General features: G+C 43.3%; 1 protein-coding gene across 1 annotated transcript; it reads right to left on the bottom strand.

The window, feature by feature from the left end:
* Nucleotides 1-37,687: 37,687 nt before the first annotated feature.
* FHDC1 (FH2 domain containing 1) lies at nt 37,688-68,290 on the bottom strand. Its single transcript, XM_041480049.1, has 11 exons — nt 67,744-68,290; nt 60,841-60,902; nt 60,217-60,319; nt 51,947-52,032; nt 51,765-51,865; nt 48,911-48,981; nt 48,686-48,793; nt 47,727-47,797; nt 45,287-45,404; nt 42,879-43,043; nt 37,688-39,736 (listed from the first exon to the last, which is right to left on the bottom strand). Exons 1-11 carry the CDS (start codon nt 68,224-68,226, stop codon nt 37,688-37,690), a joined length of 3,417 nt encoding a protein of 1,138 aa, XP_041335983.1. The 5' UTR covers nt 68,227-68,290.
* Between the last annotated feature and the right edge of the window lie 3,799 nt (nt 68,291-72,089).

Genomic DNA, 72,089 nt, shown 5'->3' with positions numbered 1-72,089 from the left:
ACAGGAAACAGCTGCAGTTCTACAGATCAGAAGCAGCTACAGATTTAGCCAGGAGCTTCACTTAATAGCTCATATTGCATTTCAGAGCTCTGACGCACATGCAATTGACTGACGTCACAACACAGCCCTGCATCCAACGTGCTGCTGAGTCTGTGCTTCAGGGAAGGACTTAAAGCTAGGACCGGAATAACAGGAAAATCAGGGGAGGATGCAGAATAAGCTTATTCTTTTAAGTTCACAAAGCACCTGTCATACAAAACACTTTTCTTTTTCATGAGCACAAAAGTCACACATTGTATCACGGAATTACATGAAAAAGCCAAAATTTACCAATATGACTGAAGGCACACCCCCCTCCTCTTGTTCAGCAACCACATTATGAAGACCAATGGCTAAGTGACTTCCAATTTCAATCAATAATGAAATTGCTGTCTATAGTCAGTAAGGTTTTGGCTCCTGTTCCAAACTTCTAGGTATACCCACAAGTACAGTCACTACTGCAAATCACCCTGGTGCACACCTCAGGAGACTAAAGCACAGATGTAATCTAAGTTTAGCAATATAATTCCAAAATTTAAAGAATAAAATTTTAAGAAAGGATTTTTGATAATATAGATCTAAAAAAAATCCTAATTAGAAAAACAAACAACCCAAAAACCCCCTCTCTAATTAACTCTCTATTTTGCATGTGTGAATCTTTGACTTCCAAAACTCACAAATTATTTCAATAGATATTAATGGATAGGGCTAAGCCATACTGTGAAATCTAAGATGGCTACCTGCACCTATCTGTAGGGTTTGGTAATGGCAAACAGTGCTCACCACTGAAACAGAAGTTTCCCAGTCAGCAAAAGGTACAGCTCCAATTGCAGAAAACCAGGCAAAGCAGAAGGAAATTAATTATGAAACTCCTCTTCACAAACGCGATTTGAGGATTCAATTCATATCCCTTTCTCCTGGAAAGAAAGATAAGATTCTTTGGAGGATCATTCTGGAGACCAGTTTATCTGCCCATTCTCCTTCCTGCCCTACATCTTTCAGACTACTTTGTGCAGTGGCTAAAAGGGATGATATGAACAGATGGCTGTTTGCTCTGATAACTGTGTCTGTTCCTAGTCAGATTAATTGGTTACAACCCAGTTAAAGATTAGAGTCTGGTAAAATGATACAGACAGTCCCTCAGTTACTCTTTACTGTCCATATGAAGAAAATAAAATACACTGTTAAGAATGAAAATACGGATTTTCAATACCTGCTAGGGATTATGCAAAACACATTGCCATAGAAAAAGTACAGTATTTACCCTTCCAGACTACGGTTTTAAAGAGTACAAAATTTACAGGAACATGAAGGTCAAATAGAGGTTTAAAGACACAAGATGTTCTTGTGGATCAACAAATCAGAACAGTATCAGTGTCGTGATTACTTTTCATTTATCCAGGCCTTTGGCATCAAGCTGCTCATGAGACTTAGGGGCTGCAGCAGTATCTAATTTCATACCTCTTCTGATTACATTGAGAAGAGATTCCCCTTCAAACAACTGGGAACATGCCAGGAGACTGAAGCATTGTACTGATACTCACTGAAGAGGAGATTGGGTTGACATCAGTAATTATAACCCTCAGTGCATGGCAAGATAATGGCAAAACCCGTGCAATGCAATCAATAAAGAATGAAAGGATGAGAACATAAGTAGGGCTGGCCTGTCTGATTATATGGGAAATAGACACTGGCTCACAAACCTGATTGCACACTCTGAGACTGCAGGATTGATTACCAATGGTTATCATGGAAGTGCAACAGCTTCCGTAGAGCGCTTGACACAGAGCTGCAGGGCACTGCACTTTAAAAAGCAGCACTTACCCTGCAACAATGAAAGCACAGCACATGCACTCAAAAATGGCTAACTTGGCAGACTCACAAAGATGCTGGGGAAACATTATCAGCTGAGCCAGTTTCCAGTGGAGTTCTGCAGGGTTTCATCCTGGGTACACAGCCCATAGAAAGAAGTCTTTTCCTCCCTCTTCTATGAAATAAAACTATACCTAGCATACACGTCTGTACATCTGATGCACACACATGTATGGTTAACATCCTGAAACTGACAAAGAGTAAAATAACTTGATAATAAGTAAGCTCAGTTCAGTAATACATAGCAGTCAAGAAAATGCAATACGATAAATGTCAGAATAGCAAGCATAAGCCTTGCAGGACAGCAGTATATTCTAGAAAGCAGAAAACTTGAGAAGAATTTTTAAGACAAAATTAAGACACTACAGACACAGCCGCAGAAGAAAAATGAGTGTGCAGCACAGCCTCCCTTTTTGCACTGTGCTGCAGGGGAAGACAGCAGGGGAAGAAGAGCTTGTTTCTCAGATCTTTGATTAAGAACTTGGGAGGAGGTATAAAGCACCACAAAGAAAAGGGGAGAGCTCAAGAAAATGCTTTGCAGGAGAAGCCTATGGAGCTCCAGCTCTTTGGGCTATCAAAAGGAAGACTAAAGAGATTAATCAGTTACAGTATATAAAACCTTCAAAAGGAGAAAATTAAATTACAGAGATCCTTAACACAGTAAAGAAAGACACACACATGAGAAAAACTCTGTAGTTCAAGCCAAGAAAACTAATTTGTGAAATCAGACAAAGGTGCAATCTACAAGGTGATTAACCAAAGAAGCAAGGTACCCAGAGAAAGTTTTTTCATCTTTGCTTGGTGTTTCCAAATCAAGACTGGATCTCTTCACGGAGAACAGAAGCTTGAGTCTGACTCTTCAGACCAAGGGGGGAAAAAACCTGAAATTCTGCCAAAAGCACCAGGTCTCAGCCTGTGGTGCTCACCTGTAGCTTACTTCAGAAGTTGCATGGTCTCGGTCTCGCTCACAGTGCTGAGGTCCAGCTCTCGTATCAGCCACCGAGAGGCCGCTAAGATTCATCCTCTCCCACCAGCAAGTCTCTGTTTCTTTACTTTCCTTACTCCACGTACCTGGTGAGCAGGCATAACCACGTTTTAATGCATGTCACAAAGGATATTTTGTTTCCAAGCAGATACCTAAACCGGGAGTGAAATGCACATCACCCACGCGATTAATAGCCTTAACAGAGACTTTAAACGGCTCTCAACCCCAGCCTCATCTCTTACTCTCCTACACTGCCTGTGCCATGCCCTACGTGTGCCTCGCACTCCCTTGCTCCCACATAAAACTCGGGAATTTGCGGGAATTCTCACGGCACGGCCGCCGGCCAGGAGGGAACAGCCCTCAGCCGCGCGCCCGCCGCGAGGCCTCTGGCGCCACCCAGCGGCGGCCTGGGCCGGCCCGGCTGTGAGGGGCGGGCTGCTGGCCTCCAGCCTGGTGCCCCCATAAAACAACATTTTCCTAGCAGCGCCTCCCCAAAGATCCGGCAACATCCCTTTGGGCGCATTTATGCCTCAGGAGCAAAGCCCCAGAGCCGCCCAGGGCCAGCTGGACTGGAGCTCGGCTGCAGCACACTGCCACACCCCCTTCGCTAATTAACTCTTGGCCAGGCTCTCCTCTCCCACTAACGAGCAGGAGGGGAAAAAACTCCCAAGTGTTCTCTAAAGAGCTCCGTCAGTGCCATCTGCTAGCGGGAGGCGATGCGGGGTGGCCGCCTCTGCTGGCTTTGCGTGACCTGTGTCGTGGCCGAGGCTGCAGCCGCCCATCAGCTGTGCCAGGTGCAAGCTGCAGGGTTTACATGTTGCTAAGCATAAAGCAGCCAAAACGAGTTTTCTCAGCTTTCCCCTCTGTCAGAAATTCATTTGGGGAAATTTCATTTGCTCATTCTGAGAAAAAATTCATTGGGGAAAAATGTTTTTCTTTTAGTCAACCCAAATCTGACAAAAAAGCCTAAGGCAGCCCCTCCTCTGCCCCCAGCTGTGAGAGCTAGGCCTGCAAATTTGATATATAATTTTTAAAAATGCGATTTTTTTTTTCCTAAGAATGGCTGCCAAAGCTTAGTGGTAGGACCACACTGAAGAGAGTGCAACAAAAAGATGCAGTAATATCTTCAGATGTCCTTGGATGCATTGCCTCTTTCAACCACTTAAGTGATATAATGAGTTAAATGAAAGCGTGTGTGGGGTTTTTTGTATTACAGAGCTGCTGCTTACAGTAGGTGAACTACCTCAGTGCTTAATGTAATGTGTCAGCCTCTTGACTCTCAACATCTCAAAGAACTAAGCTATAAATCTAATAATGACTAACCTGAAGACATCAAACTTGGTCTGAATTGGCTCCTCTTCTCTGTCTTTTCTACCCAAAACATATAGACCTTGCTCAGTCTCTTCCTGGAGTATCCCAAGTCCCCCCTGCTGCTTCCCCACCTGCAGCACCTACAAGCCAAACCTTTCCTTCCTCCCCTTATCTCTCCCTACCTCTATATACTTCCATCATCTCATGCTACAATATCACTTTGGCATCGTTTTGTTTATGTCTTGTTTTGATAGCAACGAACTGATCATTATTCTCAGGAAAGACAATATCTCAGTATTTCACAGTTGCTTCGTTTTGTACATCCTGTAATTTTTATTACAGGGATTTTTTGATTACTTGCAAAATGATCTGATAATCTAATTGCATCGTTTTCCTCAGGCCTTTGCAAAGTCTTTGGCTGTTTAGAATCCTCTCTCTAAATCCTGAAAATATAATTTTTTCTTAGCATTTCTGTTTAATACTTGCCTTTTGAACTCTACAAGCATGTTCCTTCTGAAGAGGGAAGGCAATTACATGCTCCGGAGCAGCCTGCCCTCATCCCTCATCTGAAGGGAAAATGCCTGCTGTGGTATCTCAGGAGCATTTTTTGAAAAGCTATTTTTCTATTGGCTTGTGGTGTCAGTGACCCAACAACAACTGGCAAAGGAGCTGTTTATCAGGTCTCTCCCTTGCAAATTGCTGTTAATGGGCACACATACCTTGTACCCACATGAAACCTTGCTTGGTGGGCTGTGTGGGTGGACCTGAGCCTGCATTCCTTCAAATACTTGAGGGCACAACCTAGTCACATCCTTACAGTTAAATGTTGTCTTGACATACGTTTGAGAAAAGTGTACATTCAGCTAATTTTTTGTCTCCCCTTAAAAAGTATTGCCCACCTTGTCATCTCTTGTTTATTCGGTTGCCACATCAATGTTGCAGTCTGATGGAAGATCTGCTGGATACTCTCTCAATACACATTAGGCAAGAACAAGTCATAAACTGAGTCATGGAAACCTCTTTGGCAGGATGTCTCTGGAGGTAGGACAAAATATCCTGAGTCCTACATCCATAAGAGGAGGGCTCAAAAAGGTGGTTTTTAATTATGATTACTTTAGGGAAAACAAAGATGGGTTTGGGTTTGATACATGTGTGACTCTCAGAGTTGCTAAGCGTGTAATAATACCCTCACTATGCAGAGGAAGCTGAGAATCCTGCATATCTGTAAGCCCATGTGCAAGAGTAGTAGCACTGCATTCCAGCACTGAACTTGTTATTCCTAGCGCTGATTTAGAGATGGAGATTGGGACCTTGATTTCACTTAATACATGACTGACAGTGCCATTCTAACATCAAAATCCTCCATCCGCGTGCTTTTAAGGAATGAGGAGCCAGAGCCTGTCAGGTGGATTAGCCATATGTCAGCTCCCCAGTGCACTACTGCAGAGCCATCGCTGATCTGAAAACTTGTTCTCAAGCCAAAGGGAACAATTATATAACCTAGATATCTGAAAGGCGAATAATACAAAAACAAACAAGAAAGAACAATTATCCTTACTTACACATGTGTACATTTTACTACAACTATTAGGCAATCAAGACTGTCATATAATTGCCTTTTTTTAAATTACAAAAATGATGGAAGGGTTGCAGTAATTAAAAAGTGCAGGCAACATGTTGAAAGGTGATAAATTACATAAAGGCAAAGTGAAGATGAAGCAAAATCTTTACAAGTATTTACTTATTTGCTGCTCCAAAATTTAGATAATTTGTGTACTTGCTGTTTGTCTGTTCCTGACTGCCATTATCAAGTGTGAAATTGGTCAGAGGGTCAGAGAGTTGTCACAAGAGCTTGAGTTACCAGTGTGGAAGATTACTTTAAAAATTGGTGTCAAGTCCCAGAAAAGCTGCAGAAATGAAGCTCTTCACCAAGATAGATTGCATGGGCAAGTTCTATGGTACATGCCTGAATTGTCATGAACATCCAAAGCAAACTTTGGAAAACTGACAACAGAAGATAAAGGTCCACTAGCATTATTCCTCCCACATGGTTAAAGGAGACAAACGTGCAATTAATTCAGCTTATTTATTAGGACAGTGCCTAGGGCCCCTCAAGGTGGGGCCTCATTATGTTAGGCACATAAAAGCAGCACAAGCCTCTGCCCCAGTAAGGCTTATACAAGTATATCTCCTTGTACAAGGCAGGAGAGAGGAGGATGAAATATAAGCTGAATGAAATAGTTGTCAAAGGGATGTTAAGATAATACTCTAAAGCACACTGGAATTATTCTAGGAGGAAGGTGTCTACCTAGGTAGTTTGAAAGGCCAGCCTTTCCATACTGCCCTAGAGCCATCCTCCAGAGATCTGCTACAGAGCTTGTAGACACTGTCAAATCCCACAGGAAGTTCTTCATACTAAAGTCCATAGTAAATTCTTAGGACCCACCTGATCCTCAGGGCTGATTTCCCACAGAATTATTCTTGGGAAGCTAATGGTCCCTGTGTTTCAAGGGTCCTGACATCAAGTCTGCAAACCTGCATGCAGTTAAATACTCGACATCTGGACATACACTCTTGTACCTATTAACTCCTGAGGTATTATTTGCAACATATGGCTTGCAACCAATTTATTTGTATTTGCAGCTTCCTTGGATTTTCTTTTCTTTTTTTTTCTTTCCCCCCAGAGATGCCCCAGGTTGCACAGCCTTCTAGCACTTTATGTGCACGCTTCTGAATTTACTTTGGATTCATGGGACTGCTCCTCACTGGCATGGGCAAATTCTTTATGATAAGTACTGTTAGTAATATTTGCTATTTTTCTGTTCTTTCATAGTTTCAAAGCATTGAACAAATTAACTATCTGAGCTGCTAGAAAAGCTCTTCTAGCAGCATTTCAGATTTCACAAACCTATACATTTTTTCTGTGGCCAAACTGTCAAGACACTGCAGAGCAGGTACAATAGTAACCTCTAGCTGAGAAATGTCAGACTTGACATTTGTCTCCCACTTCATCACGTGTGTCTGCATACACAACCCTGTAAGTTAGATGTGTGAATTATCCAGCTGAGGTCACAAACAGCGGACACTATAACTGGGGAAGGGGGCAGTTATATATGGTATGTAAAGAGTGATTTCAGTAAGAATAAGGCTTGGTTTGGATCAGTAGGGACAAGAAGGAAAGGACCCAAGCAAAAGATTAGCTAGAGGGTGTTATCACAATTTTGACTGTAAAAGCCTGTTCAGATCTGGAGGTAAAATGGCTGTCAGGCCTTCTTGCCAACTTTGGCATTAACAGGAAGCATGGAAGCCAACGGGTTGCATGCTGGCCTCAGACTCATAAAGCCTGTGGCCCATGAGCTGCTGGCTGAGTGGCACGAGGCATACTTCACTTCCCAGGACTTCTCTCTCCTTTCCCATCCATTACTGCTCTTTTAGATCATGAGCTCATACATAGAGAAGCTGTTTTCTTATTCTGTCTATGAACAGCAGAGCCCTGAGCTCAGTTGGGCCTCTAGGCATCAGGTTAATATATATAATAATAGTGTGGTACAAAAAAACAAAGGCATAACAGTTTCATGACGGAACGCATCTCAGATGAGTTAATGTGAACAAAGCACTTTGAAGTTGAAAGGTTCTGCAACACATAAAAGCTGAGCATTGCTTTCATATGGATTTGTTGATCTTGAGGACTCAGGAAGCCACTCCAAATGTGCCTCTACTCAGCAGAGTGTGAATCCCTGCTATTCACTCCAATTTCCAAATGGAGTAGTATGTCCAAGAAATTCCTATTTGAGGATGTCATTAAGAAAACCCATGTCATTATAAGCAAATATCTTAAGTTTTAGCACCTCTCTATATTAAAAATAAGCATCCCTGGGGAAAAATGCAAATAGGCTTTTCACAATCCTGCTGATTTTGGCATTACCCCTTCTCCATTGCTTTGAGTCACTCTCACTTTCTGGTTCTCCTACATTAAACTGCCATGGGAAATACGAAAAGAAAAAGTGTTACAACCTGCCAACAGATTGACATGAATCTTGTTCATTCTGGCTCCTGAAGCTGAATTGACTTTCCAAGCTTCACTGAAGCCTAGCGGATCCCTGGCCAGGACTAAATGGCATTTTGTGACTCCATCCAGGCTTGCTTGGCCAAGCTCTTTCTGGGGCTGAAGCTGAGACCCAGCCCAAACATTTCCCAACAGATTCGAGACCCACACTGCTACTTTGGATCATGCTTGCTGTCATACCTCACCACTCCTTTTAGAATATTATATATTGCATTTCAAGGGAGCGGTTTAGCTCAGGACTGAAGTGACATGCAGGCACACCCAGTGGTGGTCCCAGAGCTCATCTTCTGACTGAGACAGAATGCAGTAACTGAGCAAAACGTCCCCTAAAGAAAGCAGAAGAGTGACAGGAAAACAAGGGACTACACAGAGCAGCTTTGACCCTAATTTTGGTGGTTCTGCATCATTTCAACTCTTCCACCCCTTTGGTGTATACAATAGAGATTCACAGTGATATGCACGCTTATGCATGCATCTACCCGAAGGGAGAAGAGCTCTGATTAAACACACCTGACGGACACCCACCGACCCCACGGCCGTGTCCCCTCCCACGGCCACCGCCGTCCTTCCGAAGCCTGTGCCACTAGATGGAGCTGAGAAACAAAATTCCTCCCAGGCCATGTGCACGGCTGCATTGCCTAAGTCTCAAGTTGCAACTTGTTTCTTGCTTACTGGGCACTAATGTTGTTTCCCTGGACAGTTGATACAGGGACAAGCTGTGGCGAATTGTCATTAAGAGATTGCAAAACCATACTCCCCAACCACGCTGATTCACCCTTAGCTGAGGATGATCTCAGTCTGGGTAGATTTGCCAGCCAAAAATGATTTTGGGAAATTAAAGGAGGGACTTCTGCACGGCCCACAGTCTATGGGGTGGAAAAGCTGTCTCTGTCAAAACTTATTCTGGTTAAGTAGGGAACAGGGAGTTTGGCAGCCTCTGCCCATTTAGTGAAAACTCTTCTGCTCATCAACAGCCTCCTGAGAGCCTGGGAGACTGGAGGAAAGCATCTCTGCTTTCCCTGTTGTTGCCTTTCCAGCCTTTCAGATGATCCGGTGGCAGCAAACAGGACACAAAACTGCCTGTTGTCCTTGGGAAGGGATTCCCTAGGAAAAGCAATTGTAAAATAAAACCCTCTCCTCATGAACTGGATGGAGCAAAAATTTCAGGGTAGCAATCAAAATGCAGGCACACCAGGTAGCAAAGCACCTGTCACACCTATCCTGCATGGGGAGTGGTGCTGAGAGGCTGAAAACTGGCTCAGTGGAAATACGCCGCCCTGGGACAGCCCACTTGAAAGAAGTGACACTGCCAGGTCTTGTTTACACAGGGCATTGGCTGCTGTGCTCTGTTTCCACCTCTTTGGAGGCAGGCAGGCTTAAGTATGCCCTGCTCTCCACAGCGGAAGGGTGATCCCACTGTAAATATGTTAAAACCATCCCGTTTATTTTGTAAACTACTTTACTTATGAACGCTACCATAACTAAACAATTGTGGTGGTGGGAAATCTGCTTTATAATTTTTTAAGACTTTATAAACAGAGGAGAAAAATGAATGTGGAACCAAAAGGAAGGAAAGGTTAAAAAAATGTATATTAGCAAATCATGCAACTGCAACATCTAAAAAATTTTAGGATGCAGATTGCTAGGTTAAATTTTCATTTTATCTGTTGACAAATATAGTGGACTGTAGTGAGCTAGGAGCAGAATGCAAACACAACCACAGCTTGTAATGTTAAACTTTATTTAGGTTATTTGTTAAAATGGGAATAGGGATAAGCTGAATCTGCATTATAGTGGGCCCAATATAAACCAGAGAAACCAATGTGAAAACAGAACCAAATCTTAGAACTTTGAAATACACTTATACAAATTACATAGCCATGTGAGGAAAAAAAAAAAAAAAAAAAAAAGTAAGCCATGGGATGAATCTGCAAATATAGTTTTTCTGTCCAAGTCTAACTGTAGGCAAAATAAGCCTATTTTTGCATTTACCTAATCAAATGCATCTAACTGCAAAGATAGAGTGTATAATCTTTTATTTTCATTATTCCACATGTGTGCCATAACTTCAGTTTAAGATTACTCTAAAATGAATGCTTTCTGCATCCCAGCTCTTTAAGTGGCTGCAGGCAGACACACTGAGATGTTTTAACCATACATTACGCAGAGCAGGTTGTACAGCAGTAGGTTTCTCCAATGGCAGCCAAGCAGCTAAGGGGTTGGAAGACCACATGCTAAGGTGCTTTGCAGTCAAAGTGTGTTAAAACCTGCAGGAAAGGGTGTGGTACACTCACAAAAGTGTGTCCCTGGCCAAGGTGTTCCCAGGAACGTGGGGTGAATCACGAATGTCACATTGCTTAGTTGCCTGTGACAGGTGACATTTGGTAGCTGCATTATTACTAAACAGAAGTATGAGTGAGCCTTGCTACATGCAGGCACTGAAGTGTGATGTGAGCACCTGATGCTTTGCAGAAAACCTCAAAGAGCACACAGGACTAAAGCTGATAGAAAAAATGGGCCCTCTGTGCCTGGTGAGCAGCTGCAAGGAGATGAATAAATTTGAAGAGTCTAGCCATATATTACCCCACTGTAATGAACAGAAATAGCTTTTTAATCATTTCAAAGCTAATTTGATATTTAATTTCAGAAAGCAAAACAGTATCTGCTGTAGTTGAAATTTAATGTTGGGAAGCTATAAAAATAAAACTTTTTTTTCCTGCCTCATTGGGCTTTAGGCAAACTTAGATAGCATCCTTAGACAAGGGTAATTCATCCTTTGACTTCAGCTGTGCTTTGCTGATCGGCAAATGCGAGCTGTGGTGTGTCATTGTCACATTAAAGCCTCCTTGGCTGTACAGAGGTGCTCCATTTCCCAGGTCCCACATTGCACCATTCCCTGTGCCACCAAGGAGGCTTCCCTCCAGACCTGCCAAGGCTCGTCAGCCACCCAGCACGCTCGCACACTGGCCTCCGGTCAGGACTTCCAGTTCTGCTGCGGCACCTTTTGGAGAGGGAAAACTGTGCAAGCCCAGCCCATCACACCTGTGGTGCTGGGGGAGCTGGACAGATGGCCCTGAGCCCCATGCACCCTGGCTGGACAGCCCTGGTGACTCTGCAAGAGCAGGCGGGCCACAGGGCTAAGCATGCCAAAGCCTGCCCCAAGCTCAACCGTGGCCTGAGAGGGTGTGCAAGATTTGCCTCTGCCCCATAAGAAACGCGTGGTCACCTTGCACTTTCAGGGGTCCTCTCTAGCTCCTGAACTCCCCAGTTTTATGGGGCCTTGGAGCAGCTAGCACATGGAACCTCACTGCCAATAAGCCCAGTTCAACTGTGGCTTATGGTGCATATGAAGACACCCCTTCATCCTCACAGGCACAAGGGGATGGTGGCAGCATGGCATTGACCCAGAGGCAGAGCCATGTGAGTGTCCCATCATGGGATCCCCAGCTCCTATCCCCTCAAACCTGATGTTTTTTCCTGTCCATCCAGGCTGCAAAGATGACAATGAGCAATTTCAGCCACTGCTGGCCTGCTTGCTTTCCAGTACCATGGACCCCAAGTTACTGACATAAATCCGAGCTGAATAGAGCCTCAGGCTTCAAGTCACATTAATCCTACTACAAGTTCATACAGTGTGGTGCAGCCAAGGAGCTCCATGCAAGAAATGGAAGAAGGTGGAGAGAGAAATAAAAAGAGAGTGGGGGGGTTGGCACCTGTGCTAGGGACATGGGAGAGACCAGTTGGAGCGTTTCTGACAAAAAGTTTCAGATCACCTTTCATTTCAAAGGCAATCCTCTCCATGAGCTGCAGCACCTTACCCTGAGATGTTGCATTAAAAAAAAATCATTAATTAGTTTTGTTGTTCAGGGATCTTGCATCCCTGATAGAGAATGAAAGACGAGAGCTGGTGAATCACAGCATGCTGTGAGAGGTGCAAGGGAACCTGGTGTGTTCTGTTTCCAGCCAGAGTCCCTCACAGCACAGCACAGCTGAGTACAAGGCTTACTGATAAAGTAAGCTGAATGGAAGGTACTTTCTTCCCTGAAAGGCAGTGGTTTGTGCTGGGAGCAGAAGGGAGAGGGCCTCTTTCCGCTGTGGGAAGACTATTAACACCACCAAATCCCTGTCATATGGCCGTAGTTCACAGCACCTTCCAGTTAGTTATGGAATTGGGCAAATGAACAGCCTGAACTTGCCTACTAGCTGATGTGAGAAGAAAAAAGACTAATAAATCCCTTGTCCTCTGACAGGTTTGCACTGGTCCAAACTGATGCCTGGGCTCAGGTAGCATCTCTTGAGTCCACCCACTGATGGGGATAACTGAGGCACAGTGACATTATAACCACTGCCTATACACAGGCAGCTGGGACAGAGAGATGTAAAAGCAGTCTCTTCCCCATGGTAGTCACTGGTCAAAACTGTGAGCCCAGCCAGGCACAGGGGTAAACTGCGATGCCAGGGCCAGACTGCTGCCATGCCAGTCCTCTTGGATATCAGAGTTCAGGTGGGAAAAGCACTGTTCCTGGCTGGGAGACAGGAAAATTTGGCTTAAAACTGCTGGCACATGAGAAGGCTCAGCAGGATGAAATGGCTAAGCTACAGGTGACACTGAGGAGAGTTGAACAATCTGGAGACAGAATGACTTTTTAGGTCTGTCAGAAACAACAGTTTTTGTCTCAGTTTTTCTCTTTGTCTGCCAAACTCCAAAATCAATTCTTCAGCCATGAAACATCCAGCCAGGAAAGATGTGAGGTGAGATGTCTTTTCTCTGCCTGTATATTACTATTGATACTGTTCACCACAGTTTAGCACTAAACACAATGGCTTTTTTTCATCCCTGCCTCTTCTACTCTGCTTTATAATCCCCACAACCAGTTCCTGCCCTTACCAAGGAGTTGTGTGTCCTCCTAGGACAGACAAGAGATTGGTTTTAACTACAGCATCTGTTAGTTATTGTTTACAGTGAAAGCTTCAGCTTTGACCTCAGACCAATGGCTCTGAGTGTTGGAGAATGATGAATTAACATAAATCTCTCAATCATTTCCTTGTGTTCATCTGCTGTACATGCAGGCTCCAGGCCACAAGCTCCAGTAAAGCCTTCAGAGACAGACAGCAAAGGGAAACATGAATGACACACACATCCAGTTATGCCAAGCTGCTAAAATTAAAGCTGGTAAGAGCAGTGTGAGATGCCCTGCAGGTAGCAGGATGGTGTCTTTTTCCTAGGACCCTTTCGCTGGGTAACAATGAAAGGACAACAACTGTCGGGGAGGCCTCTTGCTGCCCTGCCTTTACATGTGAAAGCCTTACTTGCTTTGCCAAAACAAAGCTGGTGCTTCTCAACAGCAGAAATACTCATGTCTACAAGAGGCCTGCCTGGCCTAGCACAAGGTATCTGTTGTTGTCACATCCAAAGACCCCAAATCAAGATTGGAGTGGGGCTCTGGTATGTGCTGCAAAGCAAAACACTGGTGCAGGAAGTCCCACACCCTGCCACAATTTCCATGTTGGTGTGGAACAGGACAGGGATACCAACAACTGGCTGCAGATATGGTCATAGCTAATGGCAACTCAATTAGCCTGGAAAGCATGTTCTAAGAACAATTTGATTCTTCAAAATCACTTGTAAAGGAAACCAAACAAACCCTTGTACAAATAAAGCCAGTTAGCTTTAAAGCTATCCCAGTCACCTCTTGGTGTCCCTCCTGGGCTCACACAGACTGTCACAGCCTTTGTGGCCCCACTCTGTGTGGTCAGGGTGGCACATTCTGCTCTGGGTAGCCAGGAGGGCTGTGAGAGCAGGGCGGGTGACACTGCTGAGCTGCCCCATCCTCTGCCACAGAGCACGTGCCTGCTGGTACCTCACACAGGGCTCCTCATGCCTTCAGTAACTCTGCCCCCGCCAAAAATCGGGTGGAGGGAGCCTAACCCCACACAGCTGCAAGGCAGTTACAATGGGAACGCAAATTAAAGCCACCCATTTATGTCAACTACCTCAAAGTACTGAATACAAAAGCAGATGCATGGAAACAGAATTGCAATACCAGTTTCAGGCAGGATCCACTGGAGCACAAGATGAATTATATACATATAGGATTTCAAAGGAGAGCATTAGGACAGACTGAGTTCTGCCCACGTCTTAATGACCTGAATAGATTAGCCTCTCCCTCCTCACTACCTTGTGCTATCTGGCTGCGGATTGACACTGCAGAGATTTTCACCTTGGCTTCAGTCCTCAAAGCAGAGCTTCAGCTTTGGGGAGAGGGCAAGGGGCAATGGTGTCTTGCTGCATCCCGAGGAGCTCCCACCACCCTGGTGGGTGTGGCTTGTTTGCAGAGACAAAGCCTGGGGCCAGTATCAAAGTAGGAAACAGGCAAAGTGAAAGGAGAGCCTAGCTGAGTTCACTTGGGGTGGGCAAGCAAGGACAAGGGTGAATAGTGTCTAAAATGAACCTTTCTCTGCTATTTCTCAGGCATCAGTAGAGGAAAGTGAGAGAAAAGAGAATAAACAAAGGAAAGAAACAATGACGGAAGAAGTTCGATGTTAAATGGATGGAGAGTTTAAACCAAAAAAAACCACCAAACCATCCAAGGGATTAATGAAGGGCATAGAAGATGCCTCTGCACCTTGCAGTTCCTTCCTTACAAGCTTCTTCCAGTTCTGTGAAAGAAGTGCCTGTTGTCCGGTGGGGACAAAGGCTGAGCACAGCTCCTCAGAGCCTGCGCAGGGTTTCCCTGCAGGGCACACTGCCCATCCCTGTGCCGAGCAGCTCTGCCCTTCCGGAGAGCAGGTAAATAATCCCACGCGCGCACGCCTTGGGGCGAGTACATTTCTCCTGGGTGAATACAGTTTTTCCAAGTGATTAAGATAGGATAACCAGAAGTAAGAGACCAGATTATACAGCAGAGCTCACAAATTTCCATGGAAGGTCAGGAATGCTGTGCCACAGGTAAGCAATGCTGTCACCTCTGTTGTTTTTCAAGACCAGTTTCCAAAGGTAATTTTTGGTTTGTGATAAACAGCCTTGGAGTCACTCCAGATTTATTATCTGTAGATCACATGCATTGACTGTCCCCTTGTCAGGGTGGTCGGTGTCCTTATGACCCCAAACCTGTAGCCCCTGAGGGAGCCCTCCTGCAGCTACAGCAAACACCCCATCAGTCTCCTATGTCCTGCATGCAGCACAGAGGGTCTGGATGGCTGCATACAAGAGCCCACCCCAAACCTCCTTGCAAAGCAGCAGAGACTTTTGGGTAGGGCAGACCTAGGGCAATGTTAGCATCACTTAACCCAAGTAGGCAGGTTCAGATGAGGCAACCTGACACAATCTGTGTTTTACCTCTCTCTATGCCAAGAAAAAAGTGCAGCTGTTTGGGTTCCCATGGCATTTATTTTATACCTTTCATCCTAAGTGTTCTTTCATGTAATAAACAAATCACAAGTCTTGTTTTACATATCTTCGCACATGAAATCTCTTTCCAGTTCTTCTTATGCTTGTCTGAAAAGTGCCTAGCAACCTGCTGCATTAAACAAAAATTAAGTCAAGGTTGGGGTTCCTGTACCCAGAGAGGTTTTATAGAGCTTTCTTTGCGTAGCTTCTATTTCTGTCTGATTAAGCTATCTAATTCTCAGAGGTTAAGCTATCTAAACTGACTGGGTACTGAAGCATTTAAAATGTAAACGCACTGAGCTTTAATCACAGTCTGCAGACTACACCTCTCTCCATCTGTATATATGTGGGAGCTGTTTCCTTGCAATATCTTGATGTTACACCTGCATCTAGTAGCATCTCACATGCCACAATTAACCAGAGTGTGCTGGAGTGAAGGACAGTGTGTCCAGGTGCACAGAAGTGAAGCTAAACGTGCAGCTACAGCAGCTAAGTTGACCCCGTCTCCTCTCTGTGTCCTGCTGCCCTCACAGCATCTTCTGTGTCGGTACCCACACCACTGGCTTGGTAAGGAAACACTGCTGCCAGTATGAAAGTCAGGGAGGGGGACAAAGGCAAAGGCACAGCTCCCACAGTAATGCATTTCAGACAAGTGAGAGCTGCCAAGCTCTCCTCCCTCCCTCCCAGTACCCCACTGTGATATTCAGAAGTCCTTTGATTTTTACACTTGAGAAAAATCCTTACAGAGGGAGTATTTCCAGTCTGGCATGGTGTGCCCTGGGAAAAGAAGACACACTAGAGCTGTTCTGCAGCTCTGGCCCATAGGGGTTATCGGGGAAGAGTGCAGTGAGCCTGATGCAACCCTCCAAATCCCAGCTCTAGGCAGCCCAGGGACTTCCCAGGCCACAGGCGGCATCTGCAGCAGCAGCTCTAACAGGCCTCCATAGCCTGCTTTCCCATTAATTTGCCTAATTGCTTTTTGAACCAATGTATAGTTTCAGCACCTGAAGCATCCTATGGCAATGAGTTCCATCAATTAATTATGGTTGGGTGAAAAAAAGACTTCCTTCTCCATGCCTTAAAAAAATATCTACCTGATGATTTCATTTAACATCCCTTGGTTCTTGCCTTACAAGCAACTGCAGCCATTCCTCCTGCTGTTCATCACGTTGCAGACCTGTCGCAGCCCTGAGTCCTCCCTTTTCTAGGCTAAATCTGACATTCAGTCTCTTTTCATACAGATAGCATTGTGCATCTCTGATCATTCCTGTCATACATCTCTCTGCCTTTTCCCATTCAAGTACAGCCTGATTTTCAAGGGTGCCACACGCCCACAATCCCGAGGTTGCTCAGTAGGAACCAAAGGCACTGTGCCCTGCATCCTTTAAAAAATCATATTTGGTGCTGTGGGTTGTGCTTCAAACTGACTGCAGTCCTCTCAGCAGATGTCCTGGAGGCATTCATCACTAACCCTGTGGAGGGGTGGTAGCACCATGCCTGGCTCCCAGGGCTTCTGAAGAGATCAGCTCCAAAGTGCCAGCCACGGCCAGCTCTGGCATTTGCTTCTTGGTGCCTCTATCACTAAGCCCACAAAGAAGAGGCGACTGCCACAACATTTGTATTTGAGATCACAGGGACAATAGAGGTAATATGTTCATTGAGCAATTGTGTCACCTCAATGAAACATTTATAGGCGCTTGCAATAGAAATATTGCAGATAGGATGAAGGAATTACCTCAGACAGGATCAAATATGCAAAGCTAACTGTAGCTGTGGACTTCTCCCACAAGATAAACAAGTGGCTAAGGCCTCGAGGGAAACAGCAGGAAGGGGAATCCCAGCAAACTATTCTTGTGCCAGGTATTTTTTTGCAGGGCTTTAGTAGGAACTGTGTCTGGGACTCCCAGCATGGCCTTGTCCCTGCCTGCCTGCAGGAGCCCTCCCTGAGGACAGTGCTGCTGGATCCCCACTTCCCCAGAGCCACTCACCCCAAGCGCTGCACTCCCTGCACACATGGGTGGAGCAGGCTTGCACTTTGTGTCAGCAGTTGTTTGGAAACTGGACAGGACACAAATATAGGCAAAGGTTTTGAAAGGACGGGGGGATGTTTACAAGAGCCCGACACTTAAGATGACTTCCTCTTGCTCCTGAGATGCAGAGGTGATTCCAGTGTTCCATCCCCTCCAAGACAGCCACAAGGAAGAAAGACAAAATGTGGGGCAGAGAAAAAGCTATGGTTCAAAGCGCTATGCACACTTCTTTGCATCTCTTGGGATAACAACCCACCAGCTACTTCTCCAGGCACTACAACTCCCAGGGGGCTGCAGTGGGCCAGCTCAGAGATTCTTTGCCATCTCTTGGCATTTTACTAGCTCAGTGTATAATCCACTTTTCTTTAAGTACTCTGTTTTTCTTAAACAGCGTTGCTATTCCCTTCAAAACATAACTCTGTTTATCCAAAACAAGCAAGGGCTGGTATCACACCCTGCCAAATGGCAACTGTGTTGCTGCTGGGTGGCGCTTGACAGCGCTGAGCTACAGGTGACAACTCCTTTTTCCACTCAGTGAAACAGGTAAGGATATGCCCATCATAAACCACCACTTATCTGTTGAGGCAGAGGTTTTTTTCCTCTGGTTGCCAACATGGATTACAGTCTGAATCTTCCTTTTCTTTATCAAAAAGCATTTACAGACATTTCCACCATTTCTTCTCTGAAGTTATTCTGCAAAAGATGAGCAAAACAATTAAATCGTTGGTTTAACAGGAGTGAGACAGCTCTTCTTTTAAACAGGGGATTTTGATTGCACCCTGTTACTTCATCTCTTTAGAATATTCACTAGACAGAGTAATTTTCCTGTCTCTGAACAGTGCTAAGCTGTCAGACTCCTTTTCTCTGAGCAAAAGGTAGTGCAGCATCTTCTCCCTACATGCTTTTTTTTTGGAAAATAGAAAAGGAGAAAGAAAAACAGCCCCACTTCCCCAGTGGTCACTTTGAGGCAAGAAGGAAACCGTGTCTGATCATGTAAAGCCCCAGCATCCAGGAATCCCTCCTAGCGGATCACCAACCCCACCTGTGAGAATAGTACCAGGAGGCTCATTTAACAGCTAAAATAACCCACCCTGCAAACATTCCTCCATTTAGTTTTAAACAGCAGTGGGGGCTGAAATTCAGCCTCAAACAGGATGGGGGCTTGTAGAGGGTGAGGGATTGGGGCAGGGCAAAAAGAGATTACCCAGAGCCCTCCCTTGCAACCCACACAGACACTGCCCATGTTGTTTGGTTAATTGGGGAAACAATGTCCTCTTTCAGGGGCTGCAGGTGGCTCGGGGCATTGCAGAAAAGGGACATTATAGCTTTCTGTGATAGTGTGGTTGAAAGGTTTGGAGCCTATGTACAAAAAAGCCTTTGCTGAGGGTATTGCTGCTGCATCAAGTATCAATGAAAGCTGCATCTCTGCTGTTATGAATCCAATCACCACAGCAAATGAATGGGAAGCATTACAAGTAGCAAAATAGTATTTCAAGCTGCAATGAACAGCACCCAATTCATCAGTGAATAGCAGGCTTGGGTCAGTGGAAGAATAGCCCTGATTGAAAGAAATATGGAAGAGCCTTGAGCAGTCTGCAGGAGCAGATGTGTGAAAGAAGTAACCAAATCTACAGGCACTTCTGAGGTCTCATGTATAGCCAAACTCTGAGCCAGGCAGTCTGCCTGGGCGTAGGGTCTGCAGCTCCCCACGTGAACCACTTTACAGGGCCTTTAACATCCACCACTCCCTTGTCTTTGGAAATAAGCTTCTCTAGAGAAGAAAAACAACCTGTATGTGCAACAGCATTTTATCTCTGCAATTTACCTCCAAATGTCATGGTCAATCTTTCAGAAGCCAAACTGGCATGAAAAACATGAAGGCATTACCAGCATTTTTACAGTTAGGCAAAGTAAGGGCATGTAGTAAAGCCAGAAGTAGAACTTGGATGTCCCAGTTTCCCATCCCTAATCCTAACCATGCTGCTCCACCAGTCCCTGCTCATTTCTAGGATGCTGCAGTGATGGGGGCTGCAAAACCCAAAAGCCAGCCCTGCTTTTTTCTCAACACTGCAGCAGGACAGCCCAGCTCAGGCTGTTATTGGTGGGTGCCAGGGATCCCTTGTAGGACTGAACACCTGCTTGCCAGCAGCCTCAGCCCAACCTTCCCCCTTGCCAGGGCTCAGCAGGCCCTGTGCAGTCTTTTCCTAGGTGAGTGGGATAAACTTGCTGCTGGTGAGACCCTGCTGATGGCACCCTGCCCACATCTACTGCAAACTAAAGGGAGGCCTGAAAGGCCATGTTCTTGGCGGGGAGTTAATAGGGACTTGGGCTCCTGGCCCAATGGCTGCTAGTTCCTGACCTGCTGGAATGCTGTGGGGCTGAACTAATGCCAGGACATGTCCCTCCAGTTTTGCACTGCTTTGGTGTGCACACTGGACTTTTACCCAGAGATTGCTCTGGCTGACCTCTCTGTGGCAGATGCTGTCTTCAAAGAGCGGAGACACAGTCATAGCAAGACAGCTGATAAGGTTTGATGGCTCTTTATTTAGGGGAAATCCTCCTAATGATTGCCCAGGGCAAATAAGGCTCAGAGGTTTGAATTCCCAGAGGAGGCATTGATGCACCAGATCAAAGCCTGCTTCCCAGCTGTCACCACAGAGGCATCACCTCCAGCTATAACAGGAGGTTATAAAAACAAGGTCTCTCTCTGACATATCCCAGACTGCTCAAAGAAACTGCCTCCAAAGAGAGGAAGGTGAGAGAGACCCGGCTGTAAGTGCTCTGTGGACTTTGGGTGCAAGGGGCAGGCTCCCAAAAATACTGTGATGGGGGTTCCAGCCCCAGGGATACACCAGAGCCGTGCAGGAGCTGGGCAGGGCAGTGTGTGTTGCTGGCCTCTGCCTGTTTCTTGCCTTACCTCCTGTAGGCAGGGATGCATCTGTTTCCTTCATTAGTATACTCTCACATAAGGGAACTTAAATCCAGAGCACTGTGAGAGTTTTTTTGAGTTTTTAGAAGCTCCAAGAGATAGTTTTTAAACCCATGGGGGCATGGATGATTTCTCTCAGGTGGAGGCTTTCCAAAAAGCCCTGTCACTGCTGATACCTCATAAGGAGCCTGACTCCAAGTGGGCACAGGCTACATCAGCCCGCTTGTTGTAACAGACAGGATTGTCTTCCAGGGTACTGTGTGTTCTCACGATGGTGGCTGCCTCTTGGGAATGGGTTGCTGGTGCTGCTGGCACAAATCATGCCAGCCTGGTGTCAGGAACAGCTGGCAGCCCTGTGGAAAACTTGCCTAGTGCAGAAAAGGCCAAAGAGTTGTGTTAGTTGACACTGCTTTAATTTAATTTATATCACATTTTACAGCTGTTGAAGTTACAACTCCTTCAAGGTACTTCAACATGAAAGACAGCAAGGTCCCTGCCTGGGAGACCTTACAGTCTAGTACAGACAGGTAAACATAACAAGTAGAAACATTAAACTTCAGGTAGGGAGTGGGGACAGGTTGAGGGAGTATGTACAGAAATTATCTTTGGCACATCAAAGAGCTGGAAGAAGTCCATCAGAGGAACCTTTAGGCTATTTATGTATTTCAGGTAGCAAGATAAAATCATGAATAATTAGTTCCTGCAACCTCTTTGCAGAACCAGGACTGAAGCAAGGCTTTTAGAGACACTTCCCTGCAAATGTATGGTTTATGGAAGGAGAACACTGAATCCTCCCCAGATTTGTTTTAGGTTGCTCTCTTTTAACCAGTAACAGGCAGCACAAGCACACCAGCATCCTTCCAGGTGTTGGTCTCTGCCTGTGGCTATATGATCACATTGTTTATTAGCCTAGCAACATCCTTACCATCTTTCTTTTTTTCTTGCTTTTCACCACAAACTGCATTTTCTGAACTTCCAAGCTACCTACCTCCCCAAATCACCCTATTTCAAAGCCAAAGCTCCTACTCTTTAACCCTGCCCTCCCTCACCATATACAACCCACGTTGTCTTCACTGAATCATTGCTGAAAGAAGGAAGTTACACATCAAAGAGTGGAACAACCAGACCCAGCTTCAAAAGAGCTCACTGTCACCTCAGATCCTGCAGCCTGACAGTCAACACAGGGGCCACCCCACCAGTGTCCGCCTGCACAGCTTCTCTGGACAGGGACTCAGACCCTTCCCTTATAGGCTTTCAAAATTCAAAAATATTGCAGAAACCAAGCTTTCCTGGCTGGAGCACAAAGGCAGATAAGCCATTTGTGCTGCAATGTCAGGCAGTGGGAGACTCAGACCTCCAAGCACCAGAGACAGCTTGGGCACAAATCAGGAGGTATTTCTAGTTTTATTCTCATTTGTTCGGGCTCCCTTGAGCAGACACAAGACATGAGCTCATTCCATTTCTATGCAAAAATCACCCAAAAACCTATAAACATATGTAGCAGCACTGTAGCTGTTCCACTGCCAAACAGATCCAGGCAAGACATTTGATCAAATCAGAGAGGAAACCGTGGGTCCAGAGCTGGAGATCCATTTCACCAGGCTGATGCAGGTCTGCCAGCCAAAGCCCCATAGCCATGGTGTGGAGTGCAGGAACAGAAAAAAGGCAGCTCCTGCCCACCCTGCAGCTCTGCAGCTCCCAAGTCCTGTGCTGTCTCTCTCCCACTGCTAGCCCCAGCACCACAGCAAAGAGCTGAGGGGAAAAAAGTGTTAACTATTTTTTTTTAGAGGTGTTAAAAAAAAAAAAGTGGTAAAAAAGAAAGTGTTTTTAAAAAGTGTTAACCAACTGAAAAACGACCTGGTGAAAAGCATTGTTTCTCAGACAGAGAAATCCAGCTCATCCCCTAACAGCTCCTGTGAGTGACTTGTTGGTTCCATTCTTAAGCAGCCCCAGGGCAACTAAGTTAAAACTCTTCTACTTAGTGGCAAATAATTGCAAGTGATTTCCACCGTTTGAGTTTCTTTCTCTTCCTGTTGGTTTTCTCTTGCCCAGTTTATTGGTAGCCACCTCAGTTGTGGTTGCCATGAGTCAAGGAGCTTGGTGGCATTATGGTATTTTTGGCTGGAGAAGGCTCTTCCCAGATAACTCTGCTTCCCCACAGCCTGACCTCAGGGCACACAGAGACACGGAGGCAGAGCCATGCAACCCAACAGAATCCAGCCACGACAAGGCTGGGGTGGTGAAGGGGCAGACAGGGCATTTGCCTTTGCATGGCTGGGGGCACACAGGGCTACTGGAAGGTTGCCTCTGCCTTAGCTGCCTGATAAACTCTGAGATAACTGTCAAATTTCTTTTTCCCTCCTTTCTCCACTTGTGCTTCCTTCAGTCAGGACTGCCAGAGACCTGCTCTCCTGGACCAGCTAGATAGGACCTCCCTGTCCTTGCAGCTGTCCTGACAGCTCTCCTCACCATGGTACCACTCACCAGTTACACAAGCCAGGATACCTCTCCCTCATCATTCCTTCCCCTCGCCTACAGCAAACACCCCCCTGTTTCCCTTCTGTTTTGGCGACTTATCGAACTGCTGTGGCAAAGCAGAGGCAGATCTCCAACACCTCCTCCTCAGGCATGTGGATAACAGAGACAGGAGCAGGGATAGGGCACAGCCTCCTCAGCCCCTGCGAGCAGCTGCTGCTGTCTACAGAGGCCATACAGATTACCAGACACAAAGTACTCCACAGTGTATCTCACAAGGAGTTACAAAAGGCTCTTAAGTTACCAAATGTTCTCTTTCCCTCTTATTTGGCAGTGGACACTGTAAATCCATGGTACACTCTAGACTGCAGCTCTCTGAGGTTGGGGTCATCTGCTTGCCCTGCTGGGCATAGAGCCCAGTGCTTTATGCACAGCCATCCTCATCCCTTCCAGGCTCCTCTGATAATTAAAAAAAAAGAATTTAAAAGCACCATAGAAGTGAGAGGAATCACCAGCCTCTTAAAGACAAAGTAAACAATCAGAGAGAAAAAAAAGTGTGTAAGTGGGTTGGCCAAGAGAAAAGGATGTTTGTTGCACAAACAAAGTGAGTAGGAGCAAGACTTTCCAGCTTGACTGGTGAAGAGATCTGTAAATCAAGACTGGAGCTCCTAGCCACGTATATGAATCAATTAAAACACTCAATGAATCATTTATTTTCAACATACGCAATCAGAAACAATGGTTTGATGTTCAATTGATTTCTCATTTGTCTTGCTCCCCTGAGTAATGATGAACAACTCACCACTTACATGGTGCATGCCTCAACCCGACTGCTCCTGGAGCAGCTTCTTCTTCAAGGAATCACACTGGGCACCTGCTGACATTTCACACCTCTTGGTCACTACCTGCTGATGCCTTTGGCTCTGCTTGTCTCACTCATCTCTTCCCACCATGTTCCTCCTTCTTTCTCTCTTAAAAAAAAAATTAAATAGCAAAGCTTTGTTTCCAACATTTGGCAGTAGAGCCAGATTCTTCACTAGGAAGCATCAGAATTCTACTTCTCAAAAGCTCAGAATATCAAAAAACTGCCAGAAAAGCAGCATAGGTCTGTGATGTAAAACAGTCTAAAGAAAGGAGGGAGTCTTGAGTATATTTTCTATTAAATACCATATCCACACGCATTTCCTTCATCCAAAGTGCCTTTTGATTCAGTAGTTTGTGTAGACCTGTGCCTCATATTCTAGATGCCTCATGGTACATTTCACTAGTTAGACACAGGCACATCCCAAAAGGAAGCTCTCGGTTCCCAGGGTGGGCTATACTGTAGTCTCAAGCAATTAAGGCATCATCTGGCAGTGAGTCCTGCAGTCACACAGTTAACTGTAGGGCGTGCCATTCACACAGCCCCAGCTGGCCATCCTGAAACAAGACAGCTTGGCTCTGGCTGCTGACTATTCCTAGCGGATACAAGGTGCCTCGGGGGCTGGGCCAAGAGGAGCACAAGCATAATCCGATTATGACAAATAAACTGATAGAAGACAGGGGAGAAAAGAAATATTTGGGGCACACTGAGCTTTCTCATCCATGAAAACAAGGTTCCTGCATCCAGCTTGCAGAGCTGAGCATGAGCACTGATTTGAGGGCACTGGGAATAAGTTTCCTGGAGGTCCAAGGCCCCCACTGTGCTCACCCATGTGCTCCTCTGTGGGGAGGGTGGACGGCGGAGGTGGGAGCTACACTGCCTCCTACACCTGGCAGGCGTCAGCTTGGTCACTGCTGAATATCAGGGTTATACACAGTGGGCTTCACCTCTGTCTGCCTACACTCACCCTGGAGCATCCCCTAACCCAAGGGATTTGCTCCCTGGCATGAGGTTCTGGGGCTCCTTTTCCTCTCCAGCAATCCAGGCAACTGACCAAGAGATCTTGCTTCTTTGTCTTTCCCCAGCCCTGTGTAGCTCTTCAAAAATCATTTTTGGCCATATTTGTGCATAAAGCAGGGCTGAGAGAGCTGCAGGATCATAAGCAATTTGTTTCCTCTGTGCTCAGAACATTTCCAAACACTTTGGCTTTTCAGCCACTTCAGAAGAGAACATCTCAAACCACCCCCCTTCCATTTATAGCCACAATTCAAAGATTTTAGCTCCTTTACCCACCTTCTCATCTCCAAAGCTTTCAGAGAGCAGGGACCATCTCAGGGAACCAGCTGCCAGTGTCGCCCTTCCAGCCCCCACAGGAGTGAGATGTGGAAGGCAGCAACTACCCTGTACCCCTTCTCATGCACACACGCTCTGACTTTTTAAAGAAAAATATCAGCATTTTCAAGATTACCCAACATGCTGCAGGGAAAGCTGTTGAGACACCTCTTCCAAAGTGTGAGCCTTGTGTCATTTGCTGCACTTGGGCAGCACCACGCACGCTGCAGTTATGACTCAAAAGAGCGAGCACAGCAGCTAACGAAAGTCTTTTCAAAAGGCTCCAGATGCACCTCCATGGAGCAGACACGTTCAGAGTTCACCAAGCCTGAATTTGATGTTAGCTGCCTGATGTCATCACAATTGCAGCTCACTTCCTTAAAATCCTGCAAGCCAGAACAGAGAGCTGGTATTCACAGAGGCTGTGCAAATCATGCCCTTGGTGCTCCAGCTCTGGCTTGGGCCAAGCTCATGCTTTGCACCCTTCCCCAGCAAAGTAACTCTCCTGGGAAATGTAAAGAGCTCTTTACCTGATAGCTTCCATCTTGCCTACGAAATCATTAGAGAGCTTCCCAGGTCATGCAGTGCATCCCCCAGGCTTCTTTGTTCTGGTGTAGCAGCTCATCCCTTTTTCCAGCTAAGCAATCAGACTGCTGTGAGGTCAACAAATGTTGAAACCAGAAGCTGAACAGAAGAGGAAAACATAGCAGGTCAATTTTCACAAGTATTTCAGCTGTGGTGCTTGATACCATTGGACCAACCCGCTGCTGAGAACCACCACATTTATCCTCAGCTGAGATTTTCACAAGGCTTTTCCGTGACACAAGACAACATCAGGCCCGGGGAAGGGAAAATTAATGGATGTGAGCTGGGTGGTGCTGTTTGATGGTCGACACTGAGGGAGTCCCTGCTGGGATCATTTTCTTCAGCCCTATCAGTGCTTACCCCAATGATTTCATTATCTAACCCGTGCTGTTACCTGTGGTTAGCCACCAACATACACCTAACAGAGTCAAGGAATGGAAAGCAGCTGCCAAAATATTACTTTGGGGATTGTCAGCACTATCCAATTAGCACCAACACGTGGGCATGCCTTGCCCAGGAAGAGGGATGATGGCCAACACTCACAGTTCAAGGAGCAAATATGTGCAGGAGTTGAGCCCTGCTGACTGCTCCTTGCTGCAGCCCACTGGCTTCCCACACATGCTTTGGATCCAGCAGATGTGGCACCTTGAAACCCCAGGGATCTCTGGAAATAAATTTCCTCCACTTTCTCCTGAAATCTGAACTCTAGCTGACAGCAATAGAAGCAAGAAGCAGCTTTGAGCGGCCTCATTGTCATAGATGCAAATTCCAACTTCATCAAATCCACCCCCCAACCTTTCTTAACAAAAAAAAAAAAAAAGAGTTGATTTTAAATTTTTGTAAAATTATCAGCCTTTTACAATTTCAAGATTATATAAAAAACTTTACCAGTTTTCTGCATTGGTTTTGATTTTAGAAGTCCATGTATTTAAAATAACTAGCACTTTTCATAGCATTTAAAGATTTGTCTTACAGAAGGAGCAAAGGGTTATTATCTTTTATATTTGAAATCAGAAAAGACCATTTGATTCCTTCAGAAATCAGCAATTTCTAAGAAATAACAACAAATCCAATTGAAATGGAAAACTGCCACAAATTAATTTTTAGAAGAGGGAAAAGCTCTTTATTTCAGCTACAGCAAACTTGAGTAAATCCTTCAGCTGGGTTTGGCAAGTGAGTTTGATCTGGTATCACAGTAACTCAGCTCCATGGGCTGGACACAGTGTGCAAAGATTACATCATCAGACTTCACGTTGTGATCACTTGGAACAGGCAATACCCCTTAGAGAATCAAAAAAGGAGACAAAAACAGTCAATGCAAAGAGAATTGCTTAAAGCTAAGTCCTTTGTAGACCCCGTACCATATCATTCCTTCTTGCCTTACAAGTTTTGTTATGAAAGTCACCTCAAATTAATTCTTTGTATATTGCAGTACCTTCCTTCCTTCCTTCCCTGTGAGAAAGATCTTTGCCCTGTTTGGTCCTGTAGCACTGAATCACATGCCTGATTAGGTCACCTGAAAGCTCTTTGCTGGGATGCCATGTTCCTGGCTCCGGGAGCAGAATTCCACGTGACTTTATCCTTACTCCACTCAGCAGGCAATGAGATCATCCTTCTGGTGGCCCAGGAATTGTTGCAAGTCCTCTCAGGCTGCAGTGATTCATGGGGAGGCTGCTGGAGGTGGCTTTGGTGGAGCATGGCACCCGTGACTCACCGCAGCGCTGGATAAACACCCGCGCTGGCAGGGCGCCGGCTGCAGCAGGGCTGGTCCCTAACAGCACTCGTGGAGTCCTTCGTCCCTCCGCCCCACTGCAGCTCCAGAGGGTGCAGCTCCTCTGGTTGCCATAGCACAGGACTTTGCAACAACATCAATAAAGGAGAACGACCTGAGATGAGGCCACCTGTTTCATAGTCACCTTGAGGCACTGCAGCAAACGTGTTGTGCTCAACTGTGAGACGTTTCATTTCCATAGCACGGGGAGCAGGAGTGATCAGGGAGCAGCACAGCTCAGATCTGCTCAAAAAAAAAAAAAAAAAAAAAAAGTAAAAAGATTGGGAGGAAAAGGAAAAGAAAGGGAAAAAAGAGTCTTCTCTTCCTAAATGCACCCTTGAAATAAATAGTCAACAGTCAAAAAATGGTCAGTTGAGAAGCAAGTGGCATAGCTGCCATTTAATGTGTAGGATAGCTCAAGGTTTCTCATCAGCTTTAGTGGAAGGGAAGGAGGGAAGGAAACCAGGAAAGAGGGGACAGAGTCAGAGTTCCCTTTTTAAAGGATGTCAGTAAATGACTCATTAGACGTTATCACTGTCTCCTTAATTACGGAATGCTCAACATAGTCCCAAGGGGAAGGGAGAGAGGTTTACTGAAAAATACATATTCATTGCTTAGGGACAGGAGGATCAGGCCAAAGAGCAGAAGACAACAGAGGGGAAAGTCATAGGGTTTATCAGCATCCACATTGTCCCCATCAGGGACAAAGAAACAGCAAGTACAACAGGGCCGGCCAAAGACAGCCCTGATGATTTCCAGAAGCGTGGGGACTCTAACTGGCCAGATAATGGATGCCTGGTTAAATAACCTTTTAAACACAACTATCCTGTATTTCTGAAACAAGTTCCTTTTGTTAGGCACATTTGTAGTGTAACAGAGACTGAGCTTGGGTTACCTAGAGTGGTTTTGGGAAACCACTGCAGGAAACACAGATCCAACCTCCCAGAGCTTCCACTTAACTTTGCTGTCAAACTTAACTCTGCTAAACAGGTTTCTAAATGGCTCCTGTGGGTCTCCCCAAGGCCAGCAGGCAGGCAGTACGCTGCCAGCCAGAGCTGCTGTCCCATGGCAGCCAATGGCTGCATGGAGCTGAGGGGGACCCCTCAGCCCAAGGCCAAGAGCCAGCAACAATGCCCCAGCAACAATGCCCCCAGTGCCAAAAGCCACCATAGCCTGCTGAGAACAAGGTTCCTCATCCCAGCTTGGCAGCAGAAGCACACTGGGACTCCATCTCCCAAGTATTTCCACACCCCACACTGTCCCTGGAGCACGGGCTGGCCCCAGAGTCGCTGTGGACCTTCAGTGGGGAAAATCACAACTCTTTCCTGCAAAGGCTTAATCAAGCAGAAATATGATAATAAGAGCTTGCCAGTTTGGCACATAACATTGTAACAGATCCAGTTACCAGCAATTAGACACTCCACCCCGATTAATTTGTGCTAGAAATCCTATGACAGTTTTAAACAGAGAGCGTGATTATGTGTTCAAACTATTTACCAAAGGTTGGGGTGATTTCTCTGTCATTTAAAATGTTGTATATTAAGGCTGGACATTTTATTCAGAGATATTTACTGTACTTTCAATGAGACTTATTCAGAGAAGTACTTTCATTAAACAAGAGTTTAAACTCAATCATACAATGGACCTCTGTGATTAGTCATGGACCCCACTGCCAATTCATGCTGAATTTTTAAGCTACACATTCTTGCAAATCTCTGCTTTATGGTCTTTTTTAATGTTGTTGGTTGCTTCTACAATTAGAAAACGTCTCCTGCTGTATTTCCATATGCCCTTCACCCATGGGTTGCTTATGCTGCATTTCACATTATTTCAGACACTGTCTTTGTGCAGGGCTGGGGACACCACAACCTCTGGGACCCCATGGCCACAGGGCTGTGCCCAGGGGCCTTGCTCCTCTGCTTGTTGCACAGATGAGGAACAGACCAGGATTTCAGGGATATTCCTCACAACTGTTTAAAGAGCTCCCCTTGCTAACACCCCACCCACAACCTCTGTGCCATATCTTCAGTTGGCAACTCATCTGTAAATTGTCTTGCAGGGTCTGATTTGGTGGTTATATTGTTTAGTAGATCCAAGTAGTCAGTGAAAATTGGTTACATCCCTACTGCAAGGTACACACAGATAGGGCAGGGGTTAAGATTTGGTTTGTGCAATTCATATTCTCCCTACTGCCATCTCATTTGCTGCCTTACTCAATATGAGGTCCTTCAGAGTGTGAATTCTGATCTGGGACCATCTCCCCTGGGGTATGAACCAGTCTCATATTTTGCAGAGGCCACTAAAAGGAGGAGCTGCTAGATGATCCAGCCCATGCTCTGTCCAGTTGAGTTTTAAGTCTCTGGCAACAGATTGCATCAAATCCCTCACAGTAACTCAGGCAGTACTTTGCAGCAATGCAAAAATACTTGCTAGATTTCTAGGCTTCCTGGTTAGCTGCTGTTTTCTGTACTCCATATGAGTATTTGTACTACCTGGTATGACCACAGCAGCTCTACTATAAGTGTGAGGGCGCTGGTTTCCTTCATAAACAAGCATCAGAAGCATCACATTTTTGAGGAGACTTGCTGCTTAACAGTGCATGCATAAGAGGCATCCCATCCTGCAGGACACAAGTTAGTCATTGGGAACACTTACTGTAACTTACTATTCTATTTGGTCCTTCATTCCTTTAAGAAGAGGGTAAGCAAACCTCTGCCAGGAAAGGTTGAGCTGTTGAGCTCACAAGGGTCATTCCTCAGTTTCCCACAGATTGATTTTGGAGCTGTCAGCACCTGTCCACATTCATCTGTGCTCAGGTTAACACTGCTGGACCAATCCTCAGCCTGGCTAGTGAGCATCTCTCACCTCTCCTGCTCTTTCTTCATCCAAACTGCAAATGTCCACTGTTCCCACAAGCCTTTGCAATTTCCAGTGTTCTTTTTTGACCTCTGGTGTCCCTTAAGCCACAAACTTCTTTCTTTCTTGCATTCAGTAGGTTGTCTGCTGCTTTTGAGTTTTCTCTCACATTTCTTGCCAAGCTCCTGTCTTTTACTTGCTTTACTGACTTCACATCACCATCAGCCACCTCAGACTGGCTAGCATTAAAAATTGCATTAAATATATTCCCAGCTTTCAAGCCATAGCCTACAGAAGACCAGCATTTTCCTTAGGGTTTTCCCATCTTCAGAACACTTATTTCAGTAGCAAAATCCTATTCCTCCCTCTTATAACTACTTTGTGCTAAGAACAACGCCCTATGGCCCTCAGCAAAGTGACCTATGTGTGAAGGTAGCTCTTCTTGGAGCAGGAGGCTGGGCTGGGTGACCTCTGCAGATGCCTTCTCAGCTGAATTATTCAATTGCTTAGGCTATAACCTCCTGGGAGGAAAGACTATCTTCAACAGGATTCTGTTCTTTTTAGAAAGAACACATGTGAGCACCAAGTACTTGCAGCAATAAGCAGTGCTTATGGTATGAATATAGTATGTATGTGTTCCAAGTGCTCTCCCTTTCCTGTAGTGATTAGTTACTTTCAGCAGAAGGAAAATTGAGTATACATTCTTCAAGAGCTATCTTTGGCCTTTCATGTGCTCTTATAAAAAGGTTGTTGCCTTTACCCTATCAGAAAAACCCAAAATATCCTGGAGGCTCAGTCCATACCATGAAAAGCTATGTGCAAATTTAAGAAACGGTAATACAATTATTTTGCTCTGGTGCACAGGGAAGCAGCACCAGATGTGACAGCACAAATGTATTTGCTTTCAGTACCAAGACTATGGGTGGGGTTAGAAATCACTTCACCAAATGGCTTTTGAAGCTGTCGTCGACAGTCTTTCATTAGGGCTTTTTAGACACCGCAGAGCTAAATTAGTCACACCTTTATTTGAGCAGACTTTCCTCACCCACCTCTGCAAAATCACCCCATGTGCTCAGATTCTCAGCTCCCTCATAAGCTGCTCGGCGTAGGGGGTGAGCGACGTTCACACGGAAAAGAGGCAAAGATGCACTTCTCAGTAATGGCCTCCCCCAGCGCCTCGCTTGCAGTAACAAGGCAAAGCTGCAAAATACAGACATGCAAGCCTTAAAAGCCTGAGTTCATTTTGTTCCTCTATTCCCACACCTTAGGAAGCTGGCAGCAAAAGGTCTCAGTTTGCAGATTTTGCAGACAGACGTTGAGACGGACTCACCTTGGCAGAAGGAAGAAAGGGATGGAGCAAAACATCCATCCAGAAACGGAGAGAAAGCAGGATGAAGCAAATGGAAGAGTAGTACAGAAAGCCTGCCACGTGAAAATAAGATTAAGAGAGGGATGAGTTATTAACGATGATGGAAAATTTAAGAGGAAGATGGAAGATTATAACAGAGGAAACAGAAGTGGGAGGAAGCAGTCATGGGACATATAGGGGTAAATACAGCTGTAAAAGGGTGGGGAAAAAATCAAAACCACATTTACACCCATTTTTCTTCCTAACAACAGGGATTAAAGATTTGCATAGGGAATACGTCTGAATCAGTTTAAAATGCTGCGTGAGAAACATCAGAAACCAAAACATGAAGTTAGCAACGTGTCCTATTTTCAGCCCCAGAACTCAAGTGACTCCAGCAGTTCTCAGGCAATTGCTTTCTGCAGCAATTCAGTGGAGTCAGGCACAGGGAAGTCCTGGTTTCTCCTGGAGACTGTGGTTTAAACCTAGAGTTGCCAGAAAAAGCAGACAGAAAGGGACCTGTACTGGTTCTGAACACTTGTCTCCACTTGTGCCTGTTTGTTCTTGTCACTTTCTTCCTTCTGCACTTTTCCCTACGAAGCACACCAGTTACTGGGCTTCAGTAATTCATAACACCAACTGAGCACATATCCACCTTAGATATATACTTAGTTCCTTCCCACAACTTGTGCTAGCCCACCTGAAAGATGCAAAATATTACTCTTTGAAGAGACTAACAAAAGTGCACTTAGAGAGTCAATGAATCTGTTTCCCCAAACCTACAGAAAAGGACCATGAGGAGCAAGCACCAGAGAAGTGAAGGTGATAGTAGCTTTGTATCCCTCAGCCCTGTTTTACTGTTCTCTCTTGAAAGTCACCTTTTTACTTCTAATGACAAAGAAACTGAAAAATAAAGGGAAATAAAATGAATTGTAAACAATTATTTAGAAGTGGAATCAAGTATTTTCTAGCCAGCTCCTCTTGGGTACCCAAATGAACATTGTCTGGGTTCAGTTGCTAGGGTTTGTTTTCAGAGAAGAGGAAACAATCACTGGGATGTACTCTGGAGCTAAACAGAGTTCTTGCTTTTATGCTCATTTTGCTGCTGGATCACTGCAGCCACTGAAAATACCTGCTGCCCCTGTGCAGCAGAGAGTTATTTGAAGCTAACAGCTCTATTTATGAGTCAAAGTCCTATTGTTTAAAAAGACAAAAACCAAAGTAGGTAGAGTTTATATCTTTGCTCCACTTGACCCATGAGGAGGCATCAAAGTTTCTTGCTTTTTTTCCACTCCTGTTCCCAACAAGTAAGGATAGAATAGGACAAACAAGGAGCTATTGTTCAGACCTGATCAAAAGCAGAAGAGGCACATCTCTGTTCAAAGGGAGTCTGTCTGCTTCAGATGGTGTGAACGGTCTCAGAAACTCATGTAACTCTCTCCCCTCCATGTACACAAGGCCACCCTTGCTGAGCATTTGCTCTGCCACTGCCAACCTCACCCTGAACAACAGCACTAAAGTAAACTTGCTCATATCTCCAGTGCTTCCATGCTGAAACTCAGGACATCAGCAGCTGCAGATTGAGGATTTTTGTTTTCTTTTTTTTAAATCAGAGCAAGTTGCCAGCTGACACAACCAATGCCTATCCTGCAACCTCAGCCTTCAGGCTGAGAAGGCATGGAAACCAATTGTATGGCAAGGAACAACCACTGGCTTGAAACAACCTTCTCTGAGTGGAAGTATTTGATGCTGATGGTGCCAATCACACACCTTGCAGCAAGTACCTTCATATATTCCTTTGCCTCAGTGTCACTTTCTTTTAGGCTTGCACAGATACTTCTTCAGCTGCCAGCTTTAAAAGCATACAAGATCTCCAGAATGCATCTTTCAACCCGGGGAACGCAACAGAGTTTTTAATATCAGCTTGCAAGTAATAAAAAAGTAACGTATTTTTGGCTATTTAGATAGTGACGTGGCTAGAACAAACTCTTTTGTTTCCAGCAGCTGTTAACAATACCTGTAGGGAGCTGTTCCCAAGGCAGTTATCTCTGGCGCTAGCAGCAGGAGGATGTAAACAGCATGTATCAAGTTAATGGAAAACATTGTGCAGCCAAATCTGAAAGGAGCAGTGTTTAGCTGGGCCTCTCTCACAGGGATTACGTTCTCACATGCAGCAGCAGGCAGGCCCTGCCGGGGTGGGCAGCGGGGCTCTGGGCAGGGCTGGCCGAGCAGCGCGGCCGAGCCGCAGGCACCGAGCCCGGGAGGATGTGCAGTGACAGCCCCGGGCTGGGAGCTCGGGGTCAGTGCCCAGGGAACATCCCCAGCACTGAGCTGGCTCGGGAAGGGTTAGGCAGGAGCCAGCGTGTGGCTGTCTGCATCCATCCACTCAGACAGACCCTAAGATTAGAAAGATACTGTTAGGCAGGAGCCAGCGTGTGGCTGTCTGCATCCATCCACTCAGACCCTAAGATTAGAAAGATACCGAAGGGTTATTTTGAATGACATAGTCCAGGCTTGTACACTGTGGGAGGTGTGATGGGAACCCTTTCTGTCTTTCTTGATAATTTAATGAGCTGTTGTAATGAGGGATCCACCGAGCCCCTCATTTGTATGCAGTTCCCACATGAGATGTGAATATTAAATTCCTCCAAGTATGAATCAGCACCTCTTACTCCCACAGCTTCCCTCTATCTCTCAATCTTCACCAGCTCCACAGCTCCAGATTACCCTCATGGTCCCCTGGGCTCCCCCACTTCACTTCACTACTGCCACCACAGTAGTGACCAGAGGAAATTGATGGACCCAGGTCACAGTCAGAAGCATCAGCACTCAGTAGATCCAAGCAGGAGACAAGGTCTCGGTCCTTTTCTGAAAGCCAACTGCAACCAGGTGAGTGCCATGCCCTGGTAGCCTTTGGGAAAATTGTATGGCATGGGAAATTTAACCTACAGGGCATTGCTGTCTCTGACACCTGGTAGTTTAAATAATGAATTGGTAATTATAAACCCTTTTGACATAAAAATGAAGTTTAAAAAAACAAACTTTTGAGACACACCTTTTTATGGTGAAGGGCTTTCCCACGTAGATTCCACCAGCAGCCGTCACTCAGCGCTGGCAGACAGCAGGTGCTTGCCACTCCAAACGGGGAGAGACACTCACCAAACTAGAAAAGTCAGGGGCTAAACAAGTTTGCAAAAAGCAGCAATTCCAGTCCAGAAATGATTTCCATAGCAGAGAAGAGGAAGTGTTCCCTGAGGACAAAGAGGCTGGCTGGATTTAGCTTTTTTTTTCCTGCTGAATAGATGTTCTTTCATATGCAATAAAGAAGGAAAAATAATGGGAGAATGGGACAAAACTGAAAAATTCACAATTGCAGTGCAAAAGTCACCACATGCTCCTGCAAAACAGGCTGTTCTGTATTTCCACAGTCCTGGGAGTTGTAGACCAGAATTTCTCAATAAAGTGTGCTAAGCTCAAAGGCATGAAGATAGCGACAGATCCAGACTTGTTAGTGCCATGAACATTTGTCTTGGCCACAACATACAGTGTGTACATGAAGTGCTGCATCTACCATCTAATGCCTCCGATGTTATACCCAAACCTGTGCAGAAAGTCCCAGCCCAGAAATGTTCAGAAACTGCAGTTCAACTGCATGTGTCGATATAAAAACAAATCCAGGATTTCAAATACCACGATTTCTGCTGTAGAGTCCTTCCCACAGTCACCCACCCAGAGTCAGTTGCCTGAGATCTCCAGGACCAAAGCCAAGAGTGTAACAGAAAGGAGAAAGTACAAACCTCATACCCAGTAAATGGGAACTTTATTAAACTACCAAGTTACTCCGAAATGTATAAATGTTCCATTAAATACAGTCGGTTTTCTTTTACACGGATTTATAGAAATTTATTTACATGTTCCAAACACATTTAAATTACTTTCCAAGCTTGCTACCAATAAAATTTGTTGGTTTCTTAAAAAAAAAAAAAAAAAAAAAAAAAAAGAAAATAAGAGGAAAAATGTCAATCATCTGCTCTTGCAGATGTGCATACATCCACACAGATACAAATAAGAAGGGAGATGCTTTTGTATCTAACCCAAATGGAGGCAGTATCCAAAAAGTTTATCCAAAAAGCAAAATATTTGCCCTCACAGAAAAATGGGCTCTATAAATTCTCCCTGTGGGACAGACTCAAACAAGAAGCCCTGTGCAATACTTTATGGTGTTTGGGTATGATGTCTGCATCAAGACTGGCTGGTATGTGGGAGGAGCCAAAGGCCCCTTGCCAGGTTCAAACCTCAAAGTTAGCTGTCCCTGATACCAGCCCGTGAGAAGCATGTGAGCTCATTCTCATTGAATTACACTCTCCCAGCTCGGAGGGATAGAGCAGACAAACAGATCTAGCACTAGTATGTCAATGCCACCTGTCCAAAGAGATTTCCCTTTTGTTTTTTATTTTATTCTTAAATGAGGCTTCATTCATAAGTGAATAAAAGGCAATTCTTTAAATAAAATGCTTAGGAGAACAGCACTTTCCCCATCTAAATACATTTCTCTTGAGAAGATGCACAGCATGCTGAATGAGTTTTCCCTCATTCTCTGTATCTCAGTCTGACAGAAGTTAAAATTTGTATCTGCAGGTAAAAAGGGGTGTTTTTACTTTGCAAAAAGCTTATCAAATGCTAGTTTAATTCCTTTAGAGCCTTTAAACATTAAAAACCACATTTTAAGCAACCAAAGAACTCTACAAAAACATTGTCATGCGTAAGCTCTGTGTTTCATGCTAAATATTCTTGTTGACAAGGAGAAGGAGTGGAGGAGGAGGAGGAGGAGGAGGAGGCAGGGAAACTAATGGCTCAATCAGAGCCATTGCAACATTCAAGTAGTTTGGTAGTATACAAACCAGTGGAAACATGGAATGGTAAGAAAGTGCTCGGCACTGCATTGCAGCCTTCAAGAGCTGAACTGCAAACATCCTGATATGTATCATAAATATATGGCACTTCTGTATGACCAAAAGCTGGCAAGTTTGCTTGTGATCAAAACAAGTCAGGAGTAGTCGTCATGCCAATGGCCCTTCCAACAGGCACAGCCTCCAGCTGTGCTACCCAATGCAGCACCAGCCATATCCACTTGTGCATGCAAGACAATGCAGCCACATTCTTGGAGAACAAGCCTCCTGCCCAGCAGAAAGCCTTCCCCAGACACACATACACATTCATAAAACATGCTATAAATTCTTCAGGGAGGTTAAAGACAGCCATAAACAGCAAACGTCTTGTTTTACAATTTTTTGGCCAGCAGTTCCCAGTCTGTCCAATTGCCAGCAATGGACTTTGCAACAGGCAAAAAGAGCCCCCAAATCCAAGGAATTGAAAGCAATGGAAAGCACAATCACCTAAGTTCATTTCAGTACTGTTCCACAAGATTCATTTTGACATCAAATAAGAAACCAACAAGCACAAAGGCTTGAGTCCTAGGAAGAATCTTATGTACACAAAAAAAACTGGCCTTAATCCATGTTTTCTGTCACAAAGTGTTTCATCTCGTAGTTAAAACTTCTTAAAACTTTTTGGCTTTTGGTAACTTTTTTTATCAAAAATGCAAAGATTTGCTGTTCTGCTCACTTTTCATCAAAGTAGCTTTAAATACATTCAAATTCATAAAAAAGGATTTAGACCAGAACACAGCTACTTGCCCTTTTCCAACAGTGTGCTGTACTTCAATAAGCACATGATGCCATGTATTGGCAAGGTTAGTGTTTTAAGGAATTTCACTACACAGACATCCAGTGCTTGGACAAGTGTTCACATTCCAAGGTTGAAAAACCCCTCTCCCTTATTTCAATAACGGCTTCAAGATTTTACCAATTGTGGTTCGGTTTGCATCCTTCAGTTTAAGAGATGCCTTTTCCACTGTTCCCTGTTCCTTTGGTGCAGGCTCTGCTTTTGTGCTGACAGCTTCTCCCTGCAGGATGCTTCTTCCAACCACTCTGGCACTACTTGCTCTCTTTAAGGTACTCACACTGTTCTCCTTTGGATTTGGATCATCAGAGGTCACTGCTGGCTTCACTTTAGGCAGCCTCTGGGACACAGACCTTGTGATGGGTGGAGGTCTGGATGAGCTGGATAGATCCACTTTTGCACGCTTTGAAGAAGAGGCCACTGTATTCCTTGCAAAGTTTGGGACAGCAGGTGGTGCTTTGGGAATACTGACTGTGGCAACCTTGGTGTCATCTGCAGGGGTCTGGGGTTTCACACTGGAGCGACACATCTTTGTTTCATCTGTCTTTGATTTGACATTACTCCTGGTAATGGGTTTGGAGATTGGCTTCTTGAGAGCGACCCTGTCTCTCTCGAAATGAGCACTGCTTGAGGTGACAGTGCCCCTTCGTAACTTTGGTTCTTCTACCGACATGCTGTGCCTGTAGGGACTTCTTGGCAGCGTGTCTGTTGTGCCTCGGACAGAGCTGCGATGAGACAGCCGACTTTCCACTGTACTGCCTTCACGAAGGGCTGGCTTGGCTTCCGGCTTTTTCACACTGCTGGGTGCCCTGTTTGACCGAGAAATAGGCACCACTTTCCTCATACTTTCATTCTCAGAGGCATTCAAAGTTCTGACAGGTCTGGAAGGAGCTGTGTGGCTAGGGCGAGTGCCACTGGATTTTGTGGAGCTTGGAGATCGATCTTTTAGAGAGTTTGTCTTTGGTCCTACTAGATCTTTACTTTTTATGGGTTTTTCTTTAGGAAGGGTGTGCTTGCTATCAGCATCATCCTTATCATTGGCAGAAGTGTGAAGAGACAGGTCTTTGTCAGAGGTGGAATTCAGGTTTGAGAAGAATGATCTCGCCTTGTGTTGAGCATCACTGCCAGAAGAGCACACTTTGCCAGCCTCATTTCTTATTTCGTTGCCTGCCAATTTAAAATCATTTCCCTCTTCAGAGTCCAACGTCAAAGAACAATCAGTCGTGGTATCTGACATGTAGCACACTGGCCCATCTTCCCTACTCCCTGAAACACTTGTATCCATAGACATAGGGCTGCTGCTGCTGGGCTCTAAAGCTTCAGTCTTGCAACCCACTGCCTTGGCTTGATGGTCACGGACCTCTCTGGAAGTCCTGCAAGCTGGAGGCAGCTCATCATCGGCAGTGCTCAGGGAATGGAAGCTTAGATCATCCAGAGTCTCCAGGTCTGTCCCACCAGCATCCTCTAAATATATTAAAGGTGCATCTTCTGCAGGCTTTGCTCCTTGAATATCAAACTTACGTAACCCTTTAACAAGTTCACGCTCCTCAATTGCAAGGGCCAGAGCATTTATATCTGTGGACTCCTCGCAGGACACGTTGGAAGTGTGCAAGTTGTAGTCGGTGCTCCTCTGTGAGTAATGGGCACCAGGACTGGCTGAGCCGCTGAGGTGACCGGGCTGAGCTGGAGGCACCTGCACGGGGCCACCACTTTTCACTTCCATTTCAGACTGTTGGTGTAAGTGCAAGGTATTTAAGTTGAGATCTCTCGTTTCTTTGGATTCCGTCCAGGCTACGTTAGGTTTTGCTTGTCGGGTGTTTGCACGGGGAAGGCTGTTAAACTTGTTTGGATCCTCGTCTTTGGCGATTTCCAGGAAACTCTGCAACTCCCTGTCTGCAGTCACCCCCAAAGAAAGTCGAGAGCGTCTGGAATTTGTGTTTCTGTACAAAGGGCTTTGAGGCCTCTGCTGCAAGAAGGGAAGAAATTCTCCAAGTCCATTTTTAGCCAACATCTCTACATCATTTTCACTACTGCTCCGCCCAAAGCTCCCAAGCTCTCCAGCAGCCCAGGATCGACGCTTCTCCTCCAGCTCCTTTCGCCTTTGCAGACTATGAAGTTCCTGGATCTCTCGTTCCCTATTCTCCTGAAGGAGGAAAATCACAAATACATGTCTCAGAGGACAGTGTCCTATGCATAAGAACAAGACACACTCCTTCCTCTCTCCCTTTATTTCTTCCCATCAAAGTTAGCTCCTACTGCTATCACCCACTCCCAACCTCCAATATATACACATGCATGAAATCACTGTGGCAACCACAGCCTGCAACCATTAACCCTGTGGAGAGCAGCTCCCTACATAACTAATGGGACAACACATTCGTCTGGTCAGCGTATGCAAAAATTGCACCAGACTTTGCAAAGACCAACAAATTGACCCATCAAACTCAAGCAGATTTCACATCTTAGAATTACAGAATATGCTGAGTTGGAAGGGACCCACAGGAATCACTGAATTCAACCCCTGACCCTGGACAGGAGCATCCCCAAGAGTCACACCATGTGCCTGAGAGCATTGTTCAAACACTTGAATTCTGTCAGGCTTGGCACCATGACCTCTTCCCTGGGCATCCTGTTCCAGGGCCCAACCACACTTTGGTTGAGCCAAAGAATTCCAGATGTAAGATGGAGAGACCAAGTCCTCACCAAGTTTAAAAGTGGCAGTCTTAACAAGTGAGTAAACCTCTATTTAATCTTTACATCCATATTTTAAGACAAACTTGTCTGACCAGCACACAGCCAACATGGTTTTTCCAACCTACCTCACTACAACTGCAATTGTTCCTCAGCAAGTCCAATTTCTGCACAGTGATACTTTCCTCTACCATTGCAGAATGAAAATTTTGCAAAAAGGCATTGCTTAATTGCATATGAAGGCAACTAGAAAAGTTAACACGATACTTAGACATCAACTGACACCACTCAGGGACCATCAATCAATGTCTTGCTTCAATTTTGGATCTCATAATCACTGTCGGTTTTAAAAACTGGCAACTGTAGTACAGAGATTGCCCAGGGTAGGATGGAGATTTTGGCAGCTAAACTGAGGGATTTTGGTTCAGGAAGCCATAGAAGAGGTAGTTTAAATTTGAAAGACAACACAGTAAACATCTTTTTACTAAAATAATTAGCAGTGATTTACTGTGACTATCAGCATTTTGACTGTTACCTCTAGGCTTCAGATTTAATCTAACTGCACCTTTGGTTGAACTTTCTGGGTTACTTTCTGAAACGAAGAACTTGGCTTGCTGCAGCCAGTACAGCTGTAGCAAAAGAAAGAAGGAAGAGGCTAGTCCTGACAGAGAATGCAAAAATTATATGATTTTCCAGCACATTGTAAAATCTGGTCTAATCAATGACACGCTGTTTAAAAAAATCACACCTTTATTTGTCTAAAGCTCTGTGTAGTTTGATCTTGCCATTGTTGTGACAACAGAAGAGCTGCACCAGTAGGAAAAGTCACCTGAAAGCTTTCAGTAAACAAAAGCCTAATGCTTTGGGATGAATGGATTAATCTACACCTCTTAAAGCGGATTTGAGACTACACTGGGCTCTGAAAGATAGGATGCATTAGAGACCTAAGAAGTCTGAACATCTAAGAAAGGAAAAAGAAAAAACTTGCATTTCAGGAAAAATGTTTGGCAGGAAGATTTCTTTCACAGGTATGGAATTACAGAATGAATTCTTGCCAAATGCTAAAGCTCAACTTTAAATACACCATTGTCAAGAGAAATGGTTAAAAATAGTTGCAGATACTAATACCATATTCCATATTAGAAAAAGAATATTTTAACCTCACCCAGAACATGTTTTAGGAGATTTTACTCAGATGAAAAACCTAATTTAAGCACATAGTTAGACATGCCAAAAAATTGCAAAAAATGTTTAAGCATTTGAAATATGTGCACATGGCCATGGTGGTACCAGCCATCTTTTTAGTCTGTTGGATGTGCTGTCTACACATCACATTCTTTTGTCAAAACTGCCATTTTTATTCTAAATTGTTCTGGTAATGTTGTAGGAACAGTGGTCAATCCACAGTTAGCAAGCAAATCTTCTCAAAATTTGCAAGCAAGAGTCTAATTTGTCATTTTTTAGACTGTAGCTGCTTACTACAAAGAGGGGACCTCAAAAGTCATAGCTATCCATCCACCACTTGTAATATGTGACTAGGAATGAAATCCTCAATCCCCAATATTTGAACATATATGGATGAAGTCACCTCTTGCTAAACTGACGGCGACAGCTATCACCATTTATTTTTAGACATTTGTGCAACATTCACCCTCCTGTAACTACGTGTTGTCTCAGGTGGTAAGGGTTAGGTAATCTAATGGTACAACAGGCACATTAGCTGAACATCCTGTCAGCTCGCTCTGAATCGACACTGCTCTCTTCCTTCTGAACCAAAGCTTTTATCCAAAGTGCTGCCAAATGCACAATGCAAAAGGGCAGTGATCCAACAAATTCATGCTATTTATAAAGACCTAAGAAATATCTGTAACAATAGACAGACTTTGCTGCACCAAAACTGTAACCAATGCCAATACTACTCCTCCATCTTAGTACATTTTCTGAATTATTTAGGACCAATTTAGGGTACTCAGCGAATGAATGCTCACACTGGGGAAAAGGTATCTTGCTGCCATAGGCCTGTTTCAAGTTTTCACCCACAAAAGTCCTTTGAAAGGACAAAGTAGAATCCACAGCCCTTACTTTACATGGCTAGTGCTTCTAGCCATGTAAAGGAAGGCAGTGGAGAGCCCGAGCTAGTACCGATTCAGGCAGGTACATCCAAGGAATGGCGTGCCACACCTCAGGGCCTTTCCAACGATCCAACACTACCAGGGCAACATCTGAACAGCGACCCAGAGTCAGGAAATCTGTGCAATCTGTCTCACAGCTCAGCTTAGCAGTCACCAGCCTCCTCACCAAAACAGAAGGGAGGGGCCCACTTACAAGCAGGCCAATGAAGAACCCTGATGTATCATCCCGGTGGTCTTGCCCGCCTGAAACAGAAGATGCAGAGCAGCAGGGCTGCTCACAATGGCCATTACCACCTGGCTTCTGGCAAGGAATGCTTGTAGGAGTGGAGTTTTCTGTAGCCATTTGAGCAAATAGATCAAATACTACACAATACAAAATGCCCCTTAAGCAGAAAAACCAACTTAATTCACGTGAGCCAACATCCATTTCAAAAGTGTGAGAATCTCATTCAGCACACTGACCTTAACAGATGTGTTGAATCTTATGCAGAAGTCCCTAAATATCTGGAAACATTCATCCAACTTCATAGTTTCTTTGTCTTCACAGAAAAAGTCAATGAGAGCATTTCCCTCCTTTTGCAGTTCTCGTTTCTGGTGTTCAAGCTCCTTTAGATGCCTTACAGCAAACTGTAGCATACACACATGAACCAGACAGAAAAATAAAAGTCACAACAGGTCATGTATATATTAGGAACTTATGAAAATCATGTTCCAACTAGAAGCTGCTACAGAGCCCAGGAAATTAAAATTTTGAAGGAGATCTCGTACTAACAAATGGACACATGCAATTTCAGCAAACTGAGTAAAGAAGGTCAGGAAAAATGGATCAATCAAAATGTACATTCTAGTGACTAGGATGGAAACCATGAAAAAGCTCAACAGCCCTTGAACAAAAAAACTTACTGCTTTAAGTTTTAGATTAGTAAAATCAAAGACTGTATTAGAACACTGACAGACCTCCTGGGAGCTCCTTAAAAGCTCCTCATTCCTTATTTTCCCATTTCCCCTTCAACCCTCAACTAAGCATGAAGGATTAATTCCTCCTCCCCACTTTTCCAAAAACACACATGAACTGATTCATGGATATACATCACAAAATCAATTCCTTCCTAAGGTGACCCTAGACCACAATAAAAAAGCTTTTTGTACTTGAAAGGTAAGGAACCACTGAAATTACATATATTTTAACACATCCAGAAAATATTCCCCTAAAGTAGCACTTTGAATCATAAGTGTAGAGCAATATAGACAGGATGGGAGTAGTTTAGTGGAAGAAAATTCAGGAGGAAGAGAATAAGGCTGTGATTAGACTTTGAGCAGCAGAACTCCTTAAAACACTTTGATCAGGTGCCCTGTCTCCTCTATCTGCATCACCAGCAATCCACTTCTATTCTTGCACAATCCCCCATCTGACACCACCTGTAGCTGAAAGTAACCTGAGAAGGAAAGTTAATTTTTCAGACAAATCTTTTCTCTAGCTCATAGTCACCTACATATTTTTCATAACGTAGCACTGGGGTGGGAAAATGCAGCTGGAGGCACTGGTGATCACTTAATCCAAACCTGCTTTCAGGAATTACTTGGAAAATTATACCACTAGGTTAGGAACAAATACGATTTGCTAGTCTCAAAAAAAAAAAAAAAAAAAAAAAAAAAAAAAAAGAGAAGGAAAAAATTCCCACAATAAAATCTGAAGATAAACTGGACAACTGATAAAAGCATACATAAAAAAATAGTTCCTCCCACATATTTCAGGAATTTATACACAAGGGTGAAATAATCAAAGCTGACTTTTAGATCAGCTTGGTTATCACCTGTAATTTAGAAACAAAATCCGGAAGTGCTTATGCAAGGTATGCATTTGTAAAATTATTTTTTCCCCAACATTTCTTTTGGAATGTGGCCTAAACAAGGTTGTAGTGTTACATAAAACCACCTATTAAATTTTTAAAAATCCCAAACATGTTAAAACATAACGTTAAAGAGTCTGGGTGCAATGGATAAAAGCCAACAATTCAGAGTGAATGAGGACAGGTATTTCAATCTTAACCTGCCCCTTTCTTCATCAGCTTTTCATCTCCTGAAAAACTACAGGGACTATTAACTACATTTGCAAGTTGAAAATCAGGGCGGGTTAAGTTCCAGATCAACACCTGCCTTCTTACTTTTAATAATTACCTGTAGTGTGAGGCAGAAAAAATCATTTAATTGAAGTATTATATGTATTTCTCAAGGCATCACCACATACTCAGAAAATACCAAGATCTCTGCTTCCAAGGTAAGTGCTATATACATCCAGGCCTGTAAAGTCACTGCAGTACTTAATAAAATAAGAAAAAGAACTCACACGGACATAATGGTATGGCTCTGAATAAGAGACTCTGTGTTAAGGGTAAATTAGTAGAGAAAAGAGTCCCTTAACCTTCCAGCTTCTAGCAATATCTCTTCAGTCACCCAGCAAACAAGATTCATCCCTCAGCACACCCTCAGCTAAAACTGATGTGCTCCAGAATAACGTAACATGCAGACATTATATTTTGGGCAGCTGCAAAGTACAAAACCATAGACCACTGCAAATTGTCTTATATTTTAACTACTGATCTTCATCAGTAACTTCGCACGCACCAAACACGTTTGCCTAACAAGCCTTGGGCAATGTACACTCAGTATCCCTCCCTGTAAAAACACAGCCCTTCCAACAATCTTACTTGACAAACAGCGTGAGGCTGGAACACCTTTGTACAACTGACAGGCTAGGCATATTAAAACAGTGCTTCTGTTTATTGACAGGTCCACACAAATGACATTCAGCTGAGGAATGCTGCTGTATTCAGGCAGCAGGAACACATTAACACAGATATCCTACAAACCTGGAGAAAGTTTTCCATCTGGTGAAAGAGTTTTGGGTCTCGTCGGACGCTGTCTTTAACAGATCTTGTCTTGACAGACAGCGAGTGCAGCTCTGCTTCTACACTATCAATGGATAACCTAAAAATAGCACGTACAGAGAACATTTATCAAAAGAGAAGGAGTGGCCCACAGGTTAGCCACAACTGCAAAAGTGGATGCTTTACATGAGGTGCAAACAGGCTATCAAACAAGACCTGCCTGTTCAGGAAACATTTCCAGAGTAGACACTGAAAATTAGGAGAGAGATAAGCACATTTCTTCTTATTTGCAACCTGAAAAGATTCCCATGGGGTGTGGTTTCATGATTAACTCCAGCCAGTCCTACCCACCTAACCTTAGAAAGGTTACTGCTGCCCTGCCTCTGCCCAGGTGCTCCTTTTCTCTCCTGGTGCCTAGCACTCATTTTCGAGATGGCCAGCCACCTCCATGAAGTGAAAATTAACCTAGGAAAAGGAAAAAGCCTATTTGTTCCAGATGGATCCTTTGCTTGGTCCAACTGACTACATGACTACAACTATTTGAGTGCAGGAGGTACCACAAAAAGGGGGTCACAAGAGACCATCAGCCAGGCTTACTGATTTTGGCAGTACCATCTGGCATCCTGAAATTGTGCATTACACTCTTCTAAGCAGTCACAGCAATGCAACCCACAGTCTCAACCCCGCAGTTACAAGATTTCATCCTTCTACTAAACACCAGCAGTGAAGCTGCTGCTGTGAAAAGGGAACTCAGAAACTGAAGATCACAGGAATGTGATCTGGTGTAAACTAAGCATTGTCCTGGGAGACCCACATTCCATACAACATGAGCTCCCACCTAAACCTCCCAGTCACTTCGAGGGTAAATGCTTCTAAACCTATGGCATTTCCTTCACAAGAGAACTCAACTTTGCCTAGGAACTGAAGCAGTACAGCTAGCCAAGTGATAAGAACTAACAACTGTACACATGCTCCTCCTAAGGCTGTCTCACCAGCAGCACGACTTTCAAACGCTAAAGCTGAAGAACTTGTGGCAGCGTGACTGAAATGCACATGGCAGCAGATGGTGATGCATCTGTAAGTTTGTCAGTACACACAAAATTATATCATGTGTGCTGGCTTTTCTCTGTGTACTTCATCTGCAAAGTTTAGTTCCCTGTTTTGGGAAAACATGGTGGTTTTGCAAGTAAGAAAAGCAGTAGAAAACACAGGCTACATTTTTCTGCTTGTGAAGGAGGAAGAGGATGGCCTACAAGTAAAGAAGGAAAGACAACAAAAAGTAAAGAACGAAATGGTAGTTGTTTTAACACGCTCTAACTGGGTGGATTTATGAGTAACTTGTACATGACAATTCTCTCTAAAGACCTTCCTCATGCCCAGTGGTGAGGTACATATTTAATTTTGTTTCATTTTCATGTACAAAGTGCACTCCCTGAATAGACTTCGGCATGAGTTACAACAGAAGATTTTCAACGTTAACAAATGTGATCAAAGAACAAAGTGGTTAGAAAATAAATATCACCAAATTTAGGACTCTGCCTGTTTCTCTCCTGTTAGCCAGGGGGCTTGGATGCTGAGGAAAGCTACATTCCCTAGCAGGCCACATGGCAAACTGCCAGAAAGGTGTGTGGGTTGGATGGCAGAGAGCCACACAGGTGGTCCCTCAAAAATTTTCTGATTAACTCCATGGCCACTCCTTTCCTCAGAAGATTTCAGTCTTTTGTAGACATTACTTAACCTTCCACCAGATCTAAGAAAATGGATCCATTTTGCAGCTGGGAAAAGACTGTAAATAGATTGCCCTAAGCTCAAGAGTAAGGAAGTAGCAAAACTGGGAACAGAACTTCAGCATTGCTGGCTTCCAGGTTTCAGATTTAGATCACACTGTCTCATAAAAGTAAGCACAGTTACTGAGGTACGAATCAGCTTCAGTTTAAAATTATGCAGCTTCAGACTTTAAGTTGAAAAAATACAGAGCCACAAACCCTTCAGATTTTCCAACCAAGACAGCAAATGAAACCTCAAACAGCATCTAAGTGAAGCCAGGGCCAGCACCTGCCCCTGGTACCAGATTTGGAAAAGTATTGTAGCCTGCTCAGAAACTGATGGAAATTAGTTTAAGGAAAAAGAGTATCATTATTTTAGTTCAATCAGTTGAAAGTAATGAACAGGCACATGCATTTGACAGAGACAGAATTACCAAAAACCTATGGAGATCATGTAATAAAAAAACCTCATACCTGAAGGCACATTGCAGGCATACTTCTGCTAGTAAATGGAAATGAAGACCTCAAAGCTACAGTAAACATTTGCTAAGATCTGGTTTTGTGCCAAGACTTTCCTAAATAAGCCTCATTGCTTCACAAATGAGAAAATTCCAATTTCACTCAAACCATAAGTTTTCAGTTTTCTTTTAACTCACCTGGCGGCATCATGAACACTCCTAATTTTTTCTGAAAAGTTGAGAAGAGCAGCATCTTTCTTTTGGGCTTCCTGAAACAAACAGAACAAAACCAAAACACACACAATCCATTAACATTCCACCACCATGCCAAAATCCCTCAGTCTGGCAGTTCTAAAGCTTCTGGGAGGGCACTTAAAGGTTTCTCTCTTGCACTGTTTTTCTTCCCATTCAATCCTAACACAACTGAGTGGAGGACATCCCTTAAAGAAAAGCAGGGATCAGAACTGGAGATGTTAAACAACAGCTTCCATTTTGCACTGTAAAATAATAGCTGCTTCTGCCAGTGAACATAAGCCAGATGTATTAATAAGGAATGTCAGGGAAAGAACATTTACTGATGCCATTGTTTGAGCAGATACAATGCTTCCTGCACAAACATCAATTTATACCCTATTAAATCTCTTAAGCCAGTTTGTACACAGATAACCAAAGTCAAATAGATGCATTTAAATTCTCTCCCTTTTAAAATCAAAAAGTTTGAAAGGAAGGAAAATAGCTTGAAAATGTCTGCAGCAGCTTTAAAAAACACACATCAGTCATTGAAGGAGGAAGAAAAAGCTATCAAGAAGGCTGCTCAAAAGATTCAATGGGAAGATGGAGAGAATTTTTATCAAAACAAGCCACTTCCACAGTGTAAGAATTTGGGATAATAAGAGAAAATCTACAATGAAGAAGTATGATATATGATTTCTTTCTACATGATATTAAAACTTAAGCTTTCCATGGGTTTCCCAATAGGATAACCAGGTAGAGGTAATTTTTGGTGTATTTTGTGGCAGGAGAAAAAAGGTGAAGATTAGATCAAAGCTGTGAGGCAGTTGCTTTTTTTGGAGGCACATGGCCCCTTATATTGTGTATCAATTAATGGACCTGTATTTGTAGAAGTTGTTTATACCAGCAAAATAGCTTTTCTATACCAGAGCAACAAAATGCAGCAGACTCATCCCAGGTTTGTTTGCTTTTGTGTCTGCCAGCTTCAGCAGTGACGACAGTTTAAATCCAACAGCATTGCCAGCATAACCTCCCTAAAAAGAAACAATTTGCAGAAAAGCAAATGAGAAGCTGAGGCATGACATCAGAGCACTGCAGCACTAACAAGGAAGTATGGTCCACCAGCCATCTCCCTTTGGGATGTCACTTACCGCATTCATAATATTCCCAGCCTGAAGGACCAAGTGCAATATGGAATGCAGCTCCTCACAAGTCATTAACTCTGTAAGGAGCAAGAAAATTGCTGTTTAACAATTGTTTGTTTAGAAATATAGTCAGTTACCAAGCTCCTCTTCATCTTGAGCTTTTTTTTTTTTTTTAATTTGACAAGAAACTCCAATAAACTAAAGAGGTCATGGGAAAGATAATGGTACTACAATTGTTTGTTTAGAAATATAGTCAGTTACCAAGCTCCTCTTCATTTTGAGATTTTTTTGTTTGTTTGTTTGACAAGAAACTCCAATAAACTGAAGAGATCATGGGAAAGATAATGGTACTATATAATTCCAATTCACAAGCACAACTGACAAACCTCAAGACTTTAAGTTAGCAAGTGTAGTATTTCCAAGGCAACCTCCAGCAGCTAAGGAAACATTTGGGGCTTAATCCTGAATGTGCAAAGTGTCTCATGCAAGTGGTTAAGTATCCTCACCACCTACTAATTATTCCAGTGCGAGGCAAGTGTTCTGCACCCTGCAGGATCCATTTGCCATCTGCCAGGATAGGGCTTTTGAACAACTACTCTTTTTTTAGGAGACTTGGCCATAAGGCCTGAAAAGATAACAGGGAATGTTTAAATTTTCCTTGCTTATCCCACTCCCACTATGAATCATCATTTTATTTCTGTATGATCACCAACTCAGAGCAGTATTTGTTTTACTTGTCATATCAAAGATGATTTAGCACAAAGTTATATTCAGTGTGACAAAGAGTCACATGGAATAAAATAGCCTTTTAAAGTTTTCCCATCACACAAGCATGGTTTGTATGTATCTTCATTTCTTTGCAAAATGCACAGTACTGATCTATCTGAATTCATGCACCTTTTCACCCAGCCACATATGAGCAAAAAACAATATATGTGCAAAAAACAATGTATGTGCACCAGAGGGATTGCCTTAGAAATAAGATGTGGAAATTCAAAACTGTAAAGAGTTAATAAATGTGGCACTGCAAACCAAGCAACTCCAAATTTGCAATTACCCATATGGCAAGAAAATCACTATGAGCTGGTTGTAATGTAAGGTACTAAATGTTATACTAATGAAGGAAATAAAAGGTGGAATACTTTTGATTGTAGTCTAAATACTTTTAAAAACTGTTTTGATCCCAAATCCACATTCTTTAATTTATCCTGCATTCAGCTGATCCACACAATTCAGTAATGAATCATTTTGGAAGCCCATAGCCCTTACACATTTGTATTTCAATACTGGCAACCTGAAAACATAGAAATAGTTAAATAACCTTTGATTTAACAAGATAGATCCAAGGTGAGGACACAAGGAGGAAGAGAGAGGAGAGGATAAATATGAGCATAGCAAATTTCACAAGGCCAAGAGGAGAGGGCAACTTCTAAAGACTTCACATAGTAAGAGCCTGCTCCGTGTCACTGTGACATCCATCCATGTGCAGGCTAGATGAGAATCCACCAGGCTGTTTAGACCATCCTAACCCTTAGTGATTATCAGCATTAAAGTTGAAGTAAATATTCTCTCCGTTTAATTACAGGAAAGAAACTCAGGAGGCAGCAATAGGAAAGGAGACATAACTCCTAAACAACTTCAGGCTATCAACAAACCCTGAAGTGAAAAGACCAAAAGGAGAAGAGCACATGACAAAGTGGACTGAACACAGGGAAGGCCCAGTCAGTGATTTGCGTGACTGGCCTGCTGCAGGAGCTGGAGACCAAAGTGTCTCCTCTCTGGAGGGAATTAATGCACCAGTTTACATATGTCTTGGGTGAAGGACACGAAGGACATTAAGGTGTGGCTACTTTTATACATAACATATTCCCTCACATATGTCTGTTGCTCAAAACACAAAGAACAATGATTTGAAAGAGATCCTAATAAAAGGCCAAACTCAGACCTAATCCTAAGTACTGCACACTTTCCTGAGTCGATGAGAAGTTCAGTCCCCACTGGTGGGAAAATGCCTTTTTTTCCTCTTTGCTTTCACTTGAAAGGACTATTCTAATCACCAATGCTCATAATAGAATATTTTAATTAGTGCACCATTTTATAGCACTACAAGCAGCCTAAGCAGTGATCTAGTAGCCAGTCAAAAAATTTCCAACGTGAAATACGAATTTCATATTGAGGAACAGGACAAAGTGGCACTCAAAATACTGTAAAGGGTCAACATTAATGTTTAACTGGAACCAGGAAATCAACTATTTTCCTGCAGAGTAGAAGACACTACAGTACCCAACAAACAGCCATCTGCAGCAGTTCAAAACTTGAAAAATGTAAAGAGCAGAACAGGTATGTAGAGAAACAGAGAATAAAAACAGAAAACCAAGGAATAGCAAAGGTATTCTTTACAATAAAGATTTTATCCAATCAATACTGCCACCTCAAAAGGTAGTGGCCTATAGAGAAATTGAGAAAGTAGTCATTTTTTTCTATGGATCTCTGAAAGAATAAGAAGAGAGGTGTAACAACCACATTCCATCAGAGGGAGAGCAGTGCAGGAATGAGCAAACTGTACTCAAAAGATGACATCCTAATTTGGTCATAGACACTTTTGCTTCTGTCAGTTTAGGGCATATTCCTTTTAGGCTTTGAACATGAATTTGTTGCTAGTGTACCCAAAGTCTCCAAGATTTTTGATTTTGGAAGCAAAGATCCACCAGGCACACCCTGATGGCATTTGTCAGAGGGGAGTTAGCCTCGTTTTAATAGCCAAGGTACCTGAAATTCAAGCTCTGGTCTTCGTAATGCAGACTAATTAACATGCTAACAAAAACAAGAGTATTAGGCATGTCCCAACATATTTAATTACCTTTTGTTGCCCGTCTTATAATTTTCATGTCATCCTGTAGAGAAGCACAGGAGGGTGAGAACTCCCTCTCCAACACCATGGCTTCAATCCTAAGAGCATAGCTGGAGTACACAAACAGGTTTAGAACTGACAGCCGAAAAAGAACACTTATCATAAACAGAACAAACCAACTATCTCCTTACTTTGGCACCTGGATTAGTAAGTACATGAAGGAATCAGCTTGAGACAGTTTTGATACATCTCCATCAAAGGCTTTTAATTTCTTTACCTAGAAAAGAGAAAAAAAAACACTAGCAAAGAATTTCATGAAAGATCGAGATTAACCTGACTTTGGAAGGCAACACCTTGAAAAGCAGTAAGTTTAAATGAAGGCATTGGAAAGTCCACCCAGTGAATGGCTTCACTGTCCCAAGATCCTGTAATTTGCACACACCCCAACCACAAAAAAAAAAATTTAAAATATAGAGCCACTCTTCTCCCAAAAAACTAGCTACACAGTCCAGCAGCAGAAACCATGATGCCACCATTCTGATTGCCGATTTTGATTTCTGATCAATGATTGCTTTCATCACTACGTTTAGGATACTGATGATGATCTGAAAAATGACCCTCAACTCTTCAACAACAGTGATGCACACTCGGGCATAGCATAACTGTGTTCAGAATATCCAGCATTGGACTGCCTAGATCCTATTGGCACAATACAACTAAACTTTAAGTTACTGGTTTTTTTCCAAGATATTTGCTTCAACCATTTCCCCTAAAATACTCTTAAGGGGTAAACTTCATGATCTTGAGTTTGAATTATTTTCATTAATATGAAATATTTTAAAGATAAATCAAATCTTGCATTTTAAGTAATTTTTTTTTGTCAGTACTCTCAGTACTCTGAGGACACCATTTACATGCAAAGGAAATACCACTGCATTAATTTTGTCGATCTTCCTTCCCAGCTCCACCAAAATCCATATATTTGCATGATCTGGAAGCCACTGATCCACCCACATACTCACTATTTGTTTATATAGAAGAACTGAAAAATACATGCACATATGTTTAAGTGTAACTGGAATTTCTTCCACATCTTCCAACACGGCAACTGTGTCCAAAAGCAGAGCTCACTCTCAGCTACACTATTTCTTCATTCAAACAATAAGTTCTCACCCAGCAGCAGCTGCATGTGTCCACTGAGTTACACACCAGCCCATCATCCTTCCTTTGTGTAACATCACACTTAAAGCCCATGCACAACCACATTCACACAGATGGTTTTTAGTTTTAGAAAGCATATTAAGCTATTGGAGAGAAGGACACTACATCAAGGCCTCAACAGTTACCCCCCACCACCATGATTTAGCAAGATATCCACAGGTTGTTTTAAAGAATCAGCCTACAAATTAATCACTTCAGTTACTTTTCTGCTTTGACAGTAAAAAGTAGCTGATTTGTAGTGGAAGAAAAATATGCTATGCTAAATCAGGGCTCTGAACTAACAGAAGAAAAGGATTCTTTTAACAGCTTTATTGCTATTTCTTTCCACACCATAAAAAATAGAAATGTTGAGAACACATGAAGAAAGAGAAAAAGACAAGTTAATCACAGAATGAAAAAGAATTCCTTTTCAAATTAAAAACCACATCAACAAACAAATGAACAGGAAAAAAGACTAACAAAAACTTATAACCAAGAAAAAGACCTCCAATAAAAGAGCAATTTTTATTCAGGCTATCTAGCTTCATTTCCTAACACTGCCACCCCCTCCCATTTAACTCAAGACACTCGGACAACAGCTCCTCTTCTAAAGATAAACAGCATAACCATTTTTTTTTAGGCCTGAGAAAACTCCTAATTTACTGAGTAATTCAAGAAGTCTGCCAACAAAAAAACAGGAAAGACCAGACTTGACATTCCTGATAATTCTAAGGTGTTAAATGAGCAAGAAACAAACCCAAAATAAACACTTTTTCTACCTCATTAGGTGGGGAGTGAGAGATAGTATACTGCCTCAGTCTTTAAAGGTTCTTTAACCTAGCTTTCCAAAACTAGATGACTGCAACCTAAAAAAAAAATCTGCAAATTCTCCAACCTCATTTTACTGTCTTGCAAATACCAGTGTTTGCCTGAAAAGGATACAGGCATTCAGATATGGCAGAGAGGGAGGAAAGACAGAAAACAGCCCGCCAAAAAAACCCACGCCACCTCACCAAAATCAGACCATATAAGCCACAGGTTAATTATAGGAAGATGCAATTTGAAGACTTAAATGCACAAAAAGTGAACAATAAGAGATCCTGAGACAGAAATATTAACTTATTCATGCTACCAGCACTATATTTAAATATACTTTCAACAGTAAGTAAAAATCAATGTGTTCTATGTGCAATTTTAGTTTTACATGCACTGGATGAAATCCTCTTTCTTCTATCCTACTAGGAAAAATGCCTGGAGTCACATGAGTACTAAATCCCAGAATTAACTCAGAGGAGGAACATTCCTAAACATGCACAACAGAAGACATTGACAAGGCTGCCTTCTGATGGGTAGGATGGGGTGTGAATGTCATCATGCAAAAAGCTCTGGGCAATAGTCAGCCCAGAAGAAAGTCTGTGTAACCAGACTTGAAACAAAGATGTGCTCATCACCCCACTTTTCCCAGCCTACATCAACCACCTAAACCCCCACTGTCTTCTATCCCAAACTGCCTTTGGAAGAAGCATCAAGGCAGCTCACCCAAGAAGCCCAAACCCCAAGGATGGTGGAGGACAGTGACCCATTCCACAAGCAGACAAAACAGGAACACAACAGAGTTCTAAGTCCTTTTCACCCTGGAATTCAGCAAACACAGCGTGGTTCTCCATACATGTCTGAAGTTTTTCACACAGAAGACTAAATCATCTGTTAACTTGGCCTTAAAATTGTAAATAGTCTGGGAAATAGCTAAGGTAAAGATAGGACAGCAATTATTGTGTGTTCCCTTTTTTATTAAAAATTTCATATTTTAAAAATAATTCATGCCATGAAGGGGAAAAAAAAGTTATTTGACTTTATCAACACTACCAATAAACTAAAAAAAACCCCAGCTTCTGAATGCCAAAGCTAAAAAATTACTGGAACACATTTTGGATGTCTGTCATGACACATTCCAAGGAGACTATTCAAAATCCCATGGGACTGCCTCTACTCTCAACTGCCATGCTGTCCAAGTATTCTGGAAGAAAACTGAGATTCTCTGATGGCTCCCAGAAGTGGGGTCAAATTCAAATACCAACTGCAGCCAGGGCTGCAAAGAAACCATGGGGATTGACAACAATGTTCACTATTAATCATGTTAACAGATATAGTAGATGGGTTCAGAACAAAAGAGAGCTAAAAATGTAGCTTATTATAAAAATGTAATGAATAATCCTATCAGTTCTGGCCTTGACCTCCTCTCTTGTAGCACAACAAAACTTTTCCACAAGAGCAGGCAGCCATGTACCTACTCTTGGAGATATGGCAGTGTAATGTGTACATGCAGGAGAGCATAATTACATTGTATGCTCAGTTCTGTATTACTCAAATTGGGTGCCGAGCTACTAATTTAATTTTTCATTATATTTGTATATGGAATATGCATTTGCACTGCCCATGCATGCCCATGCACACTCAATCTGATTTTAGATACACAAGGTTCTCACGTATATAATTTGCTTAATTTTAAGAACAGTTATGAAACATAGAAAGCCTGATCTTTGATTTGCTTTGTGAACAATTGCAGTAGAGATGCCCATTTCAAGTATGCCATTATACCTGGCAGACACAAAAGCTACTGTATTCAAGTTCTTGGTAATTTTTAAGCTACCAGCAGCACTTCTAGTGGGATTTTATTTTATGGCATAAAACAGGTACCTTGTAGGATCTTGTAGCTATGCAGGATCTTTGAAGAAGAGGAATAAATATTTTCTCTGTGGGTTAGTTTTTATTATTTAGTATCTCCATACCACTGCAAATATTCAGGGCACTAACAAAAAAGAAAGTTAAAAAATATCAATGCCCCAAAAGGCATCACAGTGGAATCCAGCCACAAGGGCATGTGGGAAAGCAGCAGATGTGTGAGGCAGTGAAACACGATGGGGCACAAGCTAGAGCAGTGGCAAACCACTACCAGCAAATGACAAAAGAAAGGGAGAAAAACCTGCAGATAATCATAAAGGGCAAAAAAGGAAAAGGAGATGAAAGCTCTAAAGGATGATCAACCCTCTAAAGCACTGGCTGAGGAAAGGAGAGGGCATTTAACTACACACATGGTTTGAAAAGGGTAGGGCTGACAGAAACAGTTCCAATAAAGCAGGTGACGGACGACCAGGGTTTGAAATCAGAGCACAGGAGCAAAGGACAGGCTTGAGACATTAAAAAGGAAGCTAAGACACTGTGTTGATAACCTGGGAGTGCATGTGTGTGGGTGAGCTGATTACCAGTGTGATATGCTCTCTTCTGTATGCATTTAAAGTACAGATTCTGGCTATTCTAGCTCGTTAAACACTGGACTCTCTCAACTTTTGCCAGTCTGGGCCTGTTGAAGAGTGCAATAATATGCACATAAAAGCAGCTAAAAGCTTCTTCTCTGCTCTAGTCAGGATGCCAGTAAATAAAAGCTGTCAGCCATTTCAATAGGGTATCATTCAGAAACAACTAGGAGTCTTTTCAGAGGAGATATAGCAGAGAAGACAACTGCTTCAATCAAGGCTCCCTGGAAAAAAAACAAACTGAAAAAAGAGATCAAGCAGAGGAGATTCCAAATAGGTGTTTCTTTCTCCTTACAAAACTGCTAAGCACAGTATGGTACAAACAGCAGGAATTCTAAGAAGGCTTAAACAAATCTTAGATCTTATGCTAGTTGGTAATGTATTGAGAATTGTTATAAATTTGCTTTTGGCCTTTTTCCTAACCACTGTGTAGTGGCCAGGCCACACACCCACAGACAGCCCTGGACAAAACATTGAGTGGAGCCCTGCAGCAAGCTCCATCATGGCCAGCTTCAAGTATTTGTCAAGTTTTTAAAATTAAACATTTGAAAATACCCAAACATTTTAAGTTTTAGGAAAGACTTCACAGCAGTACCAATATTTCAATAATAGTCTTATTAGTTAATAGTCTTAATAGTTTGAGAAAAACATTCAATAAGAAGCCTGTATTTGCCATTTACATGCAAAAATCTCCACAACTTTGATAGCAGTTGGGATTTTTCATAGTAAACAGCTAGAAGATTAGTAGTACTGACACCTATTTCTGCATGCAAATAGAGTTGCCACATTGCAACAGTGCAAATAGAATAATTTTAAAGACAACTGATGTCAAATAGATTTGTTAGTCCAAGGACCTAGCCTCCATTGTCATAAATCTGGAATACCACCAGGTGCTTGAGATACAATGAACTGAAATGATCTGAAATATGTCAGAAAAGTCAAACAAGAGACATGGAGCACATTCAGGTAATGTGAGTGGATATCACAACACTTGTAGATAAGATACAATTGGAGTACAAAGCTGGGGCTTATTCACACCAGGTAAACTGTAAACTTAAACTTCTTGGTTAAAAAGAGACACAAAATAGTCCAGAGTTGCCCTTTCTACAGCCATGAGGAGGAATGGCACTCCCTTCCCTCCTTTCACTGCTACAGACTAAGGAATTAAAATAAAAAAGAAAAAGCAGAAGACATCTCAAAGCACAGTTACCGGTGCAGAGCCTACAGAAGGCACTTGGCCCTCACTGCAGCTTGCAAGAAACCTGTGCATGCATACAGGCAAATGTGTCTGCAAGTACCTGAGCTGCTGGAAGAGCACACACAGAGGAACTGCAGAAGCCCACCCATGGCTGCAGCAAGACAGACTGCCCTGAACAGCTGCTAACCTTTCAGCACCTGAGTGCTGAGGTCTCTGCTCACAGCAATTCCCAACTCTTACAACAACAAAGCAGGTCCTTAGGAGAACAGAAAGCATGGAAAGGGCAATGCCAGGGAATCCTTGCTGAGGATGGGTGCAACATTGTGCAGGGACAGACCAATGTGATGACAACTTGCTAAAGCTATCTCATGTGAAATGACAAAAAAGAAATTAGGGAGTATTAAACAGAAGAGGGAACAGCAGAACAATTAACACCACTTCACCTGGTATCTCTAGTGGCTCTGGATTATTTGTATGTGGGACTGTAAGCTTCTGATGCCTTTCCCTTAGCAAATGGTGAATCACTATTCTAGGAGACAGGTATTCAGTCTAGGAGGCAGACAATAAACTAAAAAAAGTAAGGGGATATAGCAGAAGAACAATGAACATGCATTTAGAGAAAAAATGGTGAAAAAGAAAAAAAAAGCTCAGAGGCTCCTAAAAAAAACAAATTTTTTAATTGCCTACACCAAAATTTTAGAAGCCACTGTAGTAAAGGAGTTACTGGACCCATTTATTCTTAGACCACACCAAGCATGATGACATGAAGGCATGGAAACATTTTTCCATACCAGCAGAAACATCAGGCCCTTACACTCAGGATTTTCTCCCTGTCTTGCCTGCCATCCAGCTCTCAAGGGGAAAAATCCAAAGAAGTTCAACAATTACGAGAAGAGTAACAAAGAGGTCTTTCCCATTTCTGATGCATGCAATTAATTAAATACATACAAACACCTGCACACTGGAAAGCAGCCTCTTTCCAGCCTTCCCTTGGGAATAGCAACAAATCTCATGTCTAATGCCCCTTTATTTCTAATGCCCTCCTGTATCATAGAATATCTTCTATTAATTTCTCAAGTGACTCCTTAAAAACACTTCTTAAATCCTCTGGCCCCACTATCTTGAGTGACAGGCCTGCTGTCAAATCTGTTGTCAAATAAATAAACATATTTTTTCACTCTTAGCAGTACCTATTGGATAGCTAATGCATCTAGTTGAGCATTGCAGACAAAACTGATAAATTCAACAACTTACATTACAATTCTAGCCGAATGACAACGTTTTTATCACATAGACTACACTAGCTGAAAGATTTTCTACTTGCCATAAAATAACAACCAAGATCTAAGCCAGACAGAGGAAAAGAAGAAAAAGTACTTTTCTTTCAGTCTAATTTTCTGACTATAAAGTTAACTAGGAGGCACTCTCTTTCAAGTTAGTACTCCACTGTTCTCCTCAGTCTGACTTTCAGAGGAAGGAGATAAATTCTGTTTATATAATGGAATATGTACTAAAATGCAAACAAAGAGGGAAGAGGGAATGGTTTTGAGGTCCCAGAACTACTGTTACCTATTTTTTTGATTGACTACATTTCAGCTTGTTATACCCTCCCAACTCTAAGAGATATAGTAATCAAGTATACTAACATAACACAATTTTTACAAGATTCTCTGCAAAGGCAGCTCAATGTAGGGTCATACATTTGATAGCAAAAGACTTGTAGCATGTTCTACTGATGACTGGATCGGAGATTTGCTGCTGCACAGAGGAAACAAAGTGCTTTGACAGTATGACCTTGAAGTGGTAAAGCATGTGAGCTGAGGCTGATCTGTACGTGGACCTTAACTTAGCAATTTCCCAAGTTTCAGCCACTCACTTTGATGTGAAGCACCCAAGCAATTCTAATGCTAATTTTGTCAGGTTTGTGGTTTACATTTCTCTCAAGTACATACAAATGGGTCAGTGCCAACAGTGAGCAGGCAAGGAACTGTACATCATTAAGCAGGGCTCCCAGGTCAGTCGATGAAGCTTCACCTCTTTAATCATGTGAATAGACCTGAAGCTTGGGACTAGGAGGGGAGAAGGCTGCGCTTGGATGTTGGTCATATGGTGATCACAGGAACACTGAGGAGGCACTGCTGGCAATTCTGTGCCTTCTAACACATCTCCTTTGAGCACTAAGCCATGTTAGCAAATTCCATGGGTGCTGAACGTTGGAGCTGCCTTTCTGCCCTATTGAAACCCAGTGATCAGGCCCAGGAACAGACCCAGATGAACCAAGCAGGCAGTGAACCAGAAGGCAAAAAGGCAGTAGCACAGGGCTACCAATATTCAAACAATATTCCACTCACAGGCACTGCAATGGGAAGGCACGAGGCAGGTGCCAAAGAAATGAAATTTGTTTGCTTAGAATACACTTCAATTCTGAATTTTCTAACCTCCCTAGAGCAGTTATCTGCACAAAGGAATGCTCCAGGTCTTGCTGTTTGTGGGACAAAAGGAACATCATATAAACAAAAAATGTCTTATCAACTCCTTAAAAGCAGGTGAAATTACTTGATGTGAAGGGAATGACTACAGTGTGACCTCAATACCACAAGTCACACGAAGATTAAACATTTGCACTCAGTGGTTCCCTGTTCCCTAGCCTCAGGAAGGCATTGAGATTCCTCTTTTACAGAGCTTCTTGTTGGAATCCCAGTCAGCAGAACTCTACAAAAAATAAGTTCCACATAAAACCATTATTTACCTCCTCTGCTTCTGGTAATAATTTAAGAAATTCATGTAGCAGTTCAGGACCATAGGGCTGACTTCTTCCATGATAAATATCTTCAATGATGGATTCGGCAGACCTTGAAAAAACAATTGAGCACACATATTTCTAACACTTGCAGGGCGAACAGCTACACAGATTGAAAAAACCATGCCTGGGCTACTCAACAGAGTTATAAAGAGGTTGTGGATGCATCAGTGTTCACAGCAGCACTGCTCTGACACCATCTTCAAGTGATGCCTTGACCGAAGGGCAACGTTATCAGTGAATACAGACAGCAATGGAAGGGCTCGCTCTTGGAAAAGTTGCTCCCATTGCCCCTTTCTAATTGTTTACAAAGAGAGGAAGCCAGCAAAAGGCAGCTCACAGGCATTGTTACATGAGGTAAAAGGGCTTCCCTTAACCATACCTGAAAACTCACCTCAGCTGGTTAACATCAGCAAACTCTGTTTGATACTAAGTCATAAATGCACTCAAAATCAAACATATTAGAAAAGAAATTACGTCAAATTACTTTTGAGAAAACTGCATAAAACAGCAAACTCCACAAGGAACAGAGCACAATGTATATATTTTATGAGAACTACAAAGACTTCTTACTTTTTGAATTGTTTGAGAAATATCCCAATATTCATACTTCGTTTTGCATCCAAAATGGAAACCTGAGAGAGAAAGCAAGAGATTAATCTAACAATACCTAAGAAAATAGCATATAATAGCAGACATAATTTCTTAAATTGCTACAGATAACTGTTTGCACCAAATCCCATGCCAAATAAAGAGTCACTTCTTATCAACAAAGATCATATACTACAAAACTAGTTTTTACCAGGGAAATATATAGCACACTCACATCACCTTTCTCCAAATGAAGCAAAAAATTCCATAGCAACATATAAACATAATAATATAATATTGAAAGAATCAATATTCCAATATATAGCACACTCACATCACCTTTCTCCAAATGAAGCAAAAAATTCCATAGCAACATATAATGAAGGAAAGAATCAATATTCGTATTTCATTACAGAGTAAAAACATTCTTCTTGCTTATTTCATAACCCTGCATCTGCAAAATGTTGCTTATCAGGTCATACACTGTATTGCACTTGAAGACCCCAAGGTTAGTGAACAGCACACTTCAAAACCCATGTAAATTCAGAGGTTTTGTGACAAATGTGAGGATGGGACTTCTAAGCAGAGGTCAGGTGCATTACTGATTTAATTCATCCCAACTAACAGCCACACTGACTCAAGGCAAGACAAGTAAGTCAATCTTGAATCAAACCCTGAAACATGTAATGCCCAAATCTGTTTGCTTAGCTAGAAGCAAACAGAAATCCATAATAAAGTAACAGTCTCTCCCAGCTTTGTATTTCAAAGTTGGTTTGCTGTATCATCTTACGTATATAATTCTGAAGATTAGGCAGACAGAAAAAAAAGCCAAACCTTCCCCACAATATTTCCCCTTAATTTTGTAAAAAATTTTAAAATCAAAGTGCCTCTTTTATTTTTTTTCCTGTAACAGCATACAAGTTCAAACCTGAGAGGTATGCCCTGTTTTAGCAAATTGTGTCCTTAAGGTTAAAATTTTACCACAGCTATTTTGGCGATAACAGCTACAGAAGTCATGAGATTTACAAGGACAAGAGAATTGTTTCACCTTAACAGTTCCACCTGATGGCTACAATAAAAGAGCTCAGTACACATAGATGTTCAAGACTAGTCTTGGACTCATGTGTTTGTGGTTTTGACAACTGGGAAGGCATTTTGACCTTTGTGACAGTGCTCAGATTAGAAGTAGATATATAAATGCAACATTGGCATTATCATGAAATTGAATTAGCCTGCAGTCATGCTGGTGACAGTGAAAATATAGGGATGATTAATGGGCTATCCTCAACATACACCCAGGAGACAGCCTCTTCGTCTGCTAAAAATAGTGAGTCATATTGAAAAGTTTTCTGAAATTCTGGAATTTCCTCTCTTCTGAAAACAGTGAAGACTAGAAAACACAGGAAATATCAGCATATTAGTTTTAATTAGACGATTGGTAGCCCAAAGCCCTTCAGTTTTAGCATATGCAGAGATAAGGGGACAGATTGTGGTTTATTCTCCTGTTATCTTGAGAGTTGAGAGGCCCCCAACAGATCATTAAGGAAAAGCCCCTTAGCGCAGGACAGGTTCAACTATCTCTCCCCCTGCAGTATCTAATCTTTTTCAAATGTTTTACTGCAGGGACCTCTCACTGACCTCTCTAACTGTAGCTCCAGTCTCCAATTGCTCCGGTCACCCCTAGTTCTCTGTACTAGTTTAAGCCCATAAGCTTTACCATCATTTGGCTTTTGCTTTGTTTGGGGTTTTTAAGCATGTTCAGAGTTAATCTTGTGTACATTTTTTAAATCATAGTCAGTAACTGTTACAAGGAGACTGATCATCCTATGAGTAAACCTTTGTTTTCCATGGCACAACTCAGATTTACAGTACAACCCCAAACAAATTACATAATTTTTTTTTAATATCTTCCCTCGAAGAAAAACAACAAAGGGGAACATATACAGCTGCATTTGTCTTATCAGCACGACAAAAAAATGTCACAGCTGTTCTTGAGCACCAGGATTTTACATACACTTCTTGCTCTGTATATGACTGTACTCTATTTTTTCTCTGATTTCTTGTTTAACCACACAATCAGAACAAGTCTCACTTTTTGGTCACTCTCTGCTTGGTGTCTACTTCAAGCTTATCTAAAGTGTTTGAAACTGCTGTCATTACATAACTACCTTCAAGGAGTTTCCAGATGGGAGCACAAGGAGGAGAAAAGGGGAACCTGGCAGATCCCCCATAAATCCAAGCTCCCAGCACACAATACACTATCTTCCATCCCACATTCAGTTGCATATTAGATTCGTAAGCTCAGCCTGAACATCTGTTCACAATGTCTACTCTTCTCCACCGAGATTTCATTTGATTTCGTTCATGCAGAGCACTGTCTGCTGTTGTTTTTTACCCTTTGAACATTACCACAGTTTTTTCTAAACTCTGCTCAGTCTGCTCCTGTCTTCTGTTCACACATGCCATCAACGCTGCTGCCGGCACAGCACCATTTCAGGTCTTGCCACCCAAAGGGGTTTTGAAGTGCTGTCCACCAGTAAAACCCCTGGACTTCTTGACTCAAAAAGTTACACTGGACTGTAATTGAGAATTGGGAACAGGCATTCCTAGTTCCACTGGGATTCTCCACAGTAAAAAAAAAACCCTCTCATATGGTTTCCTATGATTTACTTTAGATAAATTCAGGAGAGCTTTCTCCATTCTCATCCTCTACTCTCTGAAGCTGGAAATACTACAATTCTCTCAAATACCTTCCACCATCTCCACACCTGCACTTTGCAAGCCCACGTAAAACATCACAGGTCACTTGCCATCACTTGCCACATCTACTTTACAAACAGTGCAATCTCTAAACCAAGGACAGCAATTCACTCATTAATCCACTTTTCATCACCAGAGTATTCAACCCAGCATATTTCCAAAACCTGCAGCAGGCACAGATCACACAATAGCAGGCCTCAGTTTGACAAATCCACCACAGAAATACTCAGTTATCAAGGTAATATGAGAAGGGGAAATTAGCCTGAGTACCACAGTGAAGTTGAGTTGATGATAAAAGGATATCTACTCCTGAATCCCAACACAAATTTGCAATCAATACAAAAGATTCAGAGGAGTGTTCTGGGAGACACAAAAAGACCCACATCAAAAGTGACTTTGGAGAAATGTAACAGGAGTTTCTCGCCATGAAATCATCAATGGGGAGGAGAAACACAACAAAGCGGATTTATAAGAGATCAGTAAAACAAAACATTGTAGGTTTCTTTGCCCAAGAGTAATGGGGTTTCACATGGTGGGACACAGTTTACAAATTACAGCAAGCATGGAACAGCCTGGCGGCTCGGGCTTGGTGCTGCAGGTTGGGAAGGATATAAATAACTTCCTGTTTCAGCTTCCACTTCACATTACAACACAGCAACCATCACTCCATGCCTGCAGTCACGGGGCAGCAGAGTGAACCTAGCAGCTCACTAAAGGGCTGTCCCCACTCTGTGTCATCCTCCCATGTCACGTTCCCAGCCTGCTCTTTCCCTTAGGCAGGCACTGGTACTCATCTCATTTGGTTCTTGCTGTTAGTTCTTCTCTGGATCAACAGGTTGAATCAGCTCTCAAGAAGGTGGAATAAGCATCAGAGCCAGCACAGGGAAAACAGAGAAGGCATGTCTAGGAGAGGGGACAAGAGACATCCTGCTCACTCCTTCCATCTTCCTTCTCTCTCCTCCTCTCACTGTCCCTTTGCACAGGTTGTGGAATTCACTGCATCCTTCCTCGAAGTCATCAAACCTCACTCGAAGAGCAGAAACTGCTCCAGTAGAAAACAAATGAAGAACCCCACAGCACTCTGCTGAGCTGCTTACTCAAATATGTTTACAGAGGGTGTAATATGTGTATTGCATTATCCAATATCTGTCCAGAGGCAGCGGACAGGTGGGGTGAGGTGAGAGACAGGAGCAGAGGCACAGTTTGAAGGAGAAAGCAAGACCAGTTCCTCTGGCTGACAAGAAGCTGTTCTGCCCACTCCACTGCCAGGCTAACTAAGCCTGGGTGAGCGCCTGTTGTGCCACACTGGGACACCACTGAAGGATGGGGAAAGTAAATTGGCGTGTAAACTTAACCTTGCACCCCCTATTTTTCAGGGCCTCAAATTACATGGAACCATAGGGCAAATTAAGCCTTTAGTCAAGGAAACATGTTAATTAATCTCCTAAGGGTTTGGTGAGGGCTTGTTTACAAAAAGGAAAGCATTTGCTGTAGGACTTTGACTCAAGCCTCAAAAGGGACTTCTGTTATAATGACGATGTTACATATAAATTCCCTGTATAAGTCACTGTCGAGGAGGAATTCAAAGGACATGCAGTGTTGTAAGCCCCTACATGCATAGAACTTTTACCAAAACTGCTCATGATTTCATAATCAACAGTGATCTCTGGCAAAGGTACGAAACCCCAAATCTCCTCCACAGTCTGTAGGGCAGTGCCCTCAACACTGGCTGAAGAGTAACTCTTCAGCACATGCACTGAAGCTACACCATTGCACCAAGAGGGACATCATAGGGACAACAGAGCGCTCTCTGGCCCTGCCCTTCTGTAAAGCACTTCAGACACATGTTGCTTTTCTTCAGATTTGGATCTAAGTAAAAGTTGAGTTTATGCACTTGAAGTTGCCTTGAAAATTCATTGCTGATATACGATGCCACCTAGGCTAATTCCACTGTGTAAATATCTAAGAGCATTTTTCTTTGCTAGACCATACAGCACTGTCTAAAATCGACTGTGCTGTACACAAAGGGAACAGAGGTACTGAAACACAAGATGTCTGGTCCACCTGGCCTTGCTGGTTTATGGAACGGCCACAAGAAGAACTAGAGCTCCCTCAGCCCCACGCCAGCACTCTCTCCACCAGGTCACACAGATTCCGCACACCTCAGCCTGCCCCCGGCTCCTGTCAGCCCCTGTAGGTTTTACCAGAGAGAGCTGAGGATAGCCATCCACACTGAAACAACCCATGGAGTCACAAAGCAGGCCTGTGCTCCCACCTGCAGCCCCCGCTGAAGCAGGGTGAAGCCCGTGAGCTGCTGCCATCTGTACTTCCGCACTTCCACTAACACGCGGCTCCTCAGGATTATCTCCTTCCCTCCTTGCTAAGCAGATAGGACTGCAAAGTCCATTAACACACAAGAAATTGCTCACCGCTGACACACCGCTGCAGCATGCCTGACAAAGCTTAGCAAGCCCCTGGAACGCTTTGTCACTTAAGTGGCATCACTCAGAGGCAAGTCCTGCTGCCTCACCACCCGCCACGTGCAAAGTCACCACGGCAGCCCCCAGCCAGGGTGCACAGGCACCAAGCAGGGCAAATGCACCACATCAGCTCCAGACACACACACAAAAACCGTAACTTTCAGCAAGACAGGGTTTTGTTTCCAAGGCACTGTATCCTGGAGAATCCCTGGTTTTGCAGGCCTCTGATTTTAATCCCTACCACTGCATGAGTTCTAGAGCACACCGGGGTTTTCTCTGACCTACCTATTGCACCCTGTGGGCCACATTCAGTTTATGAAACTTACTGTAATATTTACTAGAACTAGATCTTTACCACACAGCAGTGCTGAAAGGGGGAGCCTCTAGGAAACGCAGGAGGCCAGAGCTCCGTACATCTGCTCTCGGCACAGGAAGTGCACTCACTGCACTCCTGATTCAAAGATGAACATAGCCTGAAAACAGCGCACAGGTTAATGACTACCTCTGATGATGGCCCCAATTACTGCTTCCCAACGTCAGGGTTTCGGAGCCTGCAATACACATGCCCTCTTAAACCTTAAATTTCAGTACGTACAACATGCATACTGTAAGTGCATTGGTTTCTTATCTTGTCCCTTCTGATCTTATTTTGACATCTTCTGAATCCTTCAAGATGTCAGCAACTTCATGTCCCTATTTTCTCTACTAAAAATTGATGCATTGGTACATCTCTTAACCCCATGCCCTCTGTATTTTGTTTACAAGTTAACATGTATGTAGACACACACTAGTGATTAAATCTGCATTTCAGCCCTCCAATTACTTCAGAGAAAGATCACTTGAGACAATTCAATTCTGGCTTCACAAAGAGGCTGTCTATAAATGAGGATTTAAGAACTAGAAAAGCTACTTATCACTTCCCTGGAGAGTGTCTGAACCTGAGAATACTCAGTACAGAGTACTCCTCACCAGAGTAGAAATCAGTGGCAATTTTGGGACCTCCTTGGAAGGTTATCTTCATTTCCAGAAAAAACAGGGAAGATGAAGTAAAGTTTTTCTTACCAGGAAAGTCATGTTTATGAAAGTGGAAACTTTATAAAATTATGAAATAACAAATACCCTTAATCATTATGTTACGTTCTATATCCTTGATGCCATACTGGCACTTCCCTTCCTGATGTCTCGGATACTGCAGGCATATACAGCTTTAACCCTTGCAAGTAGGATTCTCTTCTCTCCTGCCTGGTACATGTCTGCATGTACAACATCTTGCTTGCATCACAGACACAGAGCAAGAGTTGAAGAGATAATACAGTTGTGTTCCACACTGGAAACTCAAGGGCTATCCAACATGAGTAAATACAGATGCTTTCAGCTCCCTCCGCTTATTCATATTTATTTTAACAGGTGATCAAATCACAGCACTTAGCAAGTTAAAATAATAAAACACAGTTAGCTCTTTGAAAAACAAATATGTGCCACTAAGAACAAAGAGTTTATGTTTCCCATCATTCCCCTCTCCTTTGAATCAAGACAAATTTGCCGTAAGGATGAAACATGACAGAGAAAGAGAAAAAGGCGAGGCAGAATTCACAAAAACTCCTACAGCATTATGTAAAAAAAGAGGTTTTACTTTAATTCTTACCTCCTCTTTAGTCTCTTTAAACGAAGACTTTAAAGATCGGTTTCGGGAGTCTTGGGGTTTGGCTTCCTCCTGCTGCCCAAAAAGTTCCTCAATTGTCTTCGTATCAATTTGATACTGTGGTCTTGCAGCAATTGTCCAGATATTGTTTTTACCACGGACTTGTTCTTCAGGGATAGTTTTCCAGAAAAAGCTCCGCATTCGTTTTTTTTTGCCGTGGCTGTCGTGCCCATTTACCAGCTGTGGAGGCAGGGGTATGTTGGGGCCAGGCAGCGGAGGAGGGGGTGGCGGTGGGGGTGGCATTCCCGGGGGGAGCGGAGGGGCCGGGGGAGCCCCTGTGAGGGGACATGGCGCGGGGGGCGGCGATGCTGCAGGCTGAGAAAGTTGAGGCGCCGTCGTCGCATCCTCGCTCATCAATCCCGTCGCAACTGGAACTGCCCCATTTTCTTTATCATTGACCAAGGAGAGACAATTCATAACATGCATTTTACAGCCTCCCCGAAGGGGAGAGTGTTACTTCCTTGGATGGGCTTGGAACATTGAGCAGGCAGCGCGGCAGCCGCTGGGATCACGCCCTGTCAAACCCTACCTGCCAGCGGCGGCAGCACAAGAGGGGACTGTACCATCTCCGCAACCTGCGACAAAGGACAATAGCGACACTCAGATCACAGGCACTGGACATTGTCCCTCGCACTGAAAAGACACCAAAACTGAGGTACAACAGCTATCAAGCTTTCAATCCAGAAGGGAAATTTAGTGAATCAAAAGCCTTTCACAGGGCAATAGTTTTACATTTATCCACACCAAGATTTCAAACAGCTTCAGGTGCCGAGATTTCAAGAACACATATAAACACAAGAATACCTCTAAATCCCCCACAGTGAGCATCAAAACTACCTATTAATCTCCATTCAGTGCAATTTTGTAAGAGAATACAGTTTTCTCAAATTATTAAAGCAAATATTATTCCACTGCTAATTTCAGGTATGCTTTTAAGGATCACTGCACACAGTACTAACTATGGTATTGGATTAACTGCATCAGACAGACCCTGTTTGAATCTTCTAAACCCATGGTTCAAACCCAAACTGCGTAAAAACAGCTAAAAATTTGCTGATGATTTAACAGTCTAGCCTAGTGTACTACTTTTTTTGCCTTTGTATTTTTCACACAGAGGTCAATAAGGGCAAAAATAGTGTACAGTCCCTAAAGTCTCTGTGTTCACTGAGCATGAACTTAAAAGTATTATTAGTCTGGCTGCACTACCTCCCAAAATACACTCAGAGAAGAAAGACCACAGTTTGGTCGAGCTGTCCTTTATAATTTACTTCAGCATCCAGGCTAACAGTGCCAATTCCATAACAGAGAGAGAGAAAGGACAGAGAAGCTGGTAGGAGGAACAGGACCCTACACATCCTAAGCATTGCACATATGCAAAGGTTTAAATACTTTGGGAAGTTTTTACCTCTAGATTATCTCATAAAACAATTTAACAGGAATCACATTGGGGTTTAAGACTTTTCTTATACTGCCACCTTCTAAATAAAAATGCTGTTATTAGCAGCAAACCTTCAGGTAAGAGCATGACTTCCACAAACCCCACACTTTTGATAAGCTGAGTCTATCAAAACAGATTTAATTCATAAGTCTCAGAGAAAAACTGAAGTGTTTCAAATGCAATACATACCAATGAGGAATCTCATGATTTTATGGAAATTTGGAAGCTATCTCAAAAAAAAAAAAAAAATTTGGGAATTTACAAGAAAAAATGTTAAAAATTCAAAGATGCCACACAATACAAACTTAGATAGGAGACAGACAGCCTCTGAGGAAAACTCAGTCTCAGGAAAACTCACCAGAAAAAGCTCAAGTAATGCACTGGCACAAGAACAACATCAGATCAGAAATTTGGCACTGACTTAGTGGCATGCCTCCTCAGCAGGGTTCACACAGAGCTAATAGCAACCCAGATCAATTTGACATTGTATAATAGTGATGAAAAAACTTCACTATTTTTGCCAGAGATCCATCACTAGACCATACATGAACGAACAGACCCAAGCCACAGAAACAAGCCTTAGGGCAAATTCTCTCTTGGTCTGCAAGGACTCAGCCACTCACAGCTTCACTGAAATCAATAGAAAACAACACAAAATCATCCACTGTACCTTTTCTTCTGAAAACCTTGCTCAGGTAACAATGAACTCCTCTCTCCTGCTTCAGATTTTCCAGTCTCATACCTTATGTTATCCAGGTGTTTACAAGAGTAGAAAACATATATAAAAACCTGTATAAATCACAGGCATGATGGAAAATATTTTAATGGCATGGTAAAAAGGAGAGAAGCTACAAAGAAAGTGGATCAGGATAGAGTGTTTCAAACTCAAGTCAGCATTAATGCCCAGCTGCTATTACAGGGCTCTGCATGTTCACGCCTCTCCTCCCAAATTCATGATCATAGAAGCAGAGAGGCATAAAAAAGCAGGTGCAAGGTGGTGGAAGGAGATTAACCACTCAAAGCAATTAAGTGTTGCATTAATTTAAAGAAACACTCAACTAGGAAAAACACTTTTCCTCCCTACTACTTATTTAAAAATGAAAAATGTATTAGCTAGTTTTCCACCATCACACAAAGCAGTACTCAACATTATTATTTTCTAACTTGGGTTCCCACACATTCACCAAAAAAATGTCAAAAAAGACACAGACAGACTGACCAACCATGCCCCAGGCAACATTCAAGAACCTCATTTTGAGACTTTCAATAAATCCATATGCTTTAGGAAAAACAGGATCAAATCCTAATGGAACAGAGTTGTAGGAGATGAATCATCAGAGTCCCAGCACTAACACACAGGGGAGGAAAATGACTGATCTCAGACCTGAGCGCTTCTGCGCTAGACAAGGGACACTCCTAGTGAAAGGAGTGGAGAAGGCACGAGGAAGAAAACATCCCAACCTAGATGTAAAGATAGATAGAACAGGAAAAACTGTTTTCAATCCAACAAACCCCGCACTGCTTTAGATGAGGTAACAGCCAGAACCAGGAAAGGGGAGGAATCAGCATTTGGAAGGAAGGCACGAAAGGAAAGGCACAGCATAAAGGCTGGCATTCAGCTTTGTTTTCTGACAGATAAGCACGATCCAGGTGACAGAGGTCACCTGCTTGTAAGAGGATGGCAGTCTCGAGTTACCAGATACCAGGAGACTGGTCAAAATTCCCTTCTCATGCTGCCTTCTCGGGAGCAGCAGCTCAAAGCCGTTCCCAGCGGAGCTCCCACCGCTACCGTGGGTGGGAGAGGAGAGAAGCTGGCAGCCAGGACAGGTTCTGGGCTGCTTGCTGCTATCAGCAGGTGCCTCTGAGCAGGAAGTACAGCAAGAGGAGGTGGGGAACAACGCAGCCGTTCCAACTGTGAGCTACAGATTACCAAGACACGCTGGGACCAGGATGCATAATAGAAGCCAAGCAAAATTTTAACTCCTAAGCAGCCTCTCCACACTTTTCAAAGGATTAAAGGGGAAAAAGAAATGAACCAAAAAACAAACGTTTAAGACGCTGCAATTATACCTCATTGTTGCACGTTTGTTATCCAAAACAGCCGGAGAAGCACCAAAGCTCTAAAGTAACATCTTTACTGCACGTCTTAATTGTGTCCATATTTGGCATAAAAGAAACATTTTATTTCTTTGTCTCATTCATTGTTTTAGTCAAGCTAATCTAACTTGGAAATGTAATTTAAAAGTTAAGAGGGTGGGGACAACTTTCTCCCCAGGTAAGAGAAACACTCTAAAGTAATTTGTTTCTTGCAAAAAAGGTAGTTGCCACTGAGACGGACACAGATTGTGTTTGCATACACAAATGAACAGGTGAGGTGCACGACGCACTGAAGGGCATTTCATAATTCATGCTGCAAGACATGACTGACTCCCTTTAACTCACACCTTAAGTTCTCTCCTGCCCACGTTTCTGTATCAGGCACCCTCCAAGTTCTCATGAGAACAGCGCCGAGCCCAACCACAGCATTTGGGTGTCTGTGTCTCAACAACAACCCTACGAAAGGCAAAGTGAGCAACTAGTTGCTGACTGCAGACAGAGAAGCTGCAAACGCCGATAATCATCCCCTGATCCTGCCAAAATCTGCGGGTTACAAAGAACACGCAGCTCACGCTATTCAGCGACATCGCACTTCCTCGCTCCATGCATCCCACAAAAGCGCCGTGCGGCACCGCGTCCCTGCCAGCCGGCCCGGGCCGGGCACGGACCTGACGGGGCCTGGCCGGGGGGCTCGACTCCGGCTATTTTTTGTTCGGGCTCCCAGGTGCCGCGCTCGCCCCGCCGCAGGGAAAGG

This window comes from Pyrgilauda ruficollis, unplaced genomic scaffold, assembly GCF_017590135.1.
Source record: "Pyrgilauda ruficollis isolate IOZ18807 unplaced genomic scaffold, ASM1759013v1 scaffold5, whole genome shotgun sequence".
Taxonomy (NCBI): Eukaryota; Metazoa; Chordata; class Aves; order Passeriformes; family Passeridae; genus Pyrgilauda; species Pyrgilauda ruficollis.
This window is presented reverse-complemented; position numbering and strand designations above follow the sequence as displayed.

Bases quoted from the DNA above. Each gene is read 5' to 3' on its own strand.
- FHDC1 (XM_041480049.1), bottom strand. From the start codon at position 68,226: ATGCATGTTATGAATTGTCTCTCCTTGGTCAATGATAAAGAAAATGGG. The intron at 45,405-47,726 runs GTGAGTTAAAAG...TGCTATTTTTAG, and splicing joins AGTGTTCATGATGCCGCCAG to GTTATCCATTGATAGTGTAG. The intron at 39,737-42,878 runs GTCAGTGTGCTG...TTCCTCCTTCAG, and splicing joins GATTCAACACATCTGTTAAG to GAGAATAGGGAACGAGAGAT.